Here is a 61,399-nt window from a genome sequence, read left to right as displayed (position 1 = left end):
TCAGTAGCGCCACCTTTAGTCAAAAATGGGGGCTTAGTTTTTCCTAGAATCACAAAACTTGGTATGTATATTGTTCTCATCATACCGGACAACTTTCTAATTTACAGTTATTAGCTCAGACCATCAGAAAGTCAGATATTTTGGTTTGAATGTGGATTTTCTGGAGAATTTTCTCTCTCTCTCTCTCTCTCTCTGTGTGTGTGTGTGTGTGTGTGTGTGTGGAGGGGGTGGGGGGAATTTGTCTATTCAATCTTTGTTTTTCAAGGTTTCAGGGGCTTTTGGGGCCCTTAACATGCTCAAAAACTCTTGAAACTTTGCACACAGGTCAGAGCCCACGGTCATCAGGGCCGGGCTGAAGCTGGTACCCGGGCGTGGCAGGGGGGCTCAACAGCACCCCCTTGAACACGGTCTGAAAACTTGGTCCATATATCAAAAACTCTTGCATGAATTAATATGAAACTCGGGACACATATAGATCTCATCGGGCCGAACAACTTCCGCACTCTAAATTATTAGCTCCGCCCAACAGGAAGTCTGCTATTATGGGTTGTTTGAAAAACGCATGCTGTGGAATTTGATGTACTCCTGCTAGAGAATTCATCCACTCACCTCCAAACTCGGTCAGCATGAAGTCAAGACATTGAGGATTCTAAATTGCGGATGGATTTTTGATATCTTGAACGGTTTGGCCGTGGCGAGGAAACGAATTTATGGCGAGAAAAGAGAAACACGAAGTGTTATAACTTCTGCATACATAAACTGATCTTGATGAAACTTCAGCAGTGTGTTCATGGTAAGAGGCCGGTCAGATGGATGTAACTATTGTGAGTCAAAGTTATAGCGCCACCAACTGGTAGCAGGAAGTGTGTCACTTTCAAAATGCTTTTGACAAAAGTGGGGGGGTTACTTTTACCCACAGTTACAAAAATCAGAACGCATATTGGTCTCATCGAGCCGGACAACGGGGTTGCGGTGCCACCGGCTGCGGTGCCACCGGCTTGGGCCCGTAATCGCTGCTCGCAGCTATATTTATATTTTTTTTTTTTTTTTTTTTTTTGATTTTTAAAGCTGATGCAAATCTGTCGTAAAATAGGCCTATTATATACCGAAGTCAATGCATTATTCTTTCCTTTTTGTATAAGTGTTTAAAATATTTAATTTACAACTAATTATATTGATTTATATCTTAATTTATTAATATTATTATTTTTTTAAACTTACGGGGCGAGGGCGACCATATAGACTATGACAGCCATCATTTACCCTGCCATACCCAGCTGATGCAAAGCATGAATTTACTAGGGCTGTGAAACGATTAATCGCGATTAATCGCATTCAAAATAAAAGTTTGTGTTTACATAATATATGTGTGTGTACTGTGCATAATTATTTTGGATATATAAATATATGCATGTGTGTATATTTATGTATATATACAAAATATTAATTTTATATTATAGGCCGGGGTGGCTTAGCGCGAAGAACAAAATGTAAACATAATGGGCAATATATCGTGTCACCAAAAAATATCGAGGTCATATGCATACACAATTTATTCACTCACTGCCTATGGCTGTAGGCTGACATGATGCCATGCACAGTGTTCAGTGATATTCTTAGAATATGCGAGGCAGTGAAAAAGCATCTTAGAACCAGGGTTCACAAGACCAAGAGTGGGTGCCCTGGAGGCTGACTAGGCCGGGGTGGCTTAGGCAGGAGAGTAAGCCTCCAGGGCGGTACCAATGTTACAGGGAACCAGGGAGGCACAGGCAGCTCGGGGAGCCATCAGTTTGAGGAGCCAGGAAGGACCGGCCTCCATAGCCTTGTCTGGGAGAGTGGGCGGATCTGGGACTGCCTCTGTGGCCGTGCCTTGGAGACCAGGTGGCTTTGGGAGGAAATATGGCTGTGTGTGCTTCCCACACACACACACAAAATAGCAGTAGCCATGATGGGTCAGCGCTGCACTCTCTGGGCTGGGCTCTGGGGCTAGAGCGGACACAGGACTGGGCTCAGGGGCTGGAGCCATCACTGGAGCGGACTCAGTGGCTGGAGCAGGCTCATGGGCTGGAGCACCAACTTAAATGGAAATAATCACCTCTTCGATCCCACCAGGGCATATAGGGAGGGCAGGCTCTGGAATTTCGCTCACTGGAATGGACTGGGGAGTTTCACTCAGTGGAACAGACGGGAATTTCATTCACTGGAACGGACTCGGGAACTTCATTCAATGGAACGGATTTGGGTATTTTGGGGATACCACTCAGTGGAAGTATTGTGACCATTTGCATTGGCAATGCTGCAGTCTTTGGACTTGGAGGAACTGTGACCATTTTTATTGGCAGTGCTGTTAAATTCTTCTGTAGTATGGAACTTCCATTCTGTCATGGTTAGGTGGCTGTAATGTAAGTGCACAATGATGAAGATTATCTGAGCGAGCAAACAATTCTTTAATAAATAAATCCAAATGGAAAAAGTAAACTCAGAGAAGGGGTATCACAACCATGTAACGAACACTGAATAACAAAAACAATGGAAGACAAGGAACAGACTGAAACTGAGGGCTTAAATACATGGAAGACAAGGTAGCTAATTAGCAAGACACACCTGAACAGATTGCACTCAAATCAATCAGAAAGCACAGACAAACAGGCAGGGAACGGAGGAGAACTGAACTAATTAACTAACTAGATTAATAAAGAAACTCAGATAAGACGACAATAGAAAACCGAGGAAAATCTAACACAATTTCATATTTATTCATAATATTATGTATGTTATATTAACTTTTGACTTAGGGCTGAAACGATTCATCGAGTTACTCGATTAACTCGATTACAAAAATTCCTCGAGGCAAAAACTCTGCCTCGAAGCCTCGTTAAATTCCTATGATGCGCACTATACGCACAGGGCTCTGATTGTTTCACACGGACCGTTGTTCAGTGTTCAGGAAGCACACCATAGCGCGTGATACATTTTGAATTTAGTTGGCGCAATGGCGGAGGTGCGTGTCCACTACAGCGGCACAACTCCGCTCAGTGCTGCTGGCACTATCGAGTGTGTTTAATCTAAGGTTTTTTTTTTTTTTTTTTAACACACGGACAGTATAATCATCAGCGATGCACGCGATTACATTTAGAAATAGACAAGCTTTGTTTCCAAATGCACCAAGCAAAAATATCCTTTCAATTTTATAAACTTTATAAACCCAGTCAATATAATCACAATGAACACATCCAAAATAAAATCTTTAACATATATATAACAACTGCAAAGCGTCTAATTTATAAACAAAATGATTTACGCATTAAATCCAGCATAAACTCCAGCACAATTTAAACACAACACATATTTTTAAACTCTAAAAACAGACGTCACATCCCGAACCTCACAGCAATTGGATTTAGTGCGTAAATCATTTTGTTTACAAATTAGACGCTTTGCAGTTGTTACATATATGTTAAAGATTTTATTTTGGATGTGTTCATTGTGATTATATTGGCTGGGTTTATAAAAGTTTATAAAAGTACATTTTGATGTTTGTTTTGAGATTACAGCTGAAAAAGTCTGATTCTTATTTATAATTGTTTTATTTACATTTATTTTTTTTATAATTTTATAAATTGTATACATTGTGTACCTGTTTGGCTTGATATTTTATATTCATTTATTTTTGTTCTCAGGTGGGTAATTTGCAGAAGGTGAAATCCTTTTTTTTTTGTAATGTATTAAGAAGACAAAACTAAGGCCAAATGGCCTTTACTATTTAAGTTTGTATTCATAGTTTTACATGTTATACATGTTTTTCAGTAAGTTGATTTAACTGTATTGTTATATAATTGTTGGCACTGGCAATTATAAACACTAAATGGGTAAAAATTGCAATAAATAGGCTTAGTTTTGGAGCCAAATGTTGGAGTTGGAATCTCTGTTTTTTTTTTTGTTTTTTTTTTGTTTGTTTTTTGGAGAAATAAAAGCCAAATGCTTGATCATTTTACAACCACATCATTTTCGTTATGCATTATTTGTTTTGGTTGTTTAAAAAAAAAAAAAAAAAAAAAAATATCCGATTAATCGATTTATCGATCGATTAAGTGCTAGATTAATCGATTACAAAAAAACGATAGCTGCAGCCCTAGACTTATTATTGCTGAGGAATCTATGTAAAAACAGAAATAACGCATGCTTTTTGCTATGTACACCAGATATTCTACAGTTGTAGTATTCCTCCATTTCCTACTTTTTATTCAAACAGTTTGCTAATAGTTTCTGGTAGTGAATGTGAAGTAACATGTAATGAGTAATAAGCCTACAGTTTGATCATGATAAAAAATACTAAAGTTTGTCCTTAGATCATATCAGGCTCTCAGCATATGACTGATACGTGGTGTGAAAGAGGAGGGGTTTTTTTTCTGACACTGTGAGTCAGAGGAAATTGGCCACATCTGCAGTCGCTTTCTCTGAGTACAGGTGCATTTCTTCTCTTGCTCTATAATCCCTGTATCCTTAACGCTATTTTTCCATCATGGACTGTGCTTTTGCCAACCTAGATGCTGCTGGTTTTCTACAGATTTGGCAACACTTTGATGCGGATGGTAAGAATGTAATATCATTTCAATTCTACTTTCAGATGTGATATTTACATATATTGTGAGTATTGTGTTTAGATTTAAGTATTGTCTCTATCTGTATCTGTTCATAAAATTGCATTGATAAATACTTTTCTGTAGATAATGGCTACATTGAAGGGAAAGAGTTGGATGACTTTTTCCTGCTCATGCTGAAGAAATTAGGGCCAGAGGTATGTAAAAAAAAAAAAAAAAAAAAACCTTTATATCATGGTTAACAGTAGTTTGTGCACATTTAAATAAGATAGCTATACAAATATATATACACATAGATGAGAAAGTTTATTGAAAATTACTATTTCAATCTAAATGTTATTTAATGTTAATTAATAATCTTTAGTAAACCAATGTTTGCTAATTTCATTAATGAAATTTATCATAAAGTGTGTCCAATACATTTTGGACTCAGCACCGGTATAATTGTTGATTTTGATGACACAGGTGTTATTGATTACATTGCTGACATTTATGGAAGAACAACAAACATACTATTTTTGTAAATTAGGTCATCAATTTTCTCTGGCTGTTTACACAATCTGTCCTCTCTTTTCTGCAGGAAGCTGACATAATAAAGTCGACAGCCATTTAACATCTGCTGATTTATTTTAAAATCGTTGTGCTACTAGAAATGGTCATTTTGTTTTATTTTGATGGTCAATGCCACAGTTTATCACAGTTATAGTTACAATAACGGTACTGTTTATGTTATTTTTATAGAAACTATATGTGGCAAGCAGGACGAGGCCGAGGGCTGTGAGAACGGCCGTGGCCGGTGGTGTGACTAATGATGAGCGACACCTGCGCGACGCCCTTGGCCTCGTCTTGTTCGCCACACTATCATAGTATAAAAAATGTACGCACATGTACACTTGTGACTGAAATGTTTTGATCTCAGATTGGCACTCAGAAATTCAAATAACTTCTGAGGAAATCAAACAACACTTACATTTTCAGGAAACTGTGAAACTGTAAAACCCACTTCTGTATTTAGATCTACAATGATCGTGTATATGATCCACAAATGTTTCGTGGATAACTTTTGACTAAATGTACAGTGTTACATTGTTTTTACACAATAGTAGTTCTGAAGTTGATATTGCTAAATTTGTACACTCAGTGAATAAGCGTTATATTGATGTGAGCAAGCAGGCTTTTATAAATAAATGATGAGCCAGATGTTCACTGTGTACCAGCATATCTTAAGGGCATCTCTATTGGTGCACAGGTGTACCAATCTAATGGCTTTGCTGAGTGATGTTGGTGAGCTTAATGAGAGGTAAATTATGGAAATGTGGTTATGGTAACCAGTTTGTTTTCTCTACTCTCCTTAGGAAAAGATAACAAAGGGAAGCGTGCAGCAGATAAAGAAGAGGTTTATGTCTGCCTATGATGTCACATCAGATGGACGCCTGCAGATCGAGGAAGTACATAACATTTTTTTTACATTTCCCTGAAATTTTTTTTTTGTTTTGTTTTTCTTGTAGTGTTTAGTCCTATATAGAAGTAAAAACTGATATTTAAAAATGAATATTCCTGTAATATAATAATTTGATGGAACTGAAAATTAAGCATGAAAGAGAATAATAAATGTGTTTTTAAACACATGCCTTACATTCTGGCTACTCCTCTATAATTAGTCTTTCTGTGTGAAAAGATAAACAAACAAACCGCTGAATTACTTTCTGCATGCATTGATGGCAGAGGTTTGCTGCAGCTGTTATCTAGCTGCTTTATGGCTTCCGGCTGTTTCCAGCACGGTTGCACTAGTCAGATCAATGACATTAAAATTATTTGCTTTGTCATGTAAATGGTTGTTTTGCTTCCTTCACATATTTGTGCAATAGATTTGTAAGTAAAGTGAGGCTGGGGATGGTTGAAACACTGGATTAGATATAACTATTTCCAGCTGTCAGAGACGAGCTAAAACTACAAGTGCTATAATGTGCTGGACAGAACCACATTGTTACTGAAATCAAATGTGTAGTTTCATAAGCACATTATAGATTTTGTAATTTAACAACTGATTCTTAGGTGATAGCCGTTTTCATTTGCCACTGTTGTAAGTATGGGCTGTAAAGCAGTACACTAATGGCTAGTCCACCCCCCAAAAATTAATCATTCACTCCCTCTTATGTTGTTCTAACCTGTATGACTTTTTCTGCACTGGAACACAAAAGATGTTTGGTAAGATAATAAAGGTTTTTATTTTTTATTTTTTTATACTTAATTATGTCTTTCCATTCCTAATAAATAATTCAAATAAAATTATTTAAACATCAAATAATAATATAAAAATAATAAATAAATAAATAAATAAATAAACAAATAAATAAATAAATAAAATAAGTAGCTAGATAAATTAAAATGGAGGATTATATGAAAAAGTAATTAATGTAATATATATTCCTTTATTTTATAACATATTCTTTGATTTTTGAGGTGCCCATGTCTTTTTAAACTATAATTCTGCTCTTCATTTTATATGTTATTGTCTCCATTGAATGTACTTTAGAACCTAGATGTAAGCCGTAATTCTTAGTATTCTAAATAAATATAATTCATCTTCATTAAGTATAGGTCCTATACCCAAAACTATATTTTGTCTTTACTATATTTGGTTTCTTAAAAATTTCTTCCATTACCTGAATTACTTCAGTCCAATTTTTTATTATTATTATTTTACAAATATAAAATTTGAGTATAATGAGCTTTAACTTCACCACAACTTCTCCATCATCCTAAAGATGAATGATTATACTTAGAGGATATTTCTGGTGTTATAAAATATCTCATATTAATTTTCCAAGCGTATTCTTGCCAATATGGTGATTGCTGGTTTTTTTTTAATTTCTTTTAAACTTTGTTTCCAATCTCCTCCTGTTATTTTATTGTCTAACTCAACTTCCCATTTTTTTTAATACTATAATCTTATCCTTTATATATTATTTATTCGTCCTATTAAATTATACTCTATACTCTGTTAATTTTTCTAACTTTAATCATAAAGCACATCAGAGGTTGAATATCGTCTAGAGGTTTTACTTTAATTTAATCTTTTAAATAACTTCTTATTTGAAAATAATTTCGTATAGACAATACATATTTTTCCCCTTTTTTCTCAAATGTCCCCATCGCGTTGTCTCCATAAATTTTGATTTAATAAGATCAAAGCTAATAAGCCCTTTGCTAGCCCAAACCTTAAATACATCATCAAAAGTATTTGGTTTAAAATCTGGATCTTTTGCCATTTCTCTTAAAGAAACCATCTCATGAACCCTAATACTCACCACTTTACAAATTCTTTTCCAACATTTAAAAGGTTACAATTATTCATATTTTTCTTTCTCCCAGAATATTAATGTATTAATTGCATCAAGCATTTGGCAATGCTAGACCCCATTCCTTTACTATTTTCTAAAACCTTAAGTTTTGCTCTTGGTTTCTCTTCATCCCAGATACATTTTCTAAAAATACTATGGTACTTTTTGAATCTATTAAGGTGTATAACTGGAAGATTTGAAACAGAAATAAGAATCTCGGGAGTATACTAATTTTAATTGTACTTATTTTTTCAAACAAAGATAATTGTAATATTTTCCACCTTTTTAAATCAATTCTTATAGTAGTTTCTAAAATATCATCATTACATTTGTACATTTTCTACATTGTTTGGAATTATCACTCCCAAGTACCTTATTTCAGTTTGGTTCCATATAATATAATATTTCTTTTTTAAATCCTTTTGTAATTTACCCCCTATTTCCATAGCTTCTGTCTTATTAAAATTAAATTTTTATCCTGACAAATCTCCAAATAACTCTATCTCTTCTAACACTAATGATAATAATGTTTCTCTGTTAAACATCGGTTAAAAACAAGATCACATCATCTGCATACAATGCAAGTTTATGTTCCCCATCCTTGATTTAAAGACCTTTTATTAAAGAATTAATTTGTATACTCTGTGCTAAGGGCTCGATACAAAAAGCAAATATCTGGGGTGACAAGGGATCCCCTTGTCTTGTCCCTCTCATTAATGCAAATTTCTCTGAAAAAACCCCTCCCTCATAATTACAGTCTCACATAAACAACTAATAAAACAAACTCCCGACTATGCAAAATTCAAGATTTACATAGGTTCACTCTTAACAATGGACATCCAACTGTGGCATCATTCACAAGTTTAATACAAGTTTAATAAGCTTAATATTGTCCAAAATTTCTTTTGATTTTGGACAAAGGGGTCTCCAAATTCTCAATGCATTTGCTCCCCTGTAAGAATTGGTGGGTTTTAACTAGAAATAATTTGTCTTTCCTCCCCTTAAAACTTTTACAAAACAAGAAAAAAGAGAGAAGGAGAGAAAAACTGTGGGAGAGAGGGAAAGAGATGTAGCAAATTAGCTCAAAAGGGAAATATGAATAATTAATAATAATGTGCTATAATTAATTGTAAATATTTAGATCAGTTAATCGAATTAACTTGATGAAGCTGAATTAATATTACAATCAGTTAATCTGTTAGTTTATCGAACACTCTGTATTGATCATCTATCAACCCTCAGAAAGGAGATTTCTCGTGGCCCAATTAAATTAATCATAATTAAATGATTAAAGCAGTGGTTCTTAACCATTTTTACTCCAAAGCCCCCCTCCTCTCTGAATCAATACTACAAGCCCCCCCCCCCCCCCCCCCCCAACAAAATAAATTCAATATAGATTTAAACCTAAAATATCACTGCAGACATTCTTTACAACTTAAAAAATGTACTCATGTGTGCTAAAAAATTTGCTCAGTTATACAGTAAATTAAACAAATAAGCACAAGTCAACCTGCCATACCAAACAAGACCATAGGGAGACGCCAAAGGACTGCATATAGTTACCATACGGATCATTCAGATTTAATAATAATAAACAATAATAAACTCACCAAAATACAAATAAAAAATAAAAACATTCTGAATGTTGAAACGCGATCTAAAGGTGGGTCGATGTCATCAGTGAACAGAACAATCTCTGTCAGATGTTTGGAGCGTCTGATGCCCAAGCGTACATAAACACCACTGATCCTCACAGACTTCTTCAAAACACGCTCCTTCTGTGAGCTTCCGTTATAAAACACTCACAGTACATTAATTTGGACAACTATGTGAATATAAACTGTGTTCATGCAGAAATATTATGGTATAGCGAGGTGATGCTTTGATAATATTTTTAATGTAACTTATTAATAATAAAATCAATTAATTATATGAAATATATAAATTAAGTTGTCTCACGGCCCCCAGGTTGAGAACCACTTAAACCAACGAGCATTAAGTTGTGACAAATCCTTTCCCATCGTGTTTTTGATCAGCGCAGTCGGGGAAGAGCAACTGCGCCTGACTGCACAATCCGACAGCCACCTCACAAGAGTTTTTTGACATAGGTCAGCATGACATCAAAGTATGAAGGTAAAAGAGTAGCACGTAGATGTGAATTTGAGAACTTGTACTCACAGCTTCAATGTGAAAACCTGTAAAATAAAAATCTGAAGTTGAATGTTGAAATTTGCACTCGCAGACAATAGTCACAAACCTGTATTCTGAATTTGAAGCTGCAGACAAGTAGTCACAAATGTGTAAAATGCCATTCACAGAAATACAATGACAGACACAAACTTGTAATATATATTTGCATTTCTGTCAGGACCACTACCATCAAATACGATTGACAATTAGCATACAGTTTGGATTGGCGGTATGGTTCCGGTCTGGGCGAGAACTCCCTGCGGATCCATGCAGCCTAGCATGGATAAGAGCAGGGAGAGCAGCAATAACCCCCCTTGGGGTAAACAGAACCAAAAATGAATATTTGCAAATATATTTAATTCAAGATTTTAAAGTACAACATATTTCGAGAATTTATTCTGATTCAAGGGGAATAAGAATGCCAAATCCTGACTGGGCGAGAGGAGGAGCTGGGGATGGAGGAGGGTAATTAGCTCCTGAGAAACACGATAGCTGCTGATAATATTGAAGGAGCTTATATACTGTATACGGTGATAGGCGTCGTATTCCTATAGGTAGATGTGGATCAGCTGAGGGTCAGCTGATGCGAGCTTGACTAACGTGACCTGCCAGAACTAACTCTACGCTTGATTTAATCTTACATTCACATTTGCAGTACAACCTCAATTAGGTACTTGCAACTTCTCAAATCTGTCACTGCAATTTCAAATGTTGCTCCTTGACTTTATAGCTACTCTTTTCACGATATATTAGGTGTAAAACTAACTTGTGCACTTAAAACTCAGTGGTGGCGAGAGAGAAAGGGGGGCAGGAGCAGGGTTGTTCAAAGGAGCCGTTTTGTTGGTTGGCGCCTCACCAGTGAAATGGGACTTCTATTGTACGCGATGATGTCACAAAACCCGCGTCCTCGAGGACGCTCTGAAACGCTAACATGGCTTAATGTATGGTGTTTCCTGAGTTTGGTCTTTTAATACCACTGTCTTAATTAAACGCATTGCGCTCATATTCTGTGCTCATCTGCTTTTCTGTAGTATGCATTATTATTACTGAGTTTGATAATATAATTTATTTCTTTTAATATCAGTCTAATGCATTAAGCCATGTTAGCATTTCAGAGCGTCCCCGAGGACACGGGTTTTGTGACATCATCACGTACAATAGAAGTCCCATTTCAAATTCGAAATTTGAAATTGCAGTGACAGATTTGACCAGTTGCAAGTGCATAATTGAGGTTGTACTGCGAATGTGAATTTAAGAATAAATGCAAATATATATTACAAATTTGTGTCTGTCATTGTATTTCTGTGAATGGCATTTTACACATTTGTGACTAAATGTCTGCAGCTTCAAATTCAGAATACAGGTTTGTGACTATTGTCTGCGAGTGCAAATTTCAACATTCAACTTCAGATTTTTACAGGTTTTCACATTGGAGCTGTGAGTGTAAATGTTCACGTACAAGTACGAATATTTATTGTGCAAGTTCTCAAATTTACATCTATGTGCTCTTGAGTTTTGCTACTCTTTTACCTTCATATCAAAGCCAGTCGGACTAGACTCGGACACATTTCCAATCAGCATACATTTCGCGGTGATCACCAGTGATCATTTCTACGCAGATTTTGCTAATCTCAAATGAGCCTAATGTGTTTGCTGCTATGACCAATGTCTACTGACTAGCCAATAAAAATGCAACATGAAATAGCATAGGTATTGATCAACGCAACATGGCACTAAAACTTAAAACTATACTTAGCACAAGCCCCATTTACATTTTCTCCTCCATGTCCATATTCTCCTCTTTTTTTCAGTGCACATAAAAACAGCAATTGCCAAAGTGCGATTCATCTTGCTCTATTTGTTTATCTCTAGCGCATGCTGATGACATTTTATTCTTTTATACTAACTTGAGTCGTAGGTAGCCTACTATTTAATAGGTGTCATCATCGTACAGTCTTAATCATCATCGTAACTGATAAATGCTGCCTTCGGAGGACGTATTCCAAGGTCAGAAGGGATCAAGGCACGTCCGAATGCAATGTTAGTTTCACTTCCTGTCTCCTGAAATACCTTCATCTGATCGATTTCTGAAGGCAGCATAGATGTATCCTTCACTGCCTTTGATATCCCACAATCCTGTGCTTTCCATTCTGTGACAGTTGAGCTAGAAAAATAAAGATGACGTCTGAAAGTTGCGGCTGCTCATCAGTTTGTGTAAATGTACATTTTTGATCAACGTTTGCCACCTATGATGTCATTTCTTAACAGTTATGCTGCCTCAGAACTCTGTCCGAAATCAGTTTTGTGAGGTACCTTTGTGTGCAGACGCTGCCTGCAAAGTCATTACCAGATAGGGCAGCGAGGCAACAAGTCAGCTGGTTAAGTTTTCGGACGTAGCTTATGTATATGTCATACCCAAGTTTATTAGATCCATGTCTAATAGATCCAGTGTGATTTGTTATGATCTTATAGGATTGCCGAAATTGCAGTCTGTAGCAAGCATAAAAGTGCATGCACACTTGAGTTTTGTTTATTAACCAATTAAGCCTATAAAATTTGGATGTTTAAAAAACGCAGAACTGGCCCCAAACCAGACCCAATTTTGTCCACCTGCATAAACCAATTTTTATCGGCACAAATTCAAAACCATACAACCTGGCAACACCGGGGAATCTATGTATTTTAGATCTATGGCTTTCCCTGCGCAATGTAATCCCCCATTTGCCAGCAATCCTATGAGAATGCAGAACAATGATGACAACAGAGCATAGACCCCAAAGCTGTTATGGATCTCCGCTTATCCGCAACCCTCCATAACTGGCACAGAATCACAGATTTAAAGAAAGTTACAGTCGTTTGGCAAATAAATAAATGACAGACAGTTACATATGTATTACTAACATTTTATTGTGCAAACTTTACGTTACACCTAAAATGATAAGGAATAGTAATTAATTAGCGAGTCCACAAACCCATTCTCTCAGTTGGCTTGGGTATGCAGAGCATTCAAAGCTTATGGACTGCACACCCCTAATTTTGAATCTGTGTATGTTTATGTGTAGTCTTGTTTTCCCCTTCCAGGCAACACTACACAAAGAGGGCATTTACTCATAAAATAGGACAGAGGATCATTCAGGAAAATAGTACAAAAAGGCAAGGGTATTGGTAATAAATAACCTGATGATAAAACTGGTAAAAACAAAACAAAACAAAACAAAGAGGGACCTGAGCCATATCAAGAGACCAAAATATCATAGACTTGGGCCAGTAAGAAACCACCTAGCATCCACCTAGAGCACTCTAGTTTCCGTATCTAACACTAGCATATGGGTAAAAACATTGGTATGACATCTGCCTTGCATTAAGGAAGTAATTCACTTTTATGAGTGGTGGTATAATTGATTTCAGTATGATTAAACCTCTTTATTAGCTGGTACTAAATAGTAAACGTGTCATTTGTGTGTGTGTGTGTGTGTGTGTGTGTGTGTGTGTGTGTGTGTGTGTGTGTGTGTGTGTGTGTGTGTGTGTGTGTGTGTGCATGCATGTATACTAGATGGCGAATATGATCCTGCCCGAGGATGAGAACTTCCTTCTTATCTTTCGTAGAGAGGCTTTATTAGACAACAGTGTGGAATTTATGAAGGTAACCTTTCACTTCACATAATCACACTCTCATTTCACTTTTCCATTTTAAAAAGTTTCCACATTTCCCATGATAGATCTGGAGGAAACATGATGCTGACAGCAGTGGTTACATATCAGCTGTGGAGCTCAGGGTAAATGCACACACATGACTCACAGCGAGATTTATATTCCAAGCGTAATTAGAGGGTTGGACATGTCCACCACTTTTTGCCAGGGTCGATATTGTCCCCACCATTTTTTTGGGTGAAATTTTTTGCAGCACGGATACCTAATGGAAATGAAACATATCCAGTTGACGTTTATTTGTCTTAAATAAGAGCCGATCTGGCGCTTTAATGTGTTGTTTTTGAAATCATGCTGAGTGTTCGTTGCCAATGTTATCAGTGGCAGCGGAACTTCCTCTTTTGGCTCATGCAGTCTTCACACAGATGATCGCGTCTATCTATCACTTAATGCCATTGTGGTGACTCAATTCTTTCCGGAGAAATCACAAAACAAAATGTACACAAATGTGTTCCTGCACTTGATATACAATCATTGATGAACATTTTTTATTTTAATGAGGTAAACTATATACTCAATTTTAAGACCTTTTATTAAAGAATTGATTTGTATAAAACTATACGAAGGCAGATTAGAATACGGAATATCTAACACTTAACAAAAGTTCTACCACCAGACCATTAGGTTATATGAATGCTGGTTGCGGATCTATGTATTTATTCACTTGCGTGAAGAATCTCGGGACTAACAATACATTGTTTTATAGTAGATGTAAGAATGAACATATCACATTAAACATGAGTTTAAAGCGTGTTTTGAAGCATGTTTAACTTTCATGTTTAACAGCTCGCGTTTCTCCTCAATGTCCTTGTCAAGAATGGTAATAACTGACTTTTTCTCATAAGTTAACGTTCTACTGTTTCAATACTCTCACAAAGCACCAAGCACCAAATTGATTACAGAGATCTTAATCAAAGATTATCATTAGATTTCGCAATGTAATGATCAATTATGTTATTTACGTAGAAGTTTAGAAAACGGTACACATGGGAAGTTTTTTTTTTTTCTTCAAAGGTCACTTTAGGGGCTCTGTACTATTCTCATCACAATTTCATAAAAATATTTCAATCACTTCTTTCTCTTACCTTCTCTTTTCTGTTTTGTTTTAGTCTAGTCATCATAATTTTAAAGATAAAATGCCTCTTTTTCATGGCAGGGTTTCTTGAAGGACCTGTTTGAGCAGCACAAAAAGAATATTTCCTCAAACAAGTTGGAAGAATACACAGATGCCATGGTAACATTGCTATTTTCAATTATGCACCAACTATCCATATCTATCCATGCTTCTTAAATTGAGCTCATGTTTCTTGTTAGTCTCGGTTTCAATATGTTTTTGGTTGCCAATTGAAATAATCGAATGCAAAAAATAATACACATGCATTCAAAATAGGCAGTTAAAACCAATGTTAAAACAACCGCTTTAGAGATTTCTCTTTAGGGGTAGTTTCTCTCAAGCATTGAGTGAATTAATCAATAAACCTAATTGTAAAGGACATTTAACCTTTAAAACACATAGCTTGACAAATTAAATATACCCTCTTTATATTTAAGCACTGAATATTTAAACTGAAAATAAAATCACAATTTCATTATTTAAAAATCAGTATATCATGGAAGAGGAGATAAGGTTCTGTTTGCAGCTTCACACTTTATTTACAAAAGAAAACAAAGAAAGGTAATTCACAACTAAAAAAAAAAATGCAACAGCTTTACAATTAACATGTAAATACAATACAGGACACGGAACTGAGAAAAATAAGGGTCAAGACAAGTCACCTTTATTTATATTGTGCTTAAATACAGATTGTTTCAAATCAGCTTTACAGTGATAACAGGAAAATTATGCAACAAAGTTTGTTTCGGCTGTACAGCAGCTCAAGAAGAAAATAGTTTAATTGTCCAGCTTAAGTAAGTTAAGTGTTGATTTATTTTGGTTGTAAAAATCATTAGTTTTTAATTTAGTTCAGTTATCTATACAGCAACTCTGGAGAAAATGGTGATGTCATTGTCCAGCTCAGTTCAGTTCTCATCCATTAGTGTCAGCGCATTCAAGTCAATTATATATATTGCCGAATATTAAGTGTCCCCAACTAAGCAAGCCAGAGGCGACACTGGCAAGGAACCAAAACTCCATCAGGTGACAGAATGGAGAAAAAAAACCTTGGGGGAAACCAGGCTCTGTTGCCAGTTCTCCTCTGGCCAACAAACAAACAAACAGTGTATGATTATGATTCAAGCAGCATTACAGGTCAGAAGTCAGATTGGAATCGGAACATTACAAATATTTATCCAGTTCTATCTGGTTGAAGATCGGATTCATCACCCTGGTATGGGACGTGCTTTGTTGAGGATCTGTGCCACTGGCTGTCGTGTCAATGAGGTCTTCACAGGGGATTGTCTAGTTCAGTGGTTTTCAACCTGTGGGCCGCGGCCCCCTAGTGGGCCGCGACGGTATTGCAGGGGGGCCGCCAATTATTATTAACAACAATCGGAATATCAGATATTTCATGCCATATCTAACAAATTTGTGAATATTTTGAATAAAAAAAGAAAAAATTAGATAAAAGCAGATCATCATTCATTCAGCTCTGTTGTTGCTGCGGTGTGTTACGTGACAAGCAATGACGCGTCACCATGGAAACCTTAAAGTGACACATTCTAAATAACGGTCGCCTTGAAAAACTCACGCTGGGGGGTCAGCCAGAATATTTTTAAACTTACGTGTGAAAGGGTTAATAGAAATTGTAATATTGTTAATATAATAAAAAATGTCTAGTCAAAATAAAATAAATCATAATTTGATATATAATTAAATAATGAGAAATTAAATAATAAACTGTTACTATGCGTTCACTATTCGAGCTCGCTGATTGGTTTAATAACAACCCGCCAACTTAGACTATCTAAAATAGTTTTGATTCATACATGCTGAAGCAGATTTAAAAATGGATAAATGGTTGACAACAGGATCGCTGAAAAGAAAAAATACAGACGTTTCTTCAGCAACAAGTAAGCCTGACACTGAAAAGCCTCAAAATAAACCTAAACGAAGAAAATATAGTAGCGACTACCTAGCGCTGGGTTTCACATATGTTGGAGCAGAGAACGAGCAGCTACCGCTCTGTGTTGTGTGCTCAGAAATACTGTCAAATGAAGCTTTAAAACCAATCAAACTACGACGGCACTTGGAAACAAAGCATAGTGAATATGCATCCAAGCCTATAGAATTTTTTGAGAACAAACTTAAAGAGTACCAAAGCAGGAAAAAAACTCTTGAAACAGCATTCTCTGGCAACGACAACAGTAAAGCAGTGGAGGCATCTTATCGTGTTGCAAAGCTCATTGCAAAGGCTGGAAAACCGCACACAATTGGTGAAACTTTGATTTTACCTGCTGCGAAAGAAATGGTTGGCGTGATGTGTGGAGAAAAGGCCCGCAAGCAGTTAAATCTGATTTCACTTTCAGATAATACAGTCGAGAGAAGAATCAATGAAATGGCAGATGATATAACTCAGAAGTTGGTCAAAAACATTCGAGAGAGTCCCTTTTATGCCCTACAGTTGGATGAATCGACCGATATAGCAAACCTTTCCAACCTCCTTGCCTTTGTACGGTATGTACATAATGGAGAATTACAAGAAGATTTCCTTTTCTGTAAGCCGCTGCCGGCGCAATCAACTGCCCAAGCCATATTTGATATTTTGAATGCGTTCATTGTTTCAAATGGAATAGACTGGTCTAAATGCGTGGGTCTGAGCACAGATGGAGCAAGAGCCATGGTGGGACATCGCAACGGAGTCGTTGCGCGCGTAAAAACAGCTGCGCCGCTCATGAGCTCTGTCCACTGCAGTTTACATCGGGAGGCGCTAGCTGCCAAAAAGATGCCCACAGATCTCAGATGCGTCTTGGATGAGGCAGTTAAAATCGTCAATTTCATAAAGACTAGGCCCCTTCAGTCACGTCTGTTTCGACTACTCTGTGAAGAAATGGGAAGTGACCATGTTCAGCTTCTGTTACACACTGAGGTACGATGGCTTTCAAGAGGCAGGGTGCTTACTCGTCTATTTGAATTACGCAACGAAGCACGGATTTTTTTATCTGACTCAAATTTTCCCCTTTCAGACCGCCTCAGTGATTTCGAGTGGCTTGCAAAATTGTCCTACCTTTCTGATATTTTCAATCACCTTAATGGTGTGAACTTGAGTCTTCAGGGCAAATCAGTGACAGCGTTTCAAGTCCAAAATAAAATCGAAGCCACAATAAAGAAACTGGACATTTGGGCCCACCGAATTCGCAAATCAAACTCGTTTGAATTGTTTGAAAATTTGTCACATCTTTTGACAGAAGAAGCCATGAGCCTACCCACCTTGGTTAAAAAGCTGATTGAGGAGCATCTCCAAGGACTGAAGAGCCAGTTGCGTGACTACTTTCCATCTCCAGATGCTCAGGTTGCCTGGATGGAAAATCCTTTTGCAAACTTGTGTGAGGGAGCCGTCACAAGTTTAAGTGCAAAAGAGCACGACAGCCTCATTGACATGTCTTGTGACAGTGCTTTAAAATTGACGTTTTCTCAAAAAACATTGACGGATTTCTGGATTCATACATTCTCCGAGTATCCTGATCTTTCTGACAAAGCTCTTAAGTTTTTGATGCCATTTCCGACAACATACTTATGTGAAGCAGGATTTTCTGCATTGGTGGCACTCAAGACAAAATACCGGAATAAGCTTAACGTCGAGCCTGATCTCCGCTTGCAACTTTCTTCCCTTCAGCCCGACATACAGCGCTTAGTAAATGCTAAACAACACCAACCTTCGCATTAGGTGAGTGACAAAGATTGTTGTTTATAGTTTCATGTCTAATTATCTTGTAAACAAGTTGAGATTTTTTTTTTGTGCATGTTATCCATTTAGCTAAATTTGTTTCATGTTTTTTGTTTTAAATTTATTTACATATTGCAGTTCCGTTTCCCTTTAATGTGTTTTTTTTTTTTTTTTTTTTTTTTTTTTTTGCCTGCTCTCGATTTGCGCTTGTCACTCGAGTCTGACTCTAGTCTTGCTTTGTCCAGTGCTCCATTTCTCTGCCGGTTTTGACTGCTCGTTTCAACCCAGCTCTGCCTGTTCCCTCTGATGGCTCTTCGGCTCGCTGACGTTCTACCCGCTGCCGACCTCTGCCTGGATTTGGTTTTCCCGTTTTCGAAATGTCAACCCGAGCCTGTGGGGGCTTGCTGATCCGTTTCTGTTTATTCAATACATTACCAGTTTATTCAATAAAGACAATTAACAGCCTTGCTTCCGAGTACTTAGTTAACCCGACACAAAAAGCGGGATCGTTTAAATTCTTTTGCAGTGGGCCGCGGAAACATATGTGTTTGGCTGTGTGGGCCGTGAGTTAAAAAAGGTTGGGAACCACTGGTCTAGTTGACACAATCTCTGCTGACACTTCAGGGCTGCATTTGGTCGTGTCTAGGCACAGGTCCTCCATCTGATCTGGATACGGCCCAGATCCGGCTGACTACAGTAATCTCAAAATAAACATAGAGACTAATATTAGCATAGATGCCATTCTTCTTATGATGTTACAAGTACATCTGGTGTTATAGGAAATGTTCCTGGTTCCGGCTGACCTAGTTTATGCAGCCTAACAATCTTTTAACTGATTTGAATGATAGAAATTGATAATGTGCTATGTGTATGGCAGGTAAAAGAGATGTGTTTTTAGTCTAGATTTAAACTGACAGAATGTGTCTGCGTCCCGAGGAAGACTGTTCCAGAGTATGTTCCAAAGAGGAAAAGTGCATTAAGAGCTTACTCAAGTACTTGGGAACTAAACCATTTAGTGCTTTAAGTAATTAGCAAGATTTTAAAATATAAACAATGTTTAATAGGGAGCCAATGCAGTGTTGACAGAACTGGGCTAATATGGTCATACTTCTTATTTCTAGTAAGAATTCTAGTTGCTGCGTTTTGGACCAGCTGGAGTTTTTTTTTATTCAGTATGAAGGGCAACCACCCACTAGCCTTGAGGTCATCTAGCCTTGAGGTCATAAACGCATGAAATAGAAACGTGGCTTTCAAATAAAAGATTGGTATCAAAGAGCACACCCAGGTTTCTAACTGACGACAAATACTTGACCAGAAAAATCCATTTCAATCCACAAATCCATTCCAAGTTTTAGACAGTATTCTAGGTTATTACGTGGAGAGGTTTTTGGTACAATAAGTATTAAGTATCATAAGTATGATTTGAACCACGCCAATGGAATTCCACTAATGCCAACATCATTTTCGAGTCTATTCAAAAGAATGTTGTGGTAGATGTTATCAAATGCAGCACTAAGATCCAGTAACACTAATAGAAAGATGCAACCACGGTACAAGATGGTAAGAGCAAATCATTAGTACTATGATACGGTTTAAATCCTGTCTGGAAATCCTCACAGATACCATTTCTTTCTAAAAAGGAACATAGTTGTGATGATACTGCCTTTTCTAGTATCTTTGAAAGAGAAGACAGATTCAAGATCGGCCTGTAATCGACTAATTCTGTAGGATCAAGTTGCAATTTTTTAATAAGCTGTTTAATAATAGCCATCTTAAAAGTTTTCGGCAAAAGATGAATTAATGATATTAAGAAGAGGATATGACCTCTGGAAGCATCTCTTTCAGTAGTCGGTATAGTGTCCAACATGCATGTTGATTAAGATGATTTAACGAGTTTAGACAATTCTTCCTCTCCCATAGCAATGAATAAATGGAACGTCTGGGCCACTGTAATTTGGCCACTGTATCAAATAAATACCTGGGGTTGTCTTTGTTTTCTTCTAAGAGGGTCAAAAAATAAGCAGATCTAGCAGTTTTTAAGGCCTTTCTGAATGCAACAGTGCTGTCTTTTAACAAAATGCGAAAACTTTGTGTTGTTTTCTTCCAGCTGCTCTCCATTTTTCTGGCTGCTCTCTTGAGGGGCCTGAGTGTGCTCATTGTAACACGGCGTTAGACTATTTTATTTAATCTTTTTTAAGTGCAAAGGAGCAACTGTTGCCGTTTCTCAATGTCAAGGAAGGATCCTCGGAAGCCAGAATTTCGAGGATGCTACGTCATCGACATCCATCGAAGGACTGTTCCAATGTCGAGGATCCTCAGAATTTCAGCCAAGGACTGAGTCCTCCGTTCGAAAAATATCCCATATACAGGAAAGGATGCATAAGTGTAGCCTTCGCGCTCGTCACGCTCTCAAATCACCCACAATCCTATGCGCGCAGCTTTGCTATCTTGTTCAAAAAATTCAAAATGTTGGACGTTAAGGGAGTCGGATCGTTAACGGGGCAATATGCTTTCAAATATAAGTATATTCACGTTATCAAACATTTGTTTTCAAAAATAATTACATCCATTATGTTATGAGTCAAATTGACCCGCACTGTTTATAAACACACTTGACAGTCAAAGAATCAATATGATTAAAAAGGAGTTTATTGATTTAAAAACGAGTATATTGCCTGAGTGAACAGAACTGCGTCCATAGCAACGCTCTGTTTTTCATTTTCACTTACGTAATGACGCAATGACGTGCACTTGCTAGCCTGTTCCAGAGCCGTTGAAAAACCATAGACAGTAGAATGCTAAAGAGGAGCCTTGCCTAGCCTCTGAAGGAAGTGACTTGGAAGGACCAGTCCTGCCAAGGAAGTATCCTTGACATTGAGAAACACCTTGTGTCTAAAGTGCTGGAGAAGAGAGACAGTAGTTTCTGTTGCAACATCAAGTTCTTCTAAACTATCTGGGATGCTGAGGAGATTAAACTGATCAGGAATATTGTTTAAAAAAACAATCTTTATTGGTAGAAGGTGATATTTCTACTATATTTGTAACAGGGAGTCTCATTGTCTAATTCAGAAATGTTAATTTATGCATTCATGACCTCAAGGCTAGATTATTGTAATGCTTTACTGGGTGATTGCCCTGCAGACTTAAGCGCATGTACTAAGTATACTTAGTTTTTTTACACGTACATTTGATAGTGTGCACGAACGCAGGTGGTTGACACATGCTCTAGAAAGTTTCATCTGTGTCCAGTGTCTGCGTCTTTTTTCTCTCCAGAAGTTATGACCGATAAAAATGTCTTTGTATTCTTTTAAACTAAAGTTGTGGCTATCTCATAAGCCCTCAAACAAACGCTTCTAGATGACATAGATGATCCCTAGAGACAAACCACCTGTAAAGACCTTGTCGACTAGAAACCATGCGAACCAGGCAAGTCCTCTGCACAGACCCCTATGGCCATCTTCTCCTCTCCCACCAAATGCATCCATAATGAATCCTGATCTTCAAGCAGAAGGAACTGGATGAAATTTTCTGAATTTCAATCCACAGTCTGACTTGTGATGCCGACTGAAATTAAACCACTCCATGTTTGTTCATCTGTCCAGAGGATAAATGGCTCCCGCCTGAGCCTAATTTCTCCCAAGGTTTTTTCTCCATTTCTATCACTGATGGAGTTTGGGTTCCTTGCCACTGTCGCCAAAAGGCTTGCTTAGTTGGGGACACTTAATATTCGGCAGTATTATTGACTTGAATGCACTGACACTAATGGATGAGAAATTACCTGAGCTGGATTAACTATTTTCCCCATAACTGCTTTATAGATGAATTGAACTCATTCCATAATTGATGAACTTTTCACAGTTATTAAACTGAACTGAATCAACACTGAACTTATTTCAACTTAATAATAACTGTTTAAAAGTACTATTGTCTTTTTAGAGCTGGTTTACAGCGGAATTGAATTGATACATGTTGAATCATGTTGTTTTCCTGTTTATCATTTTGAAGCTGTTTATCAATGTAAACAATCCGTATTGTAGAAAGCACTATATAAATAAAGGTGAATTGACTTGACCATCAGTCCTGGGTTTTGGCACTATTGTAGTATATTTTGTGAGGGAAAGAAGGATTGGGGCAGTGAGCCAGTTGTACTCAGTTATATACTCAGTACTCAGTTAAATAAATTTTCTCCAACCCACTTTTGGGTCGTGACCCACTGGTTGAGAAACTGATCTAAAATATATCGGTTTATTTTTCAAAGTTAATTTTTTTTCATATTCATTTTCAAATTATTTCTTTCTAATTTAGTAAATATGTAAATAAGTATACATTTAATTTCAGTATTTTTTTTGCATGTGTTTTTACTTTCTTTTTTGGTTCCCAATTCTGGTATGAGTACCCCCCAGCATTGCACATTTTAGATGTCTCCCTAAACATCTCTAAGAAGTTTATAAAGAATGCTTTGTGTGCACAAAAAAAAAAAACCCAAACAAAAATAAAGTCTTTATTTACAAAATATCTTCACTTCTGCATAGATCTCAGCCATGACGCATCCATGTTGTGTTGACGTGAGAGCAGATATTCTCACGATACAACCCATCCTGCAAGAGAGATTGAAGACTCCATTTTTTTCAAAAAAATGGACTGTAAATTGCCTGTTGAAAATTTTTAAGGACTGAATATTCTAGAAATGAGGTCTGGAAAGTTGATATGGGTTATTACATTTTTAATAATGAAATTGTGTGAAAAAGTGAAAATTTTCAATTGAAATATTCACCGCTTAAATTACCACGTTGATTTTCAGCCCCTATAAATGCAAGCTATTAAAATATTTAGAGGTAATTCCATCTGCATGATTTTTATTTGTTGTCTATGTATACATACAAATAATTGTATGTTTTTCAGCATCTTGAAGTCTGAGTTATGCTTTTTTTAAGATCCTGAGTATAGTGGTCTATTAAGTATGTTAATTTTTTTGAACCACATTATTATTTTTATAATTACACTAAATTAACATGTTGAATTAACAGCACTAGTTTTTATCATACGACAGTACACAATCCTTTCCTGATCACAGCAGCCAACAAAGCAAATTAAACTTTAAAAAAAGTATATACACCATCAGTGTATATAGGTACACTGCTCTGTTAGTGGCTAAGGTCAGTTTATTGTACAAGTACACTCCAAAAATGAATGATACTCCTCACCCAAGCCTCTCCTAAAGTGAGTAGTGTTTGGCTGGTCATGTAGTTTTTATAAGCATTTCATGTTAGTTAATTTCATGTCGGTGTACTTCTTTTTTTAAAGACTGTAGCGATAAGTGCAACATTTAGGTGTGAAAAATTTACAATCTGTGTAAAATTACCGCAAGTGCCTTTTTTTTTTGTTTGTTTATTTTTGTGTTAATTTTCCTTATTTGAGTCTAGAAAAAATGTTTTTATAAATATGAACACCTTTTTTTGTGTGTGTCTTTCAGATGAACATTTTTGACAAAAACAAAGATGGCAGATTGGATCTTAATGACCTGGCTAGGTGATGTGTGTTTAATGATAGCACTTTTGTACTGTACATGTGAAGCTGTTTAGGCATTGGTATTAAGAGTGAGTATGGGTGTTTGTGTTGTTGAAAGAGAGAGGCAAAGGCTCAGTGCCAATTGCATAAAGCACCGTTAGTGTAATTAGGGCCCAAGCCCTAAGGGGCGAAGGGCCCTATTGGTTTCCTAAGGTACAATTATTTTTTTTTAAACTGTCACTTTTGGGGCCCTTATCATGCTCAAAACCTCTTGCAACTTTGCACACACATTGGAATCGTCAGCCATCAGGGCCAGGCACAAGTTGATGTGGGGTGGGGTGGGGGGACGTGGTGGAGCTCGTGGTGCAGCCTTTTATATGGTTGTACCCCTTTTTAACCTACAGCAACCAAACTTCATACACTTAAAGATCTCATTGGGCCAAAAAACTTTCACACTCTTTAGTCATATGCCAGCCCAACAGGAAGTCGGCTATTATGGGTTGTTTGAAAAATGCATGCTCTGGAATTTGATATACTCCTCCTAGGGGATTCTTCCAATCGCCACCAAACTCGGTCAGCATGAGGCCAAGACAGGGGACTCTCCACCACCATTTTGAAGTGCGGTCAACTTCAAATAAAGGAAGGAAGTTTATGACAGACCCTCGAACCCTCGATTTTGACTGAGGGAGCGTATCTACTCAATGTGTACAATTCAGGCAGATAGACTTAATAGACTTAATGGAGTTATTTTGACATTTAACCACATTTAATACTTGTATCTACCTCAAGCTGACTTTTTTTTTGTTACACCGTTATAGTTTATTGTATTGTAATCATTTTCAGTTGTGTATTTTTTCATGTTTTATATTTAATATACATATGTGAATATATTAACATTTCACCATAACTTTAAACTCAGATTTAAATCTTAAATTAAAATTTTAAATTTACAGGTGAGGTTTAAATAACATAACACAAAGTGCACCTACAATTAAAATTTGTGGCTGATTGAACAAAGACAGAAATAGTGGGTGTGTCATCAAGTCTCAGAGAGGTGTTTATTGCAAATAAAAAGCCAGTAGATTGTGAGGGTTGTGGCAGCCTGTAATCGAGCCTGGGATGCAGGTCCGTCACTCATCTCTGTATGCCTTGGTGTCGGACAAAGAAAAGAAGAAAGGAATATATTTAGCATTTAATGTCAGTGGTGATGATGAGGTGAGCATCAGTGATCGTGCTGCTCCACGCATGGCTGCTGGTAGGCGATCAAACAGACAGGGAGGTAGTCACTCTGTGAATCATGCCAGTTGCTTTTTCTTATCTCTTTTTTTGTCATATGTTATGCTGCCATATTACATTGATACCATTACTATATTTCCAGATGTATGAAATCCGCACGTGCTACCACAATGTTTTCATTGCCTGCCTTCTAATTTAACTGTATCTCCTTCCCAGAATTCTGGCTCTACAAGAGAACTTCCTGTTGCAGTTCAAAATGGATGTTAGTACTTTTTCTCTAATTTATTTAGAGTACTTTATCTCTAATTTTTTTCCCCTGCTTGTGACACTCAAATTTAATGATAAAGTGCATGACGCTGTCATGATTTCTCACCCTCCACAGGCCAGTAGTCAAATGGAGAGAAAGAGAGACTTTGAGAAGATCTTTGCTCACTATGATGTTGTAAGATTTTTTTAACCTTCAATTCACTTTGCATCAATCTGAGTAGACTGATGATTTATTACTTTATTAACAGTATGTCTTGTTTATTGTTGTGTATGAGTATCACATTAGATACATATCCTGATGTTTCATCACTTAGTGGTTGGCTCTGATTCTAGAGTAAGACTGGAGCACTTGAAGGTCCAGAAGTGGACGGGTTTGTCAAAGACATGATGGAGCTTGTCAAGGTAAGTGATCGATTGTTGTAATAAAGTAATAAGAGAGGGAAAAAAAATCTTGGTCCGGTTCCCACAACGCACTGCCATCTAGGCCTCTGCCAAGTGGGTGATGAACTCCACGGTGCCTGGCGGTGGTGCTGGATAGCCCTCGGTGGATGGCTCGACACTCCTTCTCCGCCTGGTGGACGGTCCCTTTTATGCTTCCGCTCCTGCGTGAGAGATAAGAAACCGGTGTGTCGCGCAGGTGTCACTCATTATCAATCACACCACTGGCCTCGCGCCGTTCTCTCACGGCCCTCGGCCTCGTCCTACTCGCCACAACGATGTTATTCAAAAAAATAGAAACCTTATTTAAATAAACATTTAAATAATTTCAACAAACATCAACTAGCACGCACTCGCTAGGATAAACATCGATAAACGTGAAACTTCAGGACTGAACTGCACTACAAAAGCCCAACAAAAAGTCCCCAGCATTCAGTAAGGCCTACACTAATATAACAGTAATTATATTTATAGGCCTATGTATGTTAAGATGAACTCTCAGAGAAGAGGCAGGATCCAAGTGCAGAGAAAATTTATTAGAAAGATGCCAAACAAACAAAATAACCAAATAAAATAAAGTCCAAAGAAGCAGGGAGCAGAACTGAGAAACAACAACACAACATCCTACAAAGGAAAAGACCAGACAAAGAACACAGGAAACACAAGGAATTATATAGGGAAACATTAACAAGATAACAAGACAAAGGTGAACATAATCACAACACTCATGAGCACAGGCAAAGGACACTGGGAAATTAAGTTCACAATGCAAAAGCACAAGAGTCAAGAGGAGTGCCCTCTGATGGAGATCAAGAGCCACTCCAGCTAAAAATGATTCCCTAACAATGAGTATTAAATATCAGCATGTAACTCATTCTGCATAATTTGTGCTCTGGAAAGATCAAATCGTATGGCTTGTTGAGGAGGGATGTGCTTTGACTTTAAGCATTCAGAATTTTCAATATCTGATTTTTTTCTCTCTTTTTCAATCTCTCTTTTCTTATTTTCAGTAGGGCTGCACGATTAATCGCAATTTACATGAAATTGCACTTAAACCGATTTGGCTTATCGCGATTATGAAATCACAAAGGCTGCGATTATTTTTTTAATGCGCAGCTTGTCATTGATGTACGGCTCTGTAAACGCTGCTCCATGAGTTTGAGTCACTTATAACGTGCATTTGAAAAAGCAATATGTGTCAAATATCTTTCCAAACATGAGAAGCATTTATGAACATTTTGTCCAACAAAAGACAACATTTAATAACATGTTTTTACTCCAAACTCACTTCATAACACGTTTGAGCATCCTTCTGTGAGATGATGTGGCTTCTTACACAGAATAAGGCAGTCGTGCGTTTATTAGTCATGTTTAATCAATCAAAGCGTTTTAATCTTCTTTTTATTCAGCCACAGCAATGATAGGGATTTCCTGGAATGATGTGCATTATCATACTTCTGCAGTGGGGCTTATTTGGCGTGTCTGCGTGAGATGCCCTCTGGTGTTCAGATGGAGCAGCATTTACTATCGATCAGCTGTTCTGCACTGACAAGCTGCGCATAAAATAATCACAGCCTTTTCCAAATCGTGTGCGGTTTCATTGTTGCATAATCGTGCAGCCCTAATTTTCAGTGAAGGTGATAATTTGGTTGTAAATTAGTTGAATATGGCACTCTGTCAGTAATGTAGTTTGTAAGATTAAAGAACCATTTAAAGATGACAGAGACCACAGTGCGAAAAGGGCATTATCCAATTTGACTTATATGCATAGAGTTTAATTTGAGCTGTTTTTGCAATAGTTTGGCATAACCAAATGATATTATAACCGAACATTACCAAACTAAAGCTATAACTTCAAAATGCATGTTCATGAGTGTTAAACAGGTGGAAGCATTTTGATTAAAATATGTATTTTCATGCATCATATAATGTACACAAAAACTAGTTTTATAACAATACTGTAATGGGATCTTCATAAAAGAGTCTTTTACATAGGAAAAATACATGAGAGTAATATGTTACTGTATTGAGAGGACCGAATGTGTGTGTTCTTACAGAACATTCTACCTCTGACCTATTAACTCTTAAGGGTCCTACACACCGGGACGAATATCGGCGTGCGTTATTCGCCAGCGTTTTTCAACGCGTTTTTTGTGTTCACACCCAAGCGATTTTCGCTGACGATGAGCCGAGTGAACATGCAAATTCATTCCCTGACATTAGATGGCGCTTAATGTAAAACAGAAACCACTCAAGATTTTTGTAGTCGCTGTCATGTTTGTCATATAGTTCTTTATGTTCCGACACCAACGAGACCAGCAGCTCTACAATCATCTTGCCTTGCATCTTCCTCGTCTTATTTCTTCCCGGCAGTGTAGACGCTACTTGGCGTATATCTTCTTCGCCGTTACGTATGTGTGCACGGCAAGACCGTTTTGTGTTTGAGCACCCCCAAGTTGTGTTTTACTGTAACTTCAGAATCTCTAGACACGTGAACAAAAGCGCCAATCTCATTGGTCGGATAGTTTTTGACGCGGCGCGTCAAACCAAAAAAACGAACCCGAGGCGTTTTTTAAAAAATGACGCTTTTACGCATGCCGTTTTTTGCGCCGGTGTGCACACTCATATTGGCGCCCTTTGTTTAGTCACGAGGCATTAAACGTCGGCGAATATCGCGCGCGAAATTCGTCCCGGTGTGAACAGGTCTTAAGGTTGTGACTTTCTGTTTTACAGCTGTGGACAAACAAGCTTATATTGTATACACTACTTTTATACTTTATACTTAAATTTGTATACACTACTTTTATACTTATGTACTATAACATGTATATACTACACTTTTTTTCCACACAGGGCATACACAAATAGTTTCTAAAAGGTGCATCTAGTACAACATTAGGCTTAAGTATTTGGTTAATTTGCATTATTAACTGGAAATTAAAAATGAATTGTTGAATTTTTAAAGTCCCCAAAAAGGGCGTGTCACTAATTCAGTCATGTTATCAAAATCTCACTCCAGCCAGGCAACCAAAGTTGGCAGCCCTGGTACAATACTACTAATAATTGTCAATAGTGGCATCTGTTTGTGACACTTTGTCTCTTTCTCTCTATTTGCCTTTTTATTCAAACCCCCTTTTTTTTCTCAGCCCAGTATCAGCGGAGTAGATCTGGATAAATTCCGTGAGGTTCTGCTGCATCACTGTGACGTGAATAAAGACGGAAAGATTCAGAAGAGTGAGCTGGCTCTGTGTTTGGGAGTGAAGCTTAAGCCATAGTCCTCACATGCAGACTGAAGTTCTCCAATTCGCTAAAGATCACTGTATTTCAGTGCTGTATTTGGAAGGTGAAAGCATTTACGTATAACTTGTGTATCGCTTGTTTGCAAAATATGTTATTGTGAAATAAATGTAAGGAAATGTATTCACTTTGCTTTTAAAACCATCCACTTTTGCAACAATAAAAGTATGAAAATGAAAGGATAAAAACAGACTTTGATTTGGTTCCATGGTTTACATGGTTTGATTCCATGGATGGTACTTTTTTTTTGTTAAATGTACTATTTTTTATTTATTTTTTTGTAAAAACCGGCACATTCAGATTTTTGATGGACCTTATCTACCACATAACTGAAAGCTGTCTCAGTGGAACAGTTATATATTTTGAATCAACCTGAAAGAAAGCAAAGGATATTTTGATCATTCAGCTTGAATTTTGGTCAAGGTCATGTATTCATTCACACCTGCAGGCTGCAGTATTACAGTGTAAATGAAGTATAGCAATTGAACCATGGAGAGAGCCATTTACCAGTTGCTAGGGTGTTGGTTTGCTTTCTGGGTCATTGCTAGGGTGTTCTGGGTGCTTGTTAAGTGAATGCTAGTGTGTCCTGGGTCATTGCTATGATATTGCAATAAATATGTAACACTTATAGAAGATGAGCCAGTAGAATACAATTATAACCCAGTAGAATACAATTATACAGGTAATGGGTTTATTTCAGTGTATCTGTTTTTGTTTAGTTCTAGCCCAGAGATAAAATTCGAATGGAGTATACAGCAGTAGATTGTGATTTATAAAATGTGTGTATGAATGCCATTAAGAACGCTATCATACTTTAAAGTTTGATTGATAAACACATGTTAAAACGTGGTTTTAACCTACAAGTTAGGTCTTTCTTTATTTTATTGGCTTATGAGTGTTAAGTCCCACCCTCACTGGTGTGTAATTTGAGTGGTTGTTCGAGAGAGATGAGGGGAGAGATTTACAAGTGCAGCTGATCAGAGAGAGAAGCTAAGAGATTGTGGTAAAGAAAAGTTGTTTAATCGATAATACATCAGATTAAAATATTTAATTGTGCATAGTAACATGTAAGACACATGATTTTGAATGAGTTTAGTATCTGAGTTCTCCATGTATGTTTTTTGAGTTTGTTTTTCCTGCTCGGGAGTGAAGAGGCCAGTTTGTTGTTTCTAAGGCCACTACGTACTCCAGCAACGTCTCACATGGTTTGTGTATAACGTCTCTGTTACTAATGTAACCTCGCTTCCCTGAGATAACAGGAATGAGTATTGTGTTGCTAGACACTATAGGTAGAACTCCTTTTCTCCGATTATTGAAGCCTTTTATAAAATAACGCAGTGCTACTGCACAGCCACTGCACTGCACAGCTGTATCTGCGCGAGCCAATTGGGGCACATACCCCCGAACCAAGCACAGAGCCTGCCAAAGGGGGCGGGGCATCTGCCTATATAAGCAGCTCGTCTCGCCATAGGATTCAGGTTAATTCGACTGAAGCGATATATGCCAAGTCATGTAGCGCCATAGCACAGCCGTATATGTAATACTCGTTCCCGTTATCTCAGGGAAACAAGGTTACATTAGTAACCAAGACGCTCCCTTTCGAAACATTCACTCGTATTGCGTCGCTAGACTCAATGGGGAACCAGTCCAATCATGCCGTGCTATGTTCAAGCAGAACGACATGTTCTAGGGCCCTAGCCTAAAGTGCTTGGATAAAGGCCCTATTTGGGCCAAGAGAGGGCAGAATTAGCCCAACCAGAATAGGGCGGAACCAACCAACTGAGGTCGGAACCTCCAGAGAGGTAATAGTATAGTGGGTTAAGCTCACTCCAAGTTGTAAAACCTGGTGACGGTGGACGGCGAGGACCAGCCGGCTGCCGCACAGATGTTGCGAATAGATACACCACTGGACCATGCCCAAGAAGAGGCCATATCTCTGGTGGAGGGTTTTCTGATGCCGATGGGGCATTGAAGGCCCAACGAAGTGTAAGCCAATGCAATGGCGCTCAACTATCCAGCAGGACAGTCTCTGCTTCTCTGCAGTCTCTGCAACTTGAGGACGACCTTAGAGTCGTTAGGCCCAAAATCAAGGCAGGAAGCAATGATGGAGAGCGCTTGCAAATCGCCCACTCCCTTAACCGATGCTAATGCTAGCAGGAGTGTGGTCTTAAGTGAAAATGACTGCATCTCGGCCGACTGTAGCGGCTCGAACAGGGCCCTTTGATGGCCCTAAGGACTGTTGATACTTACAAAGAGGGTATGGTAAGGTGGGTTGAGCCTCCATACCCTTTTCAAGAAGCAAACAACTAGGTTGCTTCTACCCAGCAATTGGCCGGCCATAGGATCGTGGAAAGCTTTGAGCGTGGAGGGGGGGTGACCCGCGTCCATTAGCTCCAGCTAATGCTACAGCTGAATCAACTCGGAGAACCAAGGTTAGGTCTGCCAGAGAGGGGCCACCAGAAGGACGGTGTGTCTGTCCTCCCTGATCCGTTTGATGTCCTGAGGGAGTAGCGCGACCGGGGGAAAAGCGCAAAGGGGATGGTTGGGTATTTCATGGGCCAGCGCATCCTTGCTCTTTGTAAAGAATATTGGGCAGTGAGAGTTGTCTGCAGAGGTGAAGACCTCTGCCCTGCTGAAGATACTCCAATTCGTTTGAATCGTCTGGGGATGGAGGGTCCATTCCCTGGGACCATATTGCCCTGGGACAGCATGTCTGCTCCTTGGTTCAGGCTGCCCGGCACGTGCACTGCTCTCAGCGAGTGCAGGTTGCGGTGTGCCCATAAGGGGAGGCATCTGGCTAGTTTGTACAGAGGTCTCGACCTTAGTCCACCTTGGTGGTTTATGTAGGACACAACCGCCATATTGTCCGACCGGACTAAGACGTAGTGCCCTGTCAGGTCTGCTAGTAAGGTTTTGAGGACCTGAAAAACCGCCATCATTTCCAGGCAGTTGATCAGGCCACCAGGCATGAGCTGGGACCTGGGGTTTCAGCCAGTGCTGCAGGGGATGCATGTTCATCAAGCCCACCGGAAGTATTGACAATGCGGAGACCATTAGGCCTAGCATCCTCTGAAAAGTTCTGAGAGGGGAAGAGGCACCTACTCTAAACGATTACGCAAGCTGTGGATGATAGCCACGCCCGCATTTGTGCTGAGTCGAGAACTGCCCCCTGGAAAGAGATTCTCTGGCAGGGAGACAGTGAGCTCTTGGCTAGGTTGATTCTGAGTCCTAGGCATTCCATGTGGCTGAGGATCACAGATCTGTGAGAAATTATATTCTGCCTTTGAATGGGCTAGGATGAGCCAGCCGTCAATGTAATTCAAGATGCGCATCCCCCTCTGTCTCAGGGGGTAAAGTGCTGCATCCATGCACTTCATAAAAGTGTGTGGTGCCAGGGACAGTCCGAATGGTAGGACCGTATACTGGTAGGTCACCCCTTCAAACGTGAATCTCATAAGCGGTCTGTGATGGGGGGCTATTTGGATATGAAAGTATGCATCATATGCCTGTGGAATTGGGAAGTGGAAAAGTGCTCTTCGAGAGTATTTTATTTTTGTTTTTCATTTTGTTCGCTATAACAGCTGTCAATTGCATGTGTGTGTGAACTTGAATGAGCCCATTGTCTGAAATTGCAACATTTACTCCAACAACCGGAACTGAACAAGGTGTTAGGAGGAGCACTCAAGACTTTTTTTGGAGGATAGTCCAGACCAGTGTTTCCCAACCTTTTTTCAGTCATGGCAACCTTAGAAAAGTTTCTAAAAATGTTTTAGTGGGAAACCTGAGCAATGAGATGATGCACACAGACTATCGATTCTGGCAGAAATGTATGAGAGACAGACACAAAGCTCCTGATCCACTGTTCTCAGACGTTCTTTGTACTTATTCTTGATGTATGTCAGGCTAGAAAAACTCAGTTCGCACAAATAGGTTGTGGAAAAGGGCATCAGAACTTCAACGGTACTATTTGCAACAGCTGGATATTCTTTCTCCACAGTTATCCAAAAACTGTCCAAAGCCATGTCTTGAAATTTCATTCTTAAACTGCGATCTTCCCTTAGGTCTGCTAGTTGTTCTTGTACTTGCAGTGGCATGCCTTTTGAACTTTCCAGTCCTGATGAACTCCAAGGATCAAGGACCCAGTCAAACTCAGCATAAGTCTCAGCTGGAAAATAAAAGTTGAACCTCTCCTAGGACTTTCAGATGCTGGGTGATAAGCCCAGGGAGTTTGCTGTTTGAGTGTGCATTGCACAAGGGAAACATATCAAGTTGGCCCTTTTCAACAACAGAACGCCAGAGGGTGAGCTTAAACCTGAAGCCTTGCAATTTGCCGGTAGAAGTGAGAATATATTCATCTTTGCCTTGCATTTTTGTGTTCAGGTCATTGAGATGCTTAAAAACATTTGCGAGATATGCAAGTTTTGAACGCCATTCCATGTCTGTCATTTGTATCAACGTCGCACAAATTTGTTCTTTTAATATTCGCCGGATAGCTGCAGGGGAACGGTGAATGAGCTGTGAGCAGCGCCGAGTCAGCTTGCCCGTGAGCACGCTGGTGTGTCAGATTGCCTGCTGCTGGATCTGCTTGCTTGCAGAGTGAGGATTCAGCTTGTTCCGCTGCTGGGCTGGTCGACAGCGAGAAGGCTTTCTTGAAGGAGTCAATGCGATGTGTGAAGATCGTCGCTGATTGAGAAAAAACTCTGAATCCTATGGCGAGACGAGCTGCTTATACAGGCAGATGCCCCGCCCCCTTTGGTGGGCTCTGTGCTTGGTTCGGCAGGATGTGCCCTGATTGGCTCGCACAGATACGCCACATCGCCATAGGTTCATGCAGTTCCCACTGCTCAGCCAATAAGCACGTGCAGATCACAGCACTGGTATGGCTGTGCAGTAGGCTTCAATAATTGAAGAATTTTTTTTTTTTTTTGGAGCGTCTAGCTATGCAATACGAGTGAACATTTCAAAAGGAACTAGTGTGTGAGTGTGTGCCCAAATCTTTTCATATTGGTTTCATATGGTGTTATTCAGTGCACTTAAAATCTGTGATTTTCCAGAGTGACATTTTGATATTCTAAGTGATTTCAGTAATTTTGTCACCTAGGTATTGCATTATTAGTGTGATTTTTGTCTCAATTGGTGATTTATAAGAAATGTGATTGTGAACTAGAAAAATGCATTTCCGGAGGAACTGCGATGTGTGCTTGCTCGGGTGCGGTTCACTAACGTTAGCAGGTAGTGGATAAGGGTGCGTTGAAGTTTGCTTGATCTGAGAATTTCAACAATAGTACTTTTTTCAAGATTGTGCAAAAAGGTGAAAATTCATGTGCATTAAGAGACATGTCTACAATGTGGAGTAGTGCCAATGGCATTGTTTATGTGGCTTGGTTGTTGGTTTTGAAATAATTGGTTATGAATATACAGCAGAGAGTGGGAGTGTTTTGGGTGATGAAATAGTATTGAAAAGAAGTTGACAGTCTTCATTTACTGTATCCAATAAGCCAATACAAAACTCACCCAGCTGTGTGGTTGAGTGTTCCCTTTGAATAGGAACAAATTTACTATCTCAAATTAAGGTCTACCGTAATTAGCGATGCTTTGACTGCTGCTGTCAAGATGGTTGTCATCACCTACAAAGAAAGGCTGATTTTTATAGCCTACCGTCAGTCCTCATATTGTAATTAAATGAAAAACGCTATCAGTTTCACTATTAGCTTATTCTAGCGATGCAATCACAACAACATGGACATTGGCCTTGCCTAATTTTATATGATATATGCGCCATATGCTAGAGTTACACATCCCGCTGCCATTTCAGGGCTTGAATTTCGGTGCGGGAATGTGGGGATTGCGCATAATTTAAACCATTCCCGCAAGGTTAGCTTTTATAGTGCGAGAAATTCCCGCACAAATATATTCGCTTCATCTCAGAGCAAATGATTAAAAAATAAATTCACAGATGCGAGAAAAAAGATGTCAAACTGTCTTTTATTTTCGAATTTAATTCCTCAATCAGCGCTGGACCGGCATTTTCTGTTTTCCGCTGAGCCCTGGCCGTAGACAGATCATATGTTTCATGCTGTCAATGCAGTGGTCTGCGTTGCGCTGATCTTATTCACACTATCGAGTGTAGGTGCAGCATTCTAACATTGAGTCATAATGAGCTGTTTGTGAAGAAATGATCCGCTTCCAAATTATGTCATTTTAATCACGAAATTGAAACATTAAAAAATTTGCTCTTTATGGTGTGCGAGTGATAGAGCGCGGCAGCAACGATCCAACTGATCAGCTTGCAGCGTAACAACATTGAATGTTTAATCATAGCAGTATTGAAGTATTGAATGTGTGATCATAGCTGTACAGGGCTCCTTATTATTTTTCATCTCCATAAATATATCTAGTAGTCAAGCTAATGCAAGGGCTAGAAATCTATTAATCTTTTGCTGATACTTCCTTGTCATCATGGAGAGCGCAGTTCATGGTTGCATAGCAACGACAGACGCCACGGGAAGGCAAAGCACTTGTGGAAAGGAGACAGTGGCGCGCTCGTGCTTTCCACTTGTTTTTACACATCTAAGGTGCGTTCCATTCGACAGGGTCCATACGCAGTGTTCACTGCTCCCCTACTCCCTGAGCACGGTATATCAGTTGAAGTGGACTTCACTCACAATAACCGCTCATTTGAAACGCCCTGCAAACGTCATCAAAGAAAGTCAACGACGGGGTCGCGCAGATTATGATATAACATAAATATATATAGGACTACATTCATATTTTAATTTTTATTATTATATTATATATTTACAATTATATTGCACTATTTTACAACTACCTAAAATAAAATCACTTTACTTCACAAACTACCTAAGCTGCCTTCATTCACTGAGGTAAATTATAATCATCAAAAATAGAAAAATATATAAAATATATGAAATATAAATATATGAAAAATAAAAAAATATATGTAATATTCACAACAATAACCGTTAAAAATACTGTCATTTGTATAACAATGGCGAAATGTATGAATACTTACACACATACGTAAACTCCTCCATCGTTAGTTATGACCGTTCTGACTGGTGATGACGTGGAGCGCGAAATGACAGTTGGGTGATCATCGCTCTCCACTTCCTGTGAAGTGATGTATCGATGTTCCCTTATTCCCTATGCCGTGCGCAGTGCCCTTCGAACTGAACATGTTCGCTCCCTTCAGATTAGAATCTAACTTAAGATGGCGGAAAACCCTGTGAAGTCCACTTCGCAGTCCACTTACGGTCAAATGGAACGCACCTCTAGAGCGACGTTGTTGATTGTTTGAGCATGTGACTGCGCGTTTCTCCTTGTTTTCTATTGTTATGCGCAGCATATTTCCCGTGCGCACAAACACAGCCACAGACAATGAATTGTTTGTTCGGTTAGCGAAGAAGAGCATGATGATTTTGTATAAAGTTTTTTTTTTTGTTGTTGTTATTAACTGCTTTGAGAACTGGAAATGCACAATTCATGCATACAAATCTGTATATATTAATAAATGAAGATGATTAAATTAGACCAATGCAAAAAACGAAATTCATGCCTGCATTTATTAAGACAAACCTAGTAAAAACGAATGCAGTACACTGACTTGGCAGCTCTGTGAAATGTAATACAACAGTGCCACCAACTGTCTAAATGCATTAACATTAAAAGTGTGAGGTGAAACTCTTGCATAGACATAGGTAAATGTCTATTAGTCTATTAGCCTGAAATAATTTTTTTTTTTTTTTTAAATTCAGATCTTGTGCTTCCTCACATTGGAGTCCCGAATTCCTGTACAAAGTTTGGTTTCGATACGTGACAGCGTTCCTGAAATATGAACTACTTCCTGTTTTGGCGATTACGCCGCCGATTTCGTTTGGCTGTGACGGGCAAACGCTTCCGAAAATCAAAAATCCTTCTAGTAACTTTTGTGAGGCTTGGTCCAAGGATCATGTACGTCTAGTTTCGTGAAGTTCGGACCAAATTTGTGACCTGTGAAACTTTAGTTTCGCTTTCTGTTCAATCCACTATGGCGGACAAATGACATGGACTCGTGATGTCATCTTCGCGAGCAACTTACACCGGTACTGACCGTACGTTTTAAAGTTGGAACAGTGTCTCTGTCTCAAAGGGCCTAGGCGCAGGAGCTGGACAAAATTTTTCTCCCGGGAATAATAATAACTAGAAAAATGCATTTCCGGAGGAACTGCAAAGTGTGCTTGCTCGGGTGCAGTGCACTAACGTTAGCAGGTAGTGGATAGATGTGAGATGCGAGAAAAAATGCGAGAATGCGAGAAAAAAGATGTCAAACTGTCTTTTATTTTCAAATTTAATTCCTCAATCAGTGCTGGACCGGCATTTTCTGTTTTCCGCTGAGCCCTTGCCGTAGACAGGTCATATGTTTTACGCTGTCAATGCAGTGGTCTGCGTTGCGCTGATCTTATTCACACTATCGAGTGTAGGTGCAGCATTCTAACATTGAGTCATAATGAGCTGTTTGTGAAGAAATTATCCTCTTCCAAATTATGTCATTTTAATCACGAAATTGAAACATTAAAAAACAATTTGCTCTTTATGGTGTGCGAGTGATAGAGCTCGGCAGCAACGAACCATCAGCTTGCAGCGTAACAACATTGAATGCTCGGCCGAACAGCTGATCATAGCTGTACAGGGCGCCTTATTATTTTTCATCTCCATAAATATATCTAGTAGTAAAGCTAATGCAAGGGCTAGAAATCTATTAATCTTTTGCTGATACTTCCTTAGCTCTGTCTGAAACCGCTCACTCGTTCACTAATCCCTACATAGTGAATGGCAGTTGAATGCACTACATCAGCAAAGAATTCGGACGCTGACATAATTATCACGCGCCAGAGAGCTCGGACAATTTGTCATAAACATTACCTACCCATCTTTAATATTTCCTTTTTTTGGCTGTATGAATTGTATGAAACAATTGTATGTATGTATTTTTCACGTTTATTGCGTTATTTGATTAAAGGTGCCGTAGAATGGATTATTTTATTATTTTATAATGTTTCCTGGGGTGCCCTTATAATGTTAGTATGTTTTTTAGATCAAAATTTGTTATAATTTAGAAATAAAAGGCATATTTCCTAGCCTGATTTCATCCATTGATTTGAACACTCTGTTTGAAGGGGCATGTCTGCTGTGAGACTTCAGAGTTGTTGCCCACTGCTGTGATTGGCTGACATGCTTGCATATGAAATATCTGGCATTACATGTAGAGCTATCTGGAAAACTTTTACTATTACAGCTTTTATACGTTTTTACTATTACAGCTATCGGGATTAACGAATCATGAGAAGTTTTTTAAGTATTTAGATCTATTCCCATCACATAAAAGGTTGCAGTGATGAGCATTGAGCAGTTGACAGCCTGTTGATCGCGTGAATGAAGATCTTATCACTGCAACGCGATTTACTGATGCATAAACAGTGTTGAACGACTTTGAGAGAAAGATTATCTGTCTGAACTTGAACAATTACACATCAGAAATTCACATAACCCACTGGTTCTCCAGAGGCTCGGATGAAGGAGCTAAAAAAATACTTTTGTGTTCATTTGTACATCCAAACACTGAGCAACTGCCATGCTTCGTTCGCTCGTTTGCAAGCCACGATGTCTCTCGAGGAAAAAACAATATCGCGCTGGATCTAGATAACACAGTGTAAATTATCGTTAATAAAATCACTACTTACCGCTTGCGGGAATATAACGTTAGTTGAAATTGCCCCCTTCGTCCGTTTGAGACGCCGAGAGAAGCCTGGTTGCTTGATATTATCCCAGGTTAGAAAAACAGTCCGTGGTGAAATGGACAGAGCAACTAACAACTTCGAATTAAACTGTAGCGGTATCCGATTATAGATAGATTATAGATAGATCTGCCATTTTCCCTATGATCCTCCTCCTGCTTGTTTCTTCACCTGCAGAACTTCTGATGATTCGGCTGCGCAGTTCCGCCTGGCCTTGAACATGGGCTGGCATATGCAAATTTTTGGAGGCGTACATATTAATGATCCCAACTGTTGCGTCACAGTTGGTGTTATGTGGAGATTCGCCTGTTTTTCAGGGGTGTTTTTCAAAAACGAGATTTAAATAAGAAGGAGAAAACTATGGTGTTTGAGACTCACTGTATGTCATGTCCATGTACTGAACTCTTGTTATTTAACTATGCCAAGATAAATTCAATTTCACATTCTAGGGCACCTTTTAAAAAAAAGATAATAAAAACACTTGCTTGTCATATTTATTTACTTTTTACATTTATATGTGAAAATAAAAGAGAACAAAACACTACACAACACATTTGTTTATTCAAATATAGATATAACGGTATATATAAATAAATAACCAGGCGTCTGGTCTTATAAATGATTGTTTTCTAACTTGCGTGCACCGTTGCCATGGTGACATTTTGGTTTATTTTTCATTCACGCTCTATCGCCTTATCGTGTTGGATTGTGGGAAATAGTGTCTCAGCAAGTGTACATCGTATGTACACTCGAATTCAGAGAGGATTGTGGGTAAAAGTAGTGAAGAATGTAGGGAATGATGTCGTTCACTCAGAATTCGGACACCACTACAAAATGGCCGACACCCTAAATAGTGCACTATATAGTGGATAGGGAGCGATTTCAGACACAGCTCTTGTCATCATGGAGAGCGCAGTTCATGGTTGCATAGCAACGACAGACGCCACAGGAGAACAAGTGCTTGTGGAAAGGAGACAGCGGCGCGCTCGCGTTTTCCACTTGTTTTTACACATCTAATGTGCGTTCCATTCGACAGGGTCCATATGCAGTGTTCACTGCTCCCCTACTCCCTGAGCACGGTATATCAGTTGAAGTGGACTTCACTGACAATAACCGCTCATTTGAAACGCCCTGCAAAATGTCATCAAAGAAAGTCAACGATGGAGTCGCGCAGATTATGATATAACATAAATATATATAGGACTACATTCATATTTTAATTTTTATTATTATATTATATATTTACAATTATATTGCACTATTTTACAACTACCTAAAATAAAATCACTTTACTTCACAAACTAGCTAAGCTGGCTGCATTCACTGAGGTAAATTATAATCATCAAAAATAGTATATGTAATATTCACAACAATAACCGTTAAAAATACTGTCATTTGTATAACAATGGCGAAATGTATGAATACTTACACACATACGTAAACTCCTCCATCGTTAGTTATGACCGTTCTGACTGGTGATGACGTGGTGCGCGAAATGACAGTTGGGTGATCATCGCTCTTCACTTCTTGTGAAGTGATGTATCGATGTTCCCTTATTCCCTATTTACTACAAACCTAGTAAAAACGAATGCAGTATATACACTGACTTGGCAGCTCTGTGAAATGTAATACAACAGTGCCACCTACTGTCTAACTGCATTAACATTAAAAGTGTGAGGTGAAACCTAGACATTTGTCTATTAGCCTGAAATAAAAAAAAAAAAAAAAAAATTCAGATCTTGTGCTTCCTCACATTGGAGTCCCGAGTTCATGTACAAAGTTTGGTTTCGATACGTGACAGAGTTCCTGAGATATGAACTACTTCCTGTTTTGGCGACTACGCCGCCGATTTCGTTTGGCTGTGACGGGCAAACGCTTCCGAAAATCAAAAATCCTTCTAGTAACTTTTGTGAGGCTTGGTCCAAGGATCATGGACGTCCAGTTTCGTGAAGTTCGGACCAAATTTGTGACCTGTGAAACTTTTCGCTTTCTGTTCAATCCACTATGGCGGACGAACGACATGGTCTTGTGATGTCATCTTCGCGAGCAACTTACACCGGTACTGACCGAACGTTTTAAAGTTGGAACGGTGTCTCTGTCTCAAAGGGCCTAGGCGCAGGAGCTGGCCAAAACTTTTCTCCCGGGAATAATAAGAAGAAGAAGAAGAAAACTTAAGAAGAACAATAAGTGTGCACTTTCAGCAAGCACACTTAATAATAATAATAATAATTAAAGCTGCAAGCAGCGATGAAAGGGCCCTCGCACCCGTGCCATCAACACTTGGTGGCTTTAGGAAGGCAGAGCATGGTTGGGAAATGTACATTTAACCTGTTAAGCCCGTAAACCCGGTACCGGGTTGGAATTGCGTTATTAAGATCGTTATTACGATCGTCCTTTAATATTTAAAGGTCCTGATGAAACATTAACAGTCATATGTGATATCATTACAAAGCTTAGACCCTCTAATTTTCACACAAAACCATCATTTTTTCATTCATTTTACATATCGCATCATTTAAATGTTTAAATTCCTCCACCCGCAACCGAAATATCGATCAAACGTAAGTGTGATTATGAATATGAATATTGATGGCATTGGTCAAATTTGATGAACAAAGGCAAGTCATATATCAAACAAAAGCTTTCTTTCTCAGGATTTTTGCTATATGGTTTATTTAGTTGACATAATACAAAAGATCAAATGATTGCAGAATGAGTCGCGAAGTACATCTTTGATCTTTGTAAACAAACTGAAGAAACGTTGCATTTCATCTCCAATTACAGCATGTCTGAGCTAAAAGTAGTCAAAAAGATACATAGACTTTCACCTTAGACTGTTTTCTTCAAAATAAGTCCATTTTCACCTTTATATGAGTTTCGCTTGAGAAATAATCCATCGTTATGTCTCATTTAGTCCAGTAATGCAGGAAATAAGTCGATCCTTATGAAAATGGCAGTCGATCCACATGATATGTCCACATGATATACGTTATCGTCGACGGATGATGACGAACTACGCATCATTGGAAAGCTAATGATCTCACCATTACGTGAACATGTCGTGAACACACCTTTCCTCTAAATCAACCAGAGTCTGAGATATTCAGCGCGCAATTTTACCTATATTCTGCGGCGCGCAGTTTGGACGCATTTAGAGTCGTGCACGCATGACAGTGCTCACTCTTGCACTCATTCACAAAATGTTAGACACATAATATTTTTTTCAGTGTTTGGCGACATCTAGTGGAATCACATGGAACTTATAATAGGTAGCTGTTGCACACAATACCACAGTTATACACTTTCAAAGAAAGATTCAATGAAAAAAACACACAAAAGCGCCTACTTTTTTGTGTGTTTCTTCTGATATTTTAAACACATACAATAGTTTTTATTACATTTGACACTTGATTTTGTTTGTTTAAAGGGTTTCCTATAAAATGACACCAATATTTTGCATTTACTTCACTGTATGTGGGTAAGGGGAGCCATCAGATTTGGGTATGTCCAATTTCATGCGGAATTCCAAAATTACCCAAAGAGTTTAAGGGAGGTATATATAGTAAGAGTATGTCAAAGTCAGTTACAAAATGTTTTGTATAATGGTGATAATAGCATGCTTCATGACTCAGCTAAGTGTTGCTAGCATGTTTAGTCTGTTTCTAGCATGCTTAGTACACAATAATTATGTGGTTAGTACTGCATTACTGTGTTAACCATGTCAGTTTCTGTTGCCAGTAGGTGGCGTTATGACTATAACTGAATATGAGCATGGATGTGTGTTCAGGACAGAACTCTTATCAAACGTGTGAAGTTTGGTGCAAATTGGACATTGCCTTCTTGAGTAACAACAAAGTCATGTTTCATTGAATTAGCATTCTTTAGAACTTAGCTAAGCATTGTTAGCATGTTTTAACATGTTTCTAGCATGTTTAGAACTCAATGGCATTTTTAACATGTTGCTAGAACGGCATCAACGTGTTAAACATGTCACTTCCTGTTGCCAGTTGGTGGCGCTATTACTATAACTGAACATTCTCATGTAGATGTGTTCAGGCCATGACTCTTATCAAAAGTGTGAAGTTTGGGGCAGATTGGACATTCCATGCCTGAGTTACAGCAAATTCCTATTTAATTGCAATAATAGCATGCTTTAGCACTTGGCTAAGAGTTTGCTAGCATGTTTTAGCATGTTTCTAGTATGTTGTTAGCATGTTTAACACTTGCTGGCACTTTTTTATATGTTATTAGGAGTCCATAACAGTGTTAAACATGTCACTTCCTGTTGCCAGTAGGGATGCAACGGTACACGGTAATATCCCGGACCGTTCGGTCAGCCCTGCACGGGACAATCTACCCTCGTGTCCCGCGGGACTTCGGTTTTGCCATTGAGTTCGCGCTGATCCTTTTAGTTTTTGCTTTAGGCGCCGTTCACATATCACGCCTAAAAACCTTTTACAGTCTATGCTAAAAACGCGTAGAAAACGCTAGGCGGGCCGCGTTCTCCTTTTTCCAAAGCGCTAGGGTGGTTGCACTCCAGAGGTGTCTGTCGTTGCTAAAGCATCCATCAGCTGCGCTCTGGTTGGTTCTTGTCACGTGACCTACGGTGCGCTTGCGGCATTCTGAAAAGTTGAGAATTTTCTCCACTGCTGGGGACATCGTTAGTGCCAACCGGTCTCGCCTTGCACCAGACAGTGTTGATAGACTCATCTTTTTGCAGAAGAATCTCTCAATAGTGGATGAGTAAATAACATTGCACTTTGTATCCTGAATGCAGTATTTTTTTATTATATTATTTTGCTCTGCTTTTTTTTTTATTCAAAGCACAAGCTAATTTATGTTTGTTAAAGGTAAAAGTGCACTTTTTCTTTCACATTGATCACTTCATATACCAGTTATCAAGGTTTGGAATTGGGATCCACTTGAATATTTTGAAGTGTGTTTGTTTACATTTTGTATTTCATGTAAGTGATAGTTGAAGAGGTTGTAATACTTAGTGTTGTTGAGTACAGACTAGAGTGTTAATTTATTCCATACATTGATGTTCTTCCTACTGTGACATTCTGTTTATGCTCATAAGAAAAATAAAACATATTTTTGGGATGAAATAGCAGTCTCTTTCTGCACAAAACATGTACCGAAACCGAACCGAGACCGTGGCCCAAAAACCGAGGTACGGACCGTACCGTGGGCTATCTGTACCGTTGCACCCCTAGTTGCCAGCAGGTGGCGCTATGACTGTAACTGAATATAAGCATGGTCATGTGTTCAGGACAGAACGCTTATCAAAAGTGTGAAGTTTGGGGCAGATTGGACATTCCATGCCTGAGTTACAGCAAATTCATATTTAATTGCAGTAATATCATTCTTTAGCACTTAGCTAAGTGTTTGCTATTATGTTTTAGCATGTCTCTAGTATGTTGGTAGGATGTTTAGCACCTACTGGCATTTTTTTATATGTTATTAGGAGTCAAGAACAGTGTTAAACGTCACTTCCTGTTGCCAGCAGGTGGCGCTATGACTATAACTAAATATGAGCATGGACATGTGTTCAAGAGATAACTCTTATCAAACGTGTGACGTTTGGGGTAGATTGTACATTGCCTTCTTGAGTAACAACAAAGTCCTGTTTCATTGAATTAGCATGCTTTAGCACTTAGCTAAGTATTGCTAGCATGTTTTAATATGTTTCTAGCATGTTTAGAACTCAATGGCATTTTTAACATGTTGCTAGAACGGCATCAACGTGTTAAACATGTCACTTCCTGTTGCCAGTAGGTGGCGCTATTACTATAACTGAATTTGAGCATAGGCATGCGTTCAGGCCATGATTCTTATCAAACATGTGAAGTTTGGGGCAGATTGGACGTTCCATGCCTGAGTTACAGCAAATTCCTATTTAATTGCAGTAATAGCATGCTTTATCACTTAGCTAAGTGTTTGCTAGCATGTTTCTAGTATGTTGCTAACCTGTTTAGCACTTGCTGGCTCTTTTATATATGTTATTAGGAGACCACAACAGTGTTAAACATGTCACTTCCTGTTGACAGCAGGTGGCGCTATTACTATAACTGAATATTCTCATGTAGATGTGTTCAGGCCATGACTCTTATCAAACGTGTGAAGTTTGGGGCAGATTGGACATTCCATGCCTGTGTTACAGCAAATTCCTATTTAATTGCAGCAATAGCATGCTTTAGCACTTAGCTAAGTGTTTGCTAGCATGTTTTAGCATGTTTCTAGTATGTTGTTAGCATGTTTAGCACTTGCTGGCACTTTTTTTATATGTTTTTATATGTCCACAACAGTGTTTAACATGTCACTTCCTGTTGCCAGCAGGTGGCACTATGACTGTAACTGAATATGAGCATGGTCATGTGTTCAGGACAGAACGTTTATTAAAAGTGTGAAGTTTGGCGCATATTGGACATTGCCTTCTTGAGTAACAACAACATCCTGTTTCATTGAATTAGCATGCTTTACCACTTAGCTAAGTATTGCTAGCATGTTTTAACATTAGCTAGCATGTTTTAACATGTTTCTAGCATGTTTAGACCTCAATGGCATTTTTAACATGTTGCTAGAATGGCATCAACGTGTTAAACATGACACTTCCTGTTGCCAGTAGGTGGCGCTATTACTATAACTGAATATTCTCATGTAGATGTGTTCAGGACAGAACGCTTATCAAAAGTGTGAAGTTTGGGGCAGATTGGACATTCCATGCCTGAGTTACAGCAAATTCCTATTTAATTGCAATAATAGCATGCTTTAGCACTTAGCTAAGAGTTTGCTAGCATGTTTTAGCATGCTTCTAGTATGTTGTTAGCATGTTTAGCACTTGCTGGCACTTTTTTATATGTTATTAGGAGTCCATAACAGTGTTAAACATGTCACTTCCTGTTGCCAGCAGGTGGCGCTATGACTATAACTGAATATGAGCATGGCCATGTGTTCAGGACAGAACTCTTATCAAACGTGTGAAGTTTGGGGCAGATTGGACATTCCATGCCTGAGTTACAGCAACTTCCTGTTTCATGGCGAAACATCGAAATTTGTAAGGCCGCCGAGGACCCGCCCTTCGACGAAAACTCAAGATCTTCGCAATTTAACGTCGCAAAGGCCTTAAGATTACACTCACCAAATTTGAAGATGATCAGATTAAAACTGTAGGAGGAGTTCGTTAAAGTACGAGGCCTGAAAATGGCAAAAACTGCACAAAAATCTGAGAGGAAGTTCAAAATGGCTGACTTCCTGTTGTGTTTAGGGCTATGCTCCAAGAGACTTTTTTGTAGGTATTAGGTCATTACACGTATGTACCGAATTTCGTGCACGTACGTTGAACGTTGCGGGAGGCGCACTCCGTTGAACTTTTATAGGTGGCGCTATCGAGCCATTTTGCCCCGTCCAATTCTGAAACCTATATCAGATGTAAATTTTCGCCAGTTCTGACGCGTGTGCAAAGTTTCGTGAGTTTTCGCGCATGTTTAGGCCCTCAAAAATGCAATTCAATGCGGAGAAGAATAATAATAATAAACAGAGCAATTCCAAGAGGGTCCTCACACCATCGGTGCTCGGGCCCTAATAAAACTTAAGAAGAACAATAAGTGTGCTGCTTTCAGCAAGCACACTTAATAAGAATAAGAAAACTTAAGAAGAACAATAAGTGTGCTGCTTTCAGCAAGCACACTTAATAATAAGAAAACTTAAGAAGAACAATAAGTGTGCTGCTTTCAGCAAGAACACTTAATTAAAGCTGCAAGCAGCGATGAAAGGGCCCTCGCACCCGTGCCGCCGCCACCCGGTGGCTTTAGGAAGACAGAGCATGGTTGGACAATGTGCATTTAAGGAGGTATATATAGTAGTTGCTAGCAGGTTTAGTATGTTTTTAGCATGCTTAGTACACAATAGTTATGTGGTTAGTACTGCATTACTGTGTTAACCATGTCAGTTTCTGTTGCCAGTAGGTGGGGCTATGTCTATATCTGAATATCGCTATGTAGATGTGTTCAGTGCAGGACTTTTATCAAACATGTGGAGTTTGGGGCAGATTGGACATTGTATGCTTGAGTTACAACAACTTCCTTTAGCATTTCTAGCATGTTTTATGATGTTTCTAGCATATTACATATTAAAGGGTTAGTTCACCCAAAAATTTAAATTCTGTCAGTAATTACTCACCCTCATGTTGTTCCAACCGCGTAAGACCTTCGTTCATCTTCGGAACACAAATTAAGATATTTTTGATGAAATCTGAGCCATGTTTCACTCCTCCATAGGCTTCCAGTGTGACCGAAACTTGCTGGCCCAGAAAAGTTATTAAAGAGATCGTTAATATAGTCCAAGTGACTCCAGTGGCTCAATCTTAAGTATATCAAGCGACGAGAATACTTTTTGTGCGCAAAAACAAACAAAAATAACGACTTTATTCCACTATTCATTTCCTTCTCTCTGGATGTCTAGTTGGTTTGCGTAGTGTTTTTGCGCAGCGCGTCTGTGTCACACGTCACCACGTAGGCTCACTATTGGCCGACGCCGGTCATGTGTGTGTTGCGTGATGACGTGCAACACAGACGCGCAGCGCAAACACACTACGAGGCCCAGAGAGAAGGAAATGAAAAGTGGAATAAAGTCGTTATTTTTGTTTGTTTTTGCGCACAAAAAGTATTCTCGTCGCATGATAAACTTAATGTAGTGCCACTGTAGTTACTTGGACTATTTTAACGATGTTTTAATAACTATTCTGGGCCGGTGAGTTTCGGTCACACTGGAAGCCTATGGAGGAGTCAAAATTCTGTCAGATTTCATCAAAAATATCTTAATTTGTGTTCCGAAGATGAACGAAAGACTTACATGGTTGGAACAACATGAGGGTGAGTAATTACTGACAGAATTTTCATTTTTGGGTGAACTAACCCTTTAATTTTGGGGTAGATTGGACATTGAATGCCTGAGTTACAGCAAATTCATATTTAATTGCAGTAATAGGATGCTTTAACACTTAGCTAAGTATTTGATTGCATGTTTCTAGTATGTTGCTAACATGTTTAGCAGTTGGTGACACTTTTTTATATGTTATTAGGAGTCCAGAATAGTGTTAAACGTCACTTCCTGTTGCCAGCAGGCGGCGCTATGACTATATCTGAATATGAGCATGGACTTGTGTTCAGGAGATAACTATTATCAAACGTGTGAAGTTTGGGGTAGATTGGACATTGTATGCCTAAGTTACAACAACTTCCTTTAGCATTTCTAGCATGCTTTAGAACTTAGCTATGTGTTGCTAGCATGTTTATTGCATGTTACATATTAAGTTTGGGGCAGATTGGACATTCCATGCCTGTGTTACAGCAAATTCATATTTAATTGCAGCAATAGCATGCTTTAGCACTTAGCTAAGTGTTTGCTAATATGTTTCTAGTATGTTGTTAGCATGTTTAGCACTTGCTGGCACTTTTTTATATGTTATCAGGAGTCCACAACAGTGTTTAACATGTCACTTCCTGTTGCCAGCAGGCGGTGCTATGACTGTAACTGAATGAGCATGGTCATGTGTTCAGGACAGAACGCTTATCAAAAGTGTGAAGTTTGGCGCAGATTGGACATTGCCTTCTTGAGTAACAACAACATCCTGTTTCATTGAATTAGCTAAGTATTGCTAGCATGTTTTAACATGTTTCTAGCATTTTTAGAAGTCAGTGGCATTTTTAACATGTTGCTAGAACGGCATCAACGTGTTAAACATGACACTTCCTGTTACCAGTAGGTGGCGCTATTACTATAACTGAATATTCTCATGTAGATGTGTTCAGGCCATGACTCTTATCAAACGTGTGAAGTCTGGGGCAGATTGGACATTCTGTGCCTGAGTTACAACAAATTTCTATTTAATTGCAGTAATAGCATGCTTTAGCACTTAGCTAGGTGTTTGCTAGCATGTTTTAGCATGTTTCTAGTATGTTGTTAGCATGTTTAGCACTTGCTGGCACTTTTTTATATGTTATCAGGAGTCCACAAGAGTGTTAAACATGTCACTTCCTGTTGCCAGCAGGTGGCGCTATGACTATAACTGAATATGAGCATGGTCATGTGTTCAGGACAGAACGCTTATCAAAAGTGTGAAGTTTGGGGCAGATTGGACATTCCATGCCTTAGTTACAGCAACTTCCTATTTATTTGCAGCAATAGCATGCTTTAGCACTTAGCTAAGTGTTTGCTAACATGTTTCTAGTATGTTGTTAGCATGTTTAGCTCTTGCTGGCACTTTTTTATATGTTATCAGGAGTCCACAACAGTGTTTAACATGTCACTTCCTGTTGCCAGCAGGTGGCGCTATGACTGTAACTGAATATGAGCATGGTCATGTGTTCAGGACAGAACGCTTATCAAAAGTGTGAAGTTTGGCGCAGATTGGACATTGCCTTCTTGAGTAACAACAACATCCTGTTTCATTGAATTAGCATGCTTTAGCACTTAGCTAAGTATTGCTAGCATGTTTTAACATGTTTCTAGCATTTTTAGAAGTCAATGGCATTTTTAACATGTTGCTAGAACGGCATCAACGTGTTAAACATGACACTTCCTGTTACCAGTAGGTGGCGCTATTACTATAACTGAATATTCTCATGTAGATGTGTTCAGGCCATGACTCTTATCAAACGTGTGAAGTTTGGGGCAGATTGGACATTCCGTGCCTGAGTTACAGCAAATTCCTATTTAATTGCAGTAATAGCATGCTTTAGCACTTAGCTAAGTGTTTGCTAGCATGTTTTAGCATGTTTCTAGTAAGTTGTTAGCATGTTTAGCACTTGCTGGCACTTTTTTATATGTTATCAGGAGTCCACAAGAGTGTTAAACATGTCACTTCCTGTTGCCAGCAGGTGGCGCTATGACTGTAACTGAATATGAGCATGGTCATGTGTTCAGGACAGAACGCTTATCAAAAGTGTGAAGTTTGGGGCAGATTGGACATTCCATGCCTGAGTTACAGCAACTTCCTGTTTCATGGCGAAACATCAAAATTTGTCAGGCCGCCGAGGGCCCGCCCTTCGACGAAAACTCAAGATCTTCGCAATTTAACGTCGCAAAGGCCTTAAGATTACACTCACCAAATTTGAAGATGATCAGATTAAAACTGTAGGAGGAGTTCGTTAAAGTACGAGGCCTGAAAATGGCAAAAAGTGCACAAAAATCAGAGAGGAAGTTGAAAATGGCTGACTTCCTGTTGTGTTTAGAGCTATGCTCCAAGAGACTTTTTTGTAGGTATTAGGTCATTACACATATGTACCGAATTTCGTACACGTACGTGGAACACAGCGGGAGGCGCACTCTGTTGAACTTTTATAGGTGGCGCTATCGAGCCATTTTGCCCCGCCCAATTCTGAAACCTATATCAGATGTAAATTTTCGCCAGTTCTGACGCGTGTGCAAAGTTTCGTGAGTTTTCGAGCATGTTTAGGCCCTCAAAAATGCAATTAAATGCGGAGAAGAATAATAATAATAATTAAAGCTGCAAGCAGCGATGAAAGGGCCCTCGCACCCGTGCCATCAACACTCGGTGGCTTTAGGAAGGCAGAGCATGGTTGGGAAATGTACATTTAAGGAGGTATATATAGTAAGAGTATGTCAAAGTCAGTTACAAAATGTTTTGTATAATGGTGATAATAGCATGCTTCATGACTCAGCTAAGTGTTGCTAGCATGTTCAGTCTGTTTCTAGCATGCTTAGTACACAATAATTATGTGGTTAGTACTGCATTACTGTGTTAACCATGTCAGTTTCTGTTGCCAGTAGGTGGCGTTATGACTATAACTGAATATGAGCATGGATGTGTGTTCAGGACAGAACTCTTATCAAACATGTGAAGTTTGGTGCAAATTGGACATTGCCTTCTTGAGTAACAACAAAGTCATGTTTCATTGAATTAGCATTCTTTAGAACTTAGCTAAGCATTGTTAGCATGTTTTAACATGTTGCTAGAACGGCATCAACGTGTTAAACATGTCACTTCCTGTTGCCAGTTGGTGGCGCTATTACTATAACTGAACATTCTCATGTAGATGTGTTCAGGCCATGACTCTTATCAAAAGTGTGAAGTTTGGGGCAGATTGGACATTCCATGCCTGAGTTACAGCAAATTCCTATTTAATTGCAATAATAGCATGCTTTAGCACTTGGCTAAGAGTTTGCTAGCATGTTTTAGCATGTTTCTAGTATGTTGTTAGCATGTTTAACACTTGCTGGCACTTTTTTATATGTTATTAGGAGTCCACAACAGTGTTAAACATGTCACTTCCTGTTGCCAGCAGGTGGCGCTATGACTGTAACTGAATATAAGCATGGTCATGTGTTCAGGACAGAACGCTTATCAAAAGTGTGAAGTTTGGGGCAGATTGGACATTCCATGCCTGAGTTACAGCAAATTCATATTTAATTGCAGTAATATCATTCTTTAGCACTTAGCTAAGTGTTTGCTATTATGTTTTAGCATGTCTCTAGTATGTTGGTAGGATGTTTAGCACCTACTGGCATTTTTTTATATGTTATTAGGAGTCAAGAACAGTGTTAAACGTCACTTCCTGTTGCCAGCAGGTGGCGCTATGACTATAACTAAATATGAGCATGGACATGTGTTCAAGAGATAACTCTTATCAAACGTGTGAAGTTTGGGGTAGATTGTACATTGCCTTCTTGAGTAACAACAAAGTCCTGTTTCATTGAATTAGCATGCTTTAGCACTTAGCTAAGTATTGCTAGCATGTTTTAATATGTTTCTAGCATGTTTAGAACTCAATGGCATTTTTAACGTGTTGCTAGAACGGCATCAACGTGTTAAACATGTCACTTCCTGTTGCCAGTAGGTGGCGCTATTACTATAACTGAATTTGAGCATAGGCATGCGTTCAGGCCATGATTCTTATCAAACATGTGAAGTTTGGGGCAGATTGGACGTTCCATGCCTGAGTTACAGCAAATTCCTATTTAATTGCAGTAATAGCATGCTTTATCACTTAGCTAAGTGTTTGCTAGCATGTTTCTAGTATGTTGCTAACCTGTTTAGCACTTGCTGGCTCTTTTATATATGTTATTAGGAGACCACAACAGTGTTAAACATGTCACTTCCTGTTGACAGCAGGTGGCGCTATTACTATAACTGAATATTCTCATGTAGATGTGTTCAGGCCATGACTCTTATCAAACGTGTGAAGTTTGGGGCAGATTGGACATTCCATGCCTGTGTTACAGCAAATTCCTATTTAATTGCAGCAATAGCATGCTTTAGCACTTAGCTAAGTGTTTGCTAGCATGTTTTAGCATGTTTCTAGTATGTTGTTAGCATGTTTAGCACTTGCTGGCACTTTTTTTATATGTTTTTATATGTCCACAACAGTGTTTAACATGTCACTTCCTGTTGCCAGCAGGTGGCACTATGACTGTAACTGAATATGAGCATGGTCATGTGTTCAGGACAGAACGTTTATTAAAAGTGTGAAGTTTGGCGCATATTGGACATTGCCTTCTTGAGTAACAACAACATCCTGTTTCATTGAATTAGCATGCTTTAGCACTTAGCTAAGTATTGCTAGCATGTTTTAACATGTTTCTAGCATGTTTAGACCTCAATGGCATTTTTAACATGTTGCTAGAATGGCATCAACGTGTTAAACATGACACTTCCTGTTGCCAGTAGGTGGCGCTATTACTATAACTGAATATTATCATGTAGATGTGTTCAGGACAGAACGCTTATCAAAAGTGTGAAGTTTGGGGCAGATTGGACATTCCATGCCTGAGTTACAGCAAATTCCTATTTAATTGCAATAATAGCATGCTTTAGCACTTAGCTAAGAGTTTGCTAGCATGTTTTAGCATGCTTCTAGTATGTTGTTAGCATGTTTCGCACTTGCTGGCACTTTTTTATATGTTATTAGGAGTCCATAACAGTGTTAAACATGTCACTTCCTGTTGCCAGCAGGTGGCGCTATGACTATAACTGAATATGAGCATGGCCATGTGTTCAGGACAGAACTCTTATCAAACGTGTGAAGTTTGGGGGAGATTGGACATTCCATGCCTGAGTTACAGCAACTTCCTGTTTCATGGCGAAACATCGAAATTTGTAAGGCCGCCGAGGACCCGCCCTTCGACGAAAACTCAAGATCTTCGCAATTTAACGTCGCAAAGGCCTTAAGATTACACTCACCAAATTTGAAGATGATCAGATTAAAACTGTAGGAGGAGTTCGTTAAAGTACGAGGCCTGAAAATGGCAAAAACTGCACAAAAATCTGAGAGGAAGTTCAAAATGGCTGACTTCCTGTTGTGTTTAGGGCTATGCTCCAAGAGACTTTTTTGTAGGTATTAGGTCATTACACGTATGTACCGAATTTCGTGCACGTACGTGGAACGTTGCAGGAGGCGCACTCCGTTGAACTTTTATAGGTGGCGCTATCGAGCCATTTTGCCCCGTCCAATTCTGAAACCTATATCAGATGTAAATTTTCGCCAGTTCTGACGCGTGTGCAAAGTTTCGTGAGTTTTCGCGCATGTTTAGGCCCTCAAAAATGCAATTCAATGCGGAGAAGAATAATAATAATAATAATTAAAGCTGCAAGCAGCGATGAAAGGGCCCTCGCACCCGTGCCATCAACACTCGGTGGCTTTAGGAAGGCAGAGCATGGTTGGGAAATGTACATTTAAGGAGGTATATATAGTAAGAGTATGTCAAAGTCAGTTACAAAATGTTTTGTATAATGGTGATAATAGCATGCTTCATGACTCAGCTAAGTGTTGCTAGCATGTTCAGTCTGTTTCTAGCATGCTTAGTACACAATAATTATGTGGTTAGTACTGCATTACTGTGTTAACCATGTCAGTTTCTGTTGCCAGTAGGTGGCGTTATGACTATAACTGAATATGAGCATGGATGTGTGTTCAGGACAGAACTCTTATCAAACATGTGAAGTTTGGTGCAAATTGGACATTGCCTTCTTGAGTAACAACAAAGTCATGTTTCATTGAATTAGCATTCTTTAGAACTTAGCTAAGCATTGTTAGCATGTTTTAACATGTTGCTAGAACGGCATCAACGTGTTAAACATGTCACTTCCTGTTGCCAGTTGGTGGCGCTATTACTATAACTGAACATTCTCATGTAGATGTGTTCAGGCCATGACTCTTATCAAAAGTGTGAAGTTTGGGGCAGATTGGACATTCCATGCCTGAGTTACAGCAAATTCCTATTTAATTGCAATAATAGCATGCTTTAGCACTTGGCTAAGAGTTTGCTAGCATGTTTTAGCATGTTTCTAGTATGTTGTTAGCATGTTTAACACTTGCTGGCACTTTTTTATATGTTATTAGGAGTCCACAACAGTGTTAAACATGTCACTTCCTGTTGCCAGCAGGTGGCGCTATGACTGTAACTGAATATAAGCATGGTCATGTGTTCAGGACAGAACGCTTATCAAAAGTGTGAAGTTTGGGGCAGATTGGACATTCCATGCCTGAGTTACAGCAAATTCATATTTAATTGCAGTAATATCATTCTTTAGCACTTAGCTAAGTGTTTGCTATTATGTTTTAGCATGTCTCTAGTATGTTGGTAGGATGTTTAGCACCTACTGGCATTTTTTTATATGTTATTAGGAGTCAAGAACAGTGTTAAACGTCACTTCCTGTTGCCAGCAGGTGGCGCTATGACTATAACTAAATATGAGCATGGACATGTGTTCAAGAGATAACTCTTATCAAACGTGTGACGTTTGGGGTAGATTGTACATTGCCTTCTTGAGTAACAACAAAGTCCTGTTTCATTGAATTAGCATGCTTTAGCACTTAGCTAAGTATTGCTAGCATGTTTTAATATGTTTCTAGCATGTTTAGAACTCAATGGCATTTTTAACGTGTTGCTAGAACGGCATCAACGTGTTAAACATGTCACTTCCTGTTGCCAGTAGGTGGCGCTATTACTATAACTGAATTTGAGCATAGGCATGCGTTCAGGCCATGATTCTTATCAAACATGTGAAGTTTGGGGCAGATTGGACGTTCCATGCCTGAGTTACAGCAAATTCCTATTTAATTGCAGTAATAGCATGCTTTATCACTTAGCTAAGTGTTTGCTAGCATGTTTCTAGTATGTTGCTAACCTGTTTAGCACTTGCTGGCTCTTTTATATATGTTATTAGGAGACCACAACAGTGTTAAACATGTCACTTCCTGTTGACAGCAGGTGGCGCTATTACTATAACTGAATATTCTCATGTAGATGTGTTCAGGCCATGACTCTTATCAAACGTGTGAAGTTTGGGGCAGATTGGACATTCCATGCCTGTGTTACAGCAAATTCCTATTTAATTGCAGCAATAGCATGCTTTAGCACTTAGCTAAGTGTTTGCTAGCATGTTTTAGCATGTTTCTAGTATGTTGTTAGCATGTTTAGCACTTGCTGGCACTTTTTTTATGTTTTTATATGTCCACAACAGTGTTTAACATGTCACTTCCTGTTGCCAGCAGGTGGCACTATGACTGTAACTGAATATGAGCATGGTCATGTGTTCAGGACAGAACGTTTATTAAAAGTGTGAAGTTTGGCGCATATTGGACATTGCCTTCTTGAGTAACAACAACATCCTGTTTCATTGAATTAGCATGCTTTAGCACTTAGCTAAGTATTGCTAGCATGTTTTAACATGTTTCTAGCATGTTTAGACCTCAATGGCATTTTTAACATGTTGCTAGAATGGCATCAACGTGTTAAACATGACACTTCCTGTTGCCAGTAGGTGGCGCTATTACTATAACTGAATATTATCATGTAGATGTGTTCAGGACAGAACGCTTATCAAAAGTGTGAAGTTTGGGGCAGATTGGACATTCCATGCCTGAGTTACAGCAAATTCCTATTTAATTGCAATAATAGCATGCTTTAGCACTTAGCTAAGAGTTTGCTAGCATGTTTTAGCATGCTTCTAGTATGTTGTTAGCATGTTTCGCACTTGCTGGCACTTTTTTATATGTTATTAGGAGTCCATAACAGTGTTAAACATGTCACTTCCTGTTGCCAGCAGGTGGCGCTATGACTATAACTGAATATGAGCATGGCCATGTGTTCAGGACAGAACTCTTATCAAACGTGTGAAGTTTGGGGGAGATTGGACATTCCATGCCTGAGTTACAGCAACTTCCTGTTTCATGGCGAAACATCGAAATTTGTAAGGCCGCCGAGGACCCGCCCTTCGACGAAAACTCAAGATCTTCGCAATTTAACGTCGCAAAGGCCTTAAGATTACACTCACCAAATTTGAAGATGATCAGATTAAAACTGTAGGAGGAGTTCGTTAAAGTACGAGGCCTGAAAATGGCAAAAACTGCACAAAAATCTGAGAGGAAGTTCAAAATGGCTGACTTCCTGTTGTGTTTAGGGCTATGCTCCAAGAGACTTTTTTGTAGGTATTAGGTCATTACACGTATGTACCGAATTTCGTGCACGTACGTGGAACGTTGCAGGAGGCGCACTCCGTTGAACTTTTATAGGTGGCGCTATCGAGCCATTTTGCCCCGTCCAATTCTGAAACCTATATCAGATGTAAATTTTCGCCAGTTCTGACGCGTGTGCAAAGTTTCGTGAGTTTTCGCGCATGTTTAGGCCCTCAAAAATGCAATTCAATGCGGAGAAGAATAATAATAATAATAATAAACAGAGCAATTCCAAGAGGGTCCTCACACCATCGGTGCTCGGGCCCTAATAAACAGAGCAATTCCAAGAGGGTCCTCACACCATCGGTGCTCGGGCCCTAATAATAAACAGAGCAATTCCAAGAGGGTCCTCACACCATCGGTGCTCGGGCCCTAATTACTCACATTTTGAACATCTGTTTATTTGAGATAATTTGACACTTTTATTTCGTTCTAATTAAATTAAAGGGAAAAAAAAGTTTTAGCGAAATCTTTCAAAAGAGTTTGTCTGAAACTCTATAAAAAGGTGTCATATCGATCAAAAGTTCAGTATGGAGAATGTTGTGTCAGATTTAAAGTATTTGGTTCAGGTCTCAAAGAAATCTTTCAGAGTTGAAGTTCAAGGTCTCAGAAGAATTAACTTTATTGAACAAACAACAAAGTGAGATGCCAGATGGGCATCCGTACAGTTATCTTTTTCTTTTTGCTTCTCCTCGAGATATCGCCACTGTTCAGAATCATCTTGCCCGAGGCCTTCTTTCTATTGGTGGAGAATCTCTGACCGCTTTTTTAAAAAACATCTCATACATATACTTTTTTTGAAAACACCTCATCATATTACATTTTCAGTACCTTCTTGTGGCTTTCACCATGTCCACCTTACCATATAATAAATGTACAGAGCTTTTGGGTACTTTTACATCCCCACAAACCCTATGACTCAGTTCTTCTGCTTGACATTACAGCATAGACTTTTGCATGATACAAAGGAAATTCCCCAACAGAACAGCAAGGCTCAGTACTAGGACCATTGCTTTTCACCCTGTACATGCAACCCTTGGGAGATATCTTTAGGAAGCATGGCATAAGTTTTCAATGTTACGCTGTTGATATTCAGCTCTATATTTCTTCGCACCCTGACGAAACACACCAATTCACAAAACTGATGGAATGCATAGTTGATATAAAAAATTGGATGACTAGTATTTTCCTACTACTTAATTAAAAACAACAACAACAAAAAAAACAGACATTTTAATTATTGGACCAAAAACCTCTGCATAGAATAACCTAGAATACTGTCTTAACACTTTGTGGCTGCTCTGTCAAGTCTTCGTCGTCAGTTAGTTACCTGGGTGTGCTCTTTGATACCAATCTTTCATTTGAAAGCCACATTTTTGGCATCTGTAAAGCCACATCTTTTACATATAAATTACGACATATGCTCACAATGACAAATGCAGAAAAGTTAGTTCATGCATTCATGAATCATGACCTCAAGTTTAGATTATTGTAATGCTCCACTGGGTGGTTGCCCTGCATGCTTAATAAACAAACTACAGCTGGTCAAAAATGCAGCAGCTAGAGTTCTTAGAACCATGAAGTATGTGACCATATTACTCGGTTCTGTCAACACTGCATTGGCTCCCTATTAAACATTGACTATATATTAAAATCTTGCTAATTACTTAAAAATTAGCTCCTCTGTACTTGAGCGAGCTGTTAATGCATTATAGTCCTTCACGTCTATTGCAATCTCAAAATTCTGTCCAGTTGATAAAACCTGCTGTATCAAAATCAACTGCAGGCTGTAGATTATTTTCCTATTTAGCACCCAAACCTTTTTGGGAAGCAGACACACTCTATCAGTTTAAATCTAGACTAAAAACACATCTCTTTAACCTGGCATACATAACACTATCACAAATGGAAACAAATGGACAGCAGATCGTGGACCTGCACCTAGACAAGAACACAACGCAGCCCTGAATGTCAGCAGAGACTGTGTCAACTAGACAATCCCCTGTGAATGCATCGGCCTTCGGCTCCATACCAGCATGATGAATCCAATCTTCAAGCAAAAGGAACTGGATGGATATTTGAATGCTCCCGATCCCAATCTGAATTATTTACTTACTTTATAATTTATTTGTCCCTTAAAGGGAAATTTGTTTTGGGCAATACAGGTGAAAGCTGCATAACAAGATACTCACATCAATACCATAACAATCACACAGTTGTGTCCTTTGCACCAGAGTTTAACAGCCTTGTTAAGGCACAAAATCATTTTTATAGCGGTTGTATCTAAACCTTGGGGTACGAAAAGATCGACCAGATGGAAGATTATGATATGATAATTATGACTTGTCATGCAGCCTGAATCATAATGACACCGTATTTGTTCGTTGGCAGAGGAGAACTGGCCCCCTGACTGAGCCTGCCGCCTCTGTTTGGGTACACTTAATATTCAACAATACTATTGGACTGAGAACTGAACTGAGCTGAACGAAGACAATATTTATTTATTTATTTTTTGCAGAACTGCTTTATAGATGAAATTAAGTAATTTATTAATTAATGATCCTTCCAACGGAACTAAATCAACACTGAACTGACTTCAGTTGAAACAGCCAAAATGCATTATTTTCCTGTTATCACTGTAAAGCTGCTTTGAAACAATCTGTATGGTATAAAGCGCTATATAAATAAAGGTGATTAAGGTGAATGAATGTGTCACGGGTGACGAATGAAGAGGCGGAACTTTTGTTCGAAAGGGCGGAACCTTTGTGCAAGGTCATGATTTCCGGGGGGAGAGCTTTCGGAATGGGACCCGAGAGCGCTCTGGTTCCGGTGTGGTGAATAATATCCATAGACTGTAAAAAAATATGGATGTAGTGTCCGTGACGTCACCCGTAGGTTTCTGAAGAGCATTTTTGAAGCCTAAAGTGGGCGGAGCCGTCCGTCGCCATCTTGGCCTTGCGTCACTCCCGGATAACAGAAAATAGGCAAACAGGCGGGGCGTGAGTGGAGCTGAAGCCTGGCTATCTGAAATCACCTAGCTCGACGTGATCGAGTTAGCTGATGATCATGTAAAGCCAATTAAAAGTTCCTGTTTTTGCCCTTCGAAATTTTATAATAGTTAAAATACATGGCTACAAGTGAGACTGTGTATTACTTCGAGAGTGTTTGTGTGTGACAGTGATTTATGTGCATACAATGTCAGTCACTCTTTCATGGTCCGTCAGCGCGGCATCGCTCAAGTTCGTAGAGAGCTTATTCAGTCCATTTTAAATTCTGATTTTGGCCGCCTCTCAAATGGGTTAAACCGTTAAACCATAGATATATTGCCTTTGAAGTGCAAGTAAATTCGCTAGAAAATCCGCGCTCATTCATGGATGTGCATTTATAGCACGGACGGAGAAAGCGCCGACGCCTGCATGATTTCATCTGACGGTACATAGCACTAAGCATATTATAATCCATCTGTTCCGTGAGAGCAGAACGAACGAGCCTTTATTGACGTTTTAAATTTGAAAACCCCAAAAAGCAACGAAATTGTCAGACATCCATTAGTGCATGTTCACAGAGGAAAACAACTGAACTACAGCGCTGGTTGTTCTCTCGAACGATACTCGACGACAACGACTGAATCCAAAGAGGTGGGCTTTGTACCCAAGTATTAAATTGTATGAAATAATCCCGAAAAAAAGCACAAACACTGCAGAGAAGGCAAGTTCAGCAGCTAACATTTGCTGAGGTGAAGTAACGGCTAGCATTGACATCAGCGGGAATCCACCTGTCACTCAAGTGGCCACACCCTTAAATCTAAATATTAATCAACTAAACGGATGAGTTATAAAAAAATTCACCCCCCTCACAGTTGTTATGAAGGGCAAAATTAGCTGTATAGACCAAAGCCACAGAGAGAACCAGGCTGTAAACATGTTTTTTCCTGCTGTAAAGTTGGTATTTTAACATGAGGGAGATACAGATTTGACTCACTTCTGCAGCCAGGCCAAGCGGCCAGTCAATGAATTGCAGTTTAACTCACTTCCGTGTTGGTTTCAAGAGAGAGACGGGGAGGTTGCCGCTTGATAATATCAGAGAATGTCATAGAGCTGGTAAGTCCCGCCCCTTCCGCAAAACCCCGCTGGACCTCAAAGTTGAAAAACCGTCAATGCAAGTGAATGGGAGAAAATAATTATTTTCTGGTTCCGTTTGAATTGTGCCATGAATGTGAACATATGTTGTCTGTGAATTTTTTATAGAACTTTTCGTGTAAAGAATGATACAATTTAGCGGGTAGAAGTTTGATACGGTTAGACTTTGTGTGAGAGCACTTTGTGGACTACAACTCTCGACGCGTTTGAAACGTCAACACCACTAGCACACGGACTAGCTCACAGATCCCGCTAAACATGGCTGTGTCTTTAATGCACTTCACCGCCTTCTTTCAGGGAGAGGACAAAATCGTTGAAGTTGGCGAAAACCACAGGTAAGTCAACTTTATGGGGTGACGTCACATAGGCGACATGTAGTCTTTCTCGTTATGTCTTTTCCACAACTGCTAGCTGAAGAATCATACCATATACTGTCAAACTCGTAACATGAAAAGTTATATAAAAAATTCACAGACAACATATGTTCACATTCATGGCACAATTCAAACGGGACCAGAAAATAACTTTGAGGTCCAGCGGGGTTTTGCGGAAGGGGCGGGACTTACCAGCTCTA

The 61,399-nt window shown here is 38.9% G+C and overlaps 1 protein-coding gene across 2 annotated transcripts; it reads left to right on the top strand.

Annotated features, from left to right (window-relative positions):
* The first annotated feature begins 4,438 nt into the window (after positions 1 to 4,438).
* On the top strand, positions 4,439 to 29,594 carry scgn (secretagogin, EF-hand calcium binding protein). Of its 2 annotated transcripts, XM_079894179.1 has the most exons (11): positions 4,439 to 4,592; positions 4,728 to 4,798; positions 5,957 to 6,049; positions 13,689 to 13,778; positions 13,855 to 13,911; positions 15,000 to 15,077; positions 24,140 to 24,195; positions 25,627 to 25,672; positions 25,793 to 25,852; positions 26,011 to 26,079; positions 29,262 to 29,594. In XM_079894179.1, exons 1-11 carry the CDS (start codon positions 4,523 to 4,525, stop codon positions 29,388 to 29,390), a joined length of 819 nt encoding a protein of 272 aa, XP_079750305.1. In that variant the 5' UTR covers positions 4,439 to 4,522; the 3' UTR covers positions 29,391 to 29,594. The 2 variants fall into 2 exon arrangements, with proteins under 2 accessions (XP_079750305.1, XP_079750306.1); XM_079894180.1 differs by lacking the exon at positions 13,855 to 13,911 and having other exon boundaries at positions 4,476 to 4,592; positions 29,262 to 29,578.
* Positions 29,595 to 61,399: the final 31,805 nt, after the last annotated feature.

This window comes from Squalius cephalus (genome assembly GCF_949319135.1).
Source record: "Squalius cephalus genome assembly, chromosome: 15".
Lineage (NCBI taxonomy): Eukaryota > Metazoa > Chordata > Actinopteri > Cypriniformes > Leuciscidae > Squalius > Squalius cephalus.
The sequence above is the reverse complement of the archived record's forward strand: the minus strand, read 5'-3'. Positions and strand labels throughout refer to the sequence as shown.

Coding starts and splice junctions, on each gene's coding strand:
- scgn (XM_079894179.1), top strand. CDS start 4,523: ATGGACTGTGCTTTTGCCAACCTAGATGCTGCTGGTTTTCTACAGATT. Junction 4,799..5,956: donor TGAAGAAATTAGGGCCAGAG/GTATGTAAAAAA, acceptor TACTCTCCTTAG/GAAAAGATAACAAAGGGAAG. Junction 25,853..26,010: donor TCTTTGCTCACTATGATGTT/GTAAGATTTTTT, acceptor CTCTGATTCTAG/AGTAAGACTGGAGCACTTGA.